The sequence below is a fragment of the Ruditapes philippinarum genome, unplaced genomic scaffold, assembly GCF_026571515.1.
Source record: "Ruditapes philippinarum isolate M1 unplaced genomic scaffold, ASM2657151v2 ctg3794_1_1_1_1, whole genome shotgun sequence".
Taxonomy (NCBI): domain Eukaryota; kingdom Metazoa; phylum Mollusca; class Bivalvia; order Venerida; family Veneridae; genus Ruditapes; species Ruditapes philippinarum.
In genome coordinates, this window is record NW_026862046.1 from 3,592 (window position 1) to 75,680 (window position 72,089).

Consider the following 72,089-nt stretch of genomic DNA (forward strand, 5'->3'; position numbering starts at 1 on the left):
GTTTAAGAAAACGTGTTACCAGTTGTAGAACTACAAGAGTACGTTAACACAGTAACATGTTTAAAATGACAAAGTAGATTCACAAAGTTAAACGATTTTAAGTCAAGCATAACGCCCCGCCCCTCTCGGAGTATTTACGAACTTCTATTGCAGACAGGTATAGAACGGCGCCTCTCCCATATTTTTAAATAAAACTGAAGGACAACATACGGCATTTTTCATAAAATATATATGTTACATTTGTTACAAAAGTTTTGTCAGTAGCAACATCACTTGAAAATTGCTGATTTTACCATTTATGATGAAGATAACTTATGCATTACCTTATTTTTAACATCGTGTTCTTATCAGTTACAAATTATTTATCATTTTAGTGATTAGCCTGTCCGTGCTCTGCCTAGTGCCCTGTCCTGTGTTTTGTTTTGGGTCCGCCTTGGCTTCTTGCCACTTGTTCTTGTTGCTGGGTCATGTGGGGTTGCGTTCATTGAGCGCCGCCTTTCCTTGTTGATCTTGTTTATCATATATTCCTGAGAAACATCGGCGATTGGGAAATTTTTAGGGGAAACAATGACCAACTTCAAGGGAGTAATTTCATTAATAATGTAAAAAACCACCCAGTATTCTTATTGGTATCATTGAAAAATGTATTGGCACAAATTTCATTTTCAACAAAAACTATGCAAGTATATTTTAAAGCGGCCACCGAGATTTCCTTTCCGAAATCAAGAAAATACTTATCCGTAGCACATATGTACAATCTTTAATAAGGTATTTTCAGTATGAATAAAAACTTTTTGCACTTGTTCATTATCCCTCATGTACAGACTCAATCAAACCGAGTCTGCAATTCTTATGTAATTTTGTAGTGATTAATGCTTCCGAGGGATCACTTTGTTTCCAGATTTTTATACTTCACAACAGCAGGTTTCAAGTGCCGTGAGGCAGCTGTAAAAAGTTGCCCCGTACTTCACTTCAGTGTTGTTATATTTTTCTGGTCTTTCGGGATCATTGATGCCAGCGCTATTAAGTGTTGAGAATTGAGTACCGTTCAAGCCGGTGCTAGGGGGCGTGAGGCATGTTGCACTTGTTCATTATCCCTCATGTGCAGACTTAATCAAACCGAATCTGCAATTCTTATGTAATTTTGTTGTGATTAATGCTTCCGAGGGATCACCTTGTTTCCAGATTTTTAATATACTTGTTCAAAACTTATGGTCTTAACTTCATTCAATATTTATTTTTATCTTTTTGAATAAAGTATCTAAAGGAAGCGACGTTATTTTTTTCCGAATAAATGAGTGTGGATTTAAGAGAAAAAAAAAACAAAGATAAGTTAGAAACAAAATTTTTAATACTTCTACGTAATTAATTTTCATTTTTAAGGCATCACTAGAAAGTTCATTAAGGATTCTTAAGCACTATTAAGTGTTGAGAATCGAGTACCGCTCAATCCGGTGCTAGGGGGCGTGAGGGATGTTGCACTTATTCATTATCTCTCATGTACAGACTCAGTCAAACCGAGTCTGCAATTCTTATGTAATTTTGTTGTGATTAATGCTTCCGAGGGATCACTTTGTTTCCAGAATTTTTTACTTGAGTCTAAAATTATCAACGCCGCCTTTCCTTGATGATCTCGTTTATCATATTTTAAAATTATCAAAATTGACCAAGAAATAAAAAAGTAAGTAGGGGGCGCCATGTTTCTCTTACTGAATTTCAGAGTGTGTGTTTTTTTTTTTACTTGGGGACCATATGCCGTTTTCATGGTATGGCACTTACGTGTCACATTGAAGGTTCCATGATAATCACCATATTAACACATCTGCGGATATGTTTCAAAATTCAAAATTGTACCAATTCATGTTGAATTTTGCTTAAGCCGGTGCTAGGGGGCGTGGACGATAACTTGCTCTTTCCATTACCGTCCATGAGCAGGCTCAATCAAACCGGCCTGCAACATTCTCAATTTTGTCGTTTTGAGCGTTCTTTAGGGATTCTTATTTTCTCTATTTTACAGAAAGTAACATGATAAACTTTTTAACGAAACGTTAATTCATTTTGATTTAATTCCTTTTTATTTTGAGGCATTATATAATTATATATCATAAATCGTATTAATCACACTTTTATTTCAATCCAAAATTATCAAAATATATTACGAAATAAAAAAAAAGTTTGGAGGGAACGCCGTGTTTTTCTTACCAATTCGAGAGTGTTATTTTCAGACTAAAAAAAACAACAAAAAAATCAATACATCTATTTGATTCATTTTTATTTCCGAGGCACTCATAGAAAGCTTCTGGAGTAATCTTTCATTTGATACAAATTATATTGGATTTTTTATAGAAATAAAAAAAAGTTAGAATGGACGCCGTGTTTTCCTTCACTTTAGAGAGGCGACGGGTATTATACCTGTCCGTACATTTCCGTGATAGAAGATCGTAAGTACTCAGAGAGGGGCGGGGCGTCATGCATGACTTAAAATCGTTTAACTTTGTGAATCTACTTTTGTCATTTTAAACATGTAACTGTGAAAATGTACTGTTGTAGTTCTACGACTGGAAACACGTTTTATTAAATTATATTTTCTGCATTCGAGTTTTACATTTCATTTGTGTTGTTCAGGTACATATATATATATATCTACAAGTGTGTAAACATGCTTATGTATTATATGCAATGGTAGATACGAACTTGTAAATGTGTGTTAGGTCAGTTGGTAAGATTTACATGTAAACTTGTTATTTAAAAGCGGGTGCCTTCAATTAAAAGATTGGACTAAGAGGCATATCATTTGCTGTGCACGAATGCAATCAAAAATGCTAGACATACATGTTCGCATTTTCAAAAGTAGTTTTCAAAAGGAACACATTACATGTCTGGAATTTTGGCAACGATCGCCCTCCATATGTATAGACCAATCCACTTTAAGTACTTGTATATGCATGTCACTATAAGCACGTTTTGGATTATATCTTAACGTTGTATAGTGTAGCATTCTTTGAAACTAAGCCCTAGATTCGAAGCTTTTCAGGGGAACATTATCTTGTTTAAAAGAATGTATCCAGATTTTGTAAGACAGGAATATTATGACAATCATTTACATTTTATTTTCATTTTCAATTTTTGATTGCATTTCATGTTTTCTTTGTCTGCGCATAAGCAGGTCTATTTTTTTCACGTGTTTTGCATGACCGGGTCTGTCTGACAAGAACAGACCTGTGCTCGTGCAAAAGATAGACATCATGACGGACTTTTTTTTTGTTTAAACAGGTCTATCAAAAAAATATAGACCTGTCACAAACAATAGAGGTGTGTAAACTAACGTAACACACTAGAAAACAGGAGTAATTTCTAAATATGACTCTGAATTAGTACTGTATTTTGTTTTAAATTACCAAACGCCGATAAAAACAGCAAAACTATAAATTTATATCTATACGTAAGCACGAAACATATGTACTTCTCATATAATATACGTACAGAAAAAGTAAATAAAATACTGGACGTACGCCAAAACAAATCTCAATATAAAAGTTCTGCGTTATACAAAATTCAGCTGTTACAGCAAAAAATCAATATAGTTGAGTTTTAAACAATTGAACACTCCAGTGGTCACGGCGCCAATGTAATAGTAGTGCGTTATAAACAATTAGACATTCAGTGGTCACGGCACCAATGTAATAGTGGTGCGTTATAAACAATTAGAAATTCAGTGGTCACGGCACCAATGTAATAGTGCCGGTTTATTATCAGTGGTTCAAGCTGATTCGAGCCCAACACTCAGTGGCGCTCTGGTCAGACTTATAATATAAATGGCCAAATTACTATACGGACGACACGTGATCACAAATATATCTTTAAACGGCACTTTACCAAGTTTCCCTGAACTCTTAATTGCCAACCAGTGGCTAGGATGGTGGTGTTGGACGCTACCTTCAAATTACTCTTATTAAGAAAGTATAACACAGGTCTTTATAAATTTTACACTACGAGATTTATTTAAACGATAATCATAGAATTTATTTATCAAGAGTATGAATAAGACTATATATTTAACCAGAATCTACCAACAACGAGTTATCTATTTAAAAAGAATTTCTAAATATTTATTAATAAGTATAGCCAAACTTCTCAAATCATATAGATTTAAAAGAAAGTCAAAACTATAAAGTTTTGAAAGAGTGCCAAAGCTCGAAAGCTTTGAAGTGAACTGACCTGTCGGCCAGTTCCCAAGATAAGAAATATAGAAATTCACCCGGTATTTATACACTTTTGGTAGTCATGACAATGCTTAACTATAAAACTGATTGGTCAAAATAACTCATCACAAGTTCTAAACTAATCAAATGATTTCAATCAAGTCGACCAATGAAAATATAGAATTAAACCGAAAGCACCAATCAAATTAACTCTAACAAATAAGGTACGGAAAATAAGCGAAAAGGGCAATAAAAACTGAACAACGTTTACTAAAATGCAGCCTTATTAAATCAGTATAGTACTTAATCTAAAGGATGATGCAATACATTAATCACTTACCTGTTCCTAATTTTGTGTTGACAACGAAACATGGCATTTCAACTTTCCCAAGTCTTCAATCTACTATGACTATGTGTTTTTCCATAGGGAAGTTGGAACACAATTCACATGACCGCATACTGTGTTTCGACATTTCACATACAAATATCCAGACACACCCTGTTCACCTAACATGTTGTTAAATGTTAATGGTACTGGTCAAAGTCTACATTTTTTACAAAATCTTAGGTTTGACCGTAACACGCCAAACTCAACGATTCTTCTTCCCTCTTTCCAACCCTCATTATCAACCGATTTAGGAAGAGTTGATGTTTTGTAGAGCTGGTTTGGTTGACCCGTAATACTGGTTACCTGCACTATAGTTATGTTCTATAATTAAGTCGGAATACTTGGGTTTTCTGCATCTTTTTACACTTTTTTGAATCGACCAAGCGTATCACGCCTGTAAGACGCCATGTTAGATATCTACGGAAACACGTCATTTTTCTTAGGGTATACTACCACGTGACCGGGGATATCCGATATTATTAGAATCCCGACTTTGTTCGTAAACAAACGAAGTTCGTTACGATAAATGGCGAGCTATGGCGGTGAATGTCGAAGATTGCCGATTTCATTAAGGGTCTTATACCTTAAAATTCAAGAAAGCAAGATTAACTGTTATTGTGAACTACAAAACCATCCATGATACATATGATGTTTCAATTAGATAACTCTTAGGCAAAAAATAAAAATACGTTTGTTTCCCCTTCCCGACCCATTAAAATAGGGTTGGGTAGGTAGGTAGGTAGGTACATAAAGGACTTTTTTATGTGTGCATAATAATACATAATCTTTATATATGTATAATGAACTATTAAAATTAATTTAGAAGTTTGTGTAATTCCTTGGCAAAATATTTATTTACTGAAAAAGTTGGATTAACTTTCAGAACTGATATGTTTGTGGCGATTATCAGGCAAACTTGTTTTTATAGATAAGTTTCTAGTGAACTTTCAGCGGATATTTTTTTTGACAGAAAGATTCTGGCAATCTCTGGCAAATTAATTTTCCACTGAAAAGTTTCTGGCAAACTATTGGCGAACAACTTAATATTCTGGTGAATTCGCCGCAAAATCGCCAAATGTTTGCTACAGAGTTGCCACTTGTGGCGATATCTGGCAAACACTTGACACAGTGTTTCGGCGAACTAAAAGGTTTGCAGCGAATTTGCGGCAAAGTTGCGGCGAGTTTACGACAAACCTTTCTTTTTGGTACGGCATGCTTTATTATTATGAATGCAAAATTTTTTCCCAAAAAAGAAAAAAAAAAGGCACAAACCCTTCAGTAGTTATGGAGATAACAGCTTACAATCAAAACTTTACCAGGAATGAATAAGATGAAAAAGAAAGAAATATCAGCCTAAATGCAATGTTTCGGCGAACTTAAAGATTTGCAGCGAATTTGCGGCAAAGTTGCGGCGAGTTTACGACAAACCTTTCCTTTTGGTACGGGCATGCTTTATTTTTATGAGTGCAAAAAAATTGTCCCCCCCCCCCCCAAAAAAAAAGGCACAAACCCTTCAGTAGTTATTGAGATAACAGCTTACAATCAAAACTTTACCATGAATTTCTAAGATGAAAAAGGTAGGAAATATCAGCCTAAATGCAAGGTAGAATTATAGATCTTGGTCAGTGACCTACAATTATGACCCTAAATGCATATGTGAAGTTTTAAATAAATATCTTTAATAGTTATTGAGATATGTAAAACTTGCATGTAAACATTAACCAAGAAACTAAGTAGAAAAGGGGAGATGAATCAGCCTAAATGCAAGATAGAATTATGGAACTTGGTCAGTGACATACAATTATGACCCTCCAATGTTGACCCTAAGTACATGTTTTAAGTTTCAAGTAAATATCTTTGAATACCTTTAACTAAAATTTCTAAGTTCCAAAGGGGCAAATAATTCTGCAAATATTGCAAGTAGAGTTATGCAATTTTGCAATCTGATGTACATTGTTACTTTAAAAAAAGTATTGTAAAATTCAATTGAATATCTCAAGCAATAATTGAGATATTTGACTTTACAAAAAAAACTTTAACCAAAATTTTTAAGTTAAAATGGGCTTAATTCTGTAAATACTTTAGGCAGGGTTATCCAACTTGACAATCTGATGTACATTGTTACTACGTGTATAAATAAGTATTGTAAGTTTCAATTGAATATCTCGAGCAACAATTGAGATATTTAACTTTACACAAAGCTTTAACCAAAATTTCTAAGTTAAAAAAGGGTATAATTCTGTCAATATTATAGGCAGAGTTATCTAACTTGTCAATCTTATGTACATTGTTACTATAAATAAGTATTGTAAGTTTCAATTGAATACCTCAAGCAATAATTGAGATATTTGACTTTACAAAAAACTTTAACCAAAATTTCTAAGTTAAAAAGGGGCAAAATTCTGTCAATATTATAGGCAGAGTTATCCAACTTGTCAATCTGATGAACATTGTTACTATAAATAAGTACTGTAAGTTTCAATTGAATATCTCAAGCAATAATTGAGATATTTGACTTTACAAAAAACTTTAACCAAAATTTCTAAGTTAAAGAGGGGCATAATTCTGTCAATATTATAGACAGAGTTATCCAACTTGTCAATCTGATGTACATTGTAACTATAAATAAGCATTGTAAATTTCAAATGAATATCTCAAGCAATAATTGAGATTATCAGATATTTGACTTTACAAAAAACTTTAACCAACGCAGACGCCGATGCGGACACCGGGGCGACTATCTGTACAATGGCTCTCATATTCTTCGAATGGTCGAGCTAAAACTAAGTATTGTAGAATTTTGGTTATTTGACACAGCACTTTTGCTCACTAGTCTCTATAACTATGTTTAGTTTGAGTGATATTTCATTGAAAGTTAGAAAGATATTCTTCAGAAAACCATCTTTTTAAATTTTGATGTATTATCAGAGATGATAAAAGGAAAAATTATGGTTCTTTGAAACTACACTTCCTTTCACTTGAACTTGGCTGTGTAAAATTTTAATCAAATTCCATCAACCCTTTTCAAGTTTTTCTCCGGACAACCATTATTAAACTTGTACATTACTCGAATAAAGGGAGATAATTTAAAAACTAAGCAATGTAGTTCTGACTAATTCGAATCAGTACAAATGTGTGTAGTTTCAGTGGTAGTTTAGAAATGAAACTCCAAATAAGCATCTTTAACTTAGGGGAGAAAATTAAAACATTAAACAAGGTAGAAGTATGTTTCTTGAACATTGCACTTCCTCTCAAAAGTCTCTATCACTTTGTGAAGCTTACATAAAATCCCTTCAATATGTATTTAGTAATGTTCCGGACAAAAGTATGAAGGGCGGACGTCTTACCTTAATTGACATTGTGGGTTTTTTTCTTCTACAATCATCTACTATCTCAAAAACAACTTAGAAACATATTTTCCTCCCATGAGCAACATTTTTTCCTCACACGTAATGAACATGGATATTTATCCATCATATTACTTGAGTCCATACAGACAAATGGTTAAGACAGCAACTGTATTCTCTCCCTTTTGGGAGCATAAATTATAAAAACATGCTAAATCTCCATATGGTTCTATATCAGATACCAGTATGATGAACCTTGCTTTTGTACTTTTTAAGTAACATCAGAATGACATACAGAAAGAGGACAGCCTTTCTTCTCTTTGTGAAAACAGAAGGCGACTTTCGGACTAATACAAACAATTTCTTTTAGTTTAACTTCTCAGAATTATTACTTTTCATTAAACCAGGCAAACTAAGCTACAGGTAACACACCGTACAATCAAATGGGCAGACTGCAGTTCAAGCGTCGACAGCTGTACCAGCAAATACATGTCGGCGCAGAAAACACGATTGACGGACGGTAAATTTTCATCTTTTTTTTAACAAAATGTTATGGATTCATAGTCAACATCCAAAGGAACACGCTAATTATTTTCTGGCCCTGTGCAAGCTTTACTTCACAAACATGTTTTTCTGTTAAAATTATAGGGTATTTAAGTTTGAGTGTCATCAAAATTTTAGTAACGTCAACAGCCGTTCGCCTCTTTTTTATGATAACATCGACAGCCATTCATCAACAAGTATGAATAATGCTGAAAAGCCGTTCTCAAAGCTTTTGTGCTACAGTAACTAGAAAGTGAAATAGTTTTTTGTTCATTTAAAATATTAATTTATTCATGATACATTCTAATAGACCTCATGCTTACGAAATCCATCTACTTAAGAAATAATATACCCAAAACAGTGATTGTATCGCTCAATAACATCACTGTTTGTCGTTCGGATGAGAGTAATTATATCACGAAGGCGTAGCCCTAGTGGTAAAATGATGCGCATCCGAACGACAAATTTACAGTGATGTCATCAAGCGATTTGGATAAAATATTTCGATTCTAACACGACATCAACGAATACCTGATATCAAGCATTATTGCGCCTGATTTGTGTCCATACTTATTTTCAGCGCGTCACATTTTCAGTGGTTACGTCACGTGTATAATGATTACGTCACATGTCTAAATATAGAACATCAAACAGTGACTTCATAGCATAATTATTTAACACACACTTTCGGTTCTTCTATGTTAAATAGGGAAAGAATGCGGGTCGTGTTAGAATTTTCAATAATTTCTAAATTTTCCACCATAATAAATGATTAATTTACAGCATGTAAATTAATTCAAAGTATGATTAATAGTTATATAGTTTGTTAGTTATTAAGTTAATTAGTAAGTAAGTAAGTAGTTAGTAAGTTAACTAGTTAGTTAGTTAGATAGTTTGTGCATGTGTTCTCTTGAAGGGCTAATATTTGTTTTATCTTAGCTGAGAGACCTTTATCTCCATTTACAGCACTGTTTTTGAATATAAAAAAGGTAGCAAGATCTATAAATATGTTTCTGAATTGTTAAATTCAAAGTAGGTTAAGGCAAATTTAACACTTAATTTACGAATATTCAGTCTTATAAATAAAGGCATCCATCAAGTGTTATTATAGATAATGGCATATAGTAGACATGTCCCATGCAGTGAATGGCTGTGTAATCCGAGATGTCTGCCATATAAAATGATTAAGTTAAAAATGATTAAATATAGGCGCGCCAATGAAAAAAAGACTCGTTTTAACTGCAAAGCGTTCTCTTTTTGAATATGTGATAAAAAGAATATTAAATTCGTGTAGAATCAATTATAAATTTATTGAATTCGTTAAATAAATAGAGGATATTAAATAAGTGTAGGTTTAATACGAGTTGAATAAAATCATATTATGCAAGCCTCTGGCGAGCATTATATTTTTTATTCAACGAGTTCAATAAATTTAGTATTGAATCTTCACAAATATAATATTCTATTTATCCCATATATAAAATAAGACCGGTAAACTTTTAATTTGACGCGCCTACAGTGTAATGCTTACATTAGCGCGCTGTAACGCTATCTTTATAGCGCAAATGACGTCACGTCAAAGCGTTATTACACTAGTGTAATATCGACTAGTGTAATATTTATCGTTTTTGGGGGCGCAAGCCCCCAATGTAATTACGATAAATTCAGCTTACTACCTTTTGAACGCGTCTAGGCTATCTAGCTGCGCTGAGCCAAAATAGTTCCAATATTTTGCCATAATATTCAGATCATCATAATACCTTATCTATTTTGAAATTGACTGGTCATTTTATTACTAAATTTTTAATCCTTTTATCACAAAATTACATATACCATTGCTTTACCCGATTTGAATATTACTACGCTAGCAGTCGATAAAAATTTAATGAGAACCGGTTTATTTGTTCTACCTTCTGGTTCCCGATGCACGAGAGCCAAAGTACTTGCATACATTTGGTGCCAATTTTATCAAGTCATAAATTAACTAACTATCATAGAACACAATAATTCAGGAAAAATGGAATACGATTTTCATATTAGATAACTATCAAGCTTAAAATGGTTAAAAAGTGTGAATGACAGAGTAAAAATTTGTATGCGTATGAATACGAACTATTTTCCCTCTGACGTCATTTTCCCGAAATCGCCATCTTGGTCAGTTATTCCGAGAAAAGGTTGAGAAGATTTGCTATCAATTAGGAAGTCCCAGCCATTACGTTGATATTTTGGTTGCAATCTATTCCGTATGTATAATCAAGTTTTCTTCACAATCTGGTAAAGTTATTGATATATTTCGCTTGATACTGCAAGTAGACTGCAAATTTTAGTGCATTACAAACTCGGCCCTAAAACGTACTCGGCCCCGAGTCAGCTCGGCCTTTTTTCAACTCGGTCCACTTTTTAATTTATTAACATATTGGTTTGTTTTATCACTCTTTATTGTTGAAACCACATAATTAATATCTGGACTTATTCAGAAACATGGAATAATATTTTCTTAAATTATTATTACATTTTGACTACTTTTTGAACACATCTCTATAACTCAATTTACTGTATATTAGCTATCTAAGCTAAACAAAATAGGCCCAAAACTTGTCATGGTATACAGGTAAAATGTTATAATTGGTGAAAAATGATAGTTTTCAATTTTGTGATCATGATTTTTGCAAGCGACTGGAGGTACTGCCCCAGCCCTGTAATGAATAAAATCCCATCCTATGAGAGGTTCCAAAATTTTAAAGGACTGGTAATAATTATAATTGTTAAATACAATATGACTTAAGTTCAGATATACTTATTTCAGACATGTAGATCTGATTTCCACAGTTTTGCCTTCATCAGATGTAGGATTTCATATTTATGGTCAGTCCATAATTTTATAGATTTTTTATTTGTAAATTTATAGACATTTATATGAAAAAAAGTAGTTGTATTAAAATTCAAAATCACAGGTCAATAATAATAAGATTACTGATTATATTATTAAATATAACAGATTCCAGATAATGTGAGTATCGGCGTATTTTACGCTTTAAAATCAACTAAAAACGTACAATGTTACAAATTTGTTGCGTTCATTTACGCACTCTGTAAATTAATTACGCAAAGAATGTAAGTTTGAAGCGTTTTTGGTGTGTACTTTCATTTTCAAAACAGCTGATTGACCGCTTCCATTTAACAGTTGACTGTGTATCTATTTCCAATTAATACCCGTCAAGATACTTTCAACTATTTTTCTCTGTAAACCAGTCAAATTACGTCTTTATTGCTTAGGTGCTTGATAAAACAATTGTTCTATTTTCTTGATAATTGCAAGGATTTATTAATACACATGTAGTGCATGGTTGCTTCAAGGGCTAATCAAATTGACATTTTTTCACACAACTCTGTTGCCGGGTAAACTATTGTAAACCGTAGTGTATTTAAAATGAAAAGAGCACAAGAAAATGTGAATCATAATATATGTGAATGGAGGCGCTGTAAACATACAGAAATCGGCAATTGACAGGTGGTTATCTGCATTGGTTATGTCATTGTCGACGATTATTGAGTGTAAACATTAAACAATATAAATATGCGCATGAAAGGCCTTTCAACTGAAATGAAATTCATGCTGAATATCTGCAAAATTTCACATGATCTTTCAGGGAAATAAATAAAAGATGTTTATTTTGATATTTCCCCCTTAATTATCTGATATATTTTCCAAGAATCAAATTATTTTTAACAAGTGTGGTACAGTCATCTTTTATTCTGTTTGCTACTTAATAAAAATGAAATACCACTAAATCTGTAATGCTATTTTAGTCTTGTAGAGATTAACTGGACCAGACTTAGTGACTTAGAATTTATTTTTGTTTTAAATGTATATAAAGAGAAAGATTTATGTAATAAACTTAGCTAGAGAATGGTGTGTTAATTTTAATGTAATAAAGTATGGTGCATAAAAACAGAGTACGTCCTTTAATTTTACTCGGTAGATTTTTGATCTATTTAAATTTACCCCCACATTCTGGAAAGTGGGGGTAAGTAATTACCCCCAGTGTCAAAAAATTATCTGGAACTCTGTAAATAACAGTATGGTAATATTTAGAACAATTTGATGACTATCAATTTTTACTTTAAACAAAAATTTAAAAGTCATCATACACTGATGAAACTTACCTCATTACCTTTGTTGATATAAACTATCAATAAAAACAACTTGTCTTTAGCAGCGGAATTTTATATACATCATATTAAGTCATCATTACTTTTATTGTTTAACATCTATATGATTATTATACTAATAGTATTCAAAAAATTGTTGATGGAAGTTTTATGAATTGGTAGAGGAAGGAATAATTAATCATGGCAGTGGCCAGCAGTATGAACCAGTATTGTTTTGACAAAAGTGCTGGCTGTATGCGAGTCGCATACGACTAGCATATACTCACTGTTGAGGCTAGCTGTACAGCATTTTAAAAACGAGTTGCCTAAAACAATAATATGCAAACTTGTTTTTCTAAAAGAAGATTTTATTGAATATCATATACAATTTCAGTCAATGCGAAAGTCAAAAAAAATTCCTGCCGCAAGGACTTGGATCCTTAGATTTATTTCCGGCCCTGATGATTTTTTACCGGCCCGGACTCTGAAAGGTTTTTTTTGTAGAGATGGGGGAGGGATAATGCCATAATTATAAAGAAAAATATTTAGCATATATGAATTGTCAGACTCAACTATAAGATATTATGAAAAAAAAAATACAGAAACATAATTAATAAAACATTAGCATAATTCACAAGAAAACAATACATCTTTCAAAGGTTTAATTTTGAAGATTGGAGAAAAAATATGTTTTGGTAAGGAAATTATCAAAGACAAGATGGTGGCTTACATTACTTAGCAAAAACTGGTCGTATCCTGCGGTGATTTTGGTTATCTTGGTCTGTGAATACAAGCAAAAATTAAAAAATAGATCGATCTTGGAAGCTTTGCATATTTTAGAAGGCCAAAAATTGTTTCAAACTGGCTGAAATTTTATTCGGACATAACTGACTGTATCGAAATTTATCTCGGCCCTACTGATTTTTAGTTGGCGAGGTCCGAGGACCGACAGTCTTTCGCACAGACTGCAATTTACAGTTGGTACAGTAATTTTTATTGTTTGATGATCAGAAATTTTTTTTCCTTCTGAAAATCATGGAGTTGAATAATTTAAATCTGTGTGAAAGCGCAAAGAGAAAGAGACTGAAAATTAATTTATTATTTCTATGGACAATATAGATATAATACATTTGTAATCAAACGTGGGTCAATTTCCAACAGTAGTTGAATTATGACAAAGTATTTTTAATAATTTTATTTCACTTTTAGCTACTTGAAAATTTCATGCTGGATGTTTGCTTACCATTACATTTTGCATAAGAGCTCTATGATTGACATTAAAGTCCACGGGCCAATTCATTTCTGATATATCTTTCCGATATCTTGTTATAATATAAAAGGCTGAACGTCATCATAGAATTATTAGGAAAAAATATATATGTTCATTCTTTGTAAAAATGTTAGAAGACTTGCAAGTTACCGATTTTATCATTGCATTGATTTTATTTATTATTGAAAAAATGCTGAACGGCTATCCTCAACAGTGTGTATAGGCTAGAACTTTTCAGTTTGCATTTAAGGTCATGACGGCTTTCCCGTTGCTGTCAACAAACTTTAACCTTTTTCATAACTTTTCAGATTTTGGTGTATTGTCTTCATACTTGGCCACAACAACCCCTTCAAATAGACCAGACTAAACTTGACCTCCATATAAACATTCAAGGTAAAATATTTAAATTTTCTTGATTTTTGCTATTAGTGGCTATGACTTTGTTATTTTTGAATGGATTGTCTGCAAACTTGTACGCAACAATCTTTCAGGATAGGACCTGATTCACTCATTAATCTCCTTGAAGCTTTTGTGATCAGAAGTTGTGCAGAATAATACAAACCCAGTTGGTTTTGCAACTTCTGAGACAATGGATTTTAAAGATAGTTGTTTTTCTTAAAATTTCAGGAAGTATAGTAGATTGTAAAGACATTTAGTACATACTGTATTATACACTATAACTACTATACTGTATAACTATAAAAATCTTTTGTGCTTGGACAATTTTGAACAAATTGGTTTCTTAAACAGTGTAAGAAATTAGGATTTTGAATCGACTAGTCTGGTCGTTTCAACCAGACTACCAGATGGAAATATTCACTAGCCCAAAAGACACTTTCACTGGCACGATTCATTTGTTCAAAACAGTTGTTTAAATATTGCCTCTAAAATACAGTAGCCTGGTCGGCTTGTTACTGTGAAAAAGTTGGTAGCCCGAGGAGAAATTTAGTAGTCGGGCCCTCGGACTACTGCTAATTTCGAACACTGCTTAAAATTATTGATTTGATATCAACTAACATAATTATTGGGATACTATATGTATATCTAATGATAATTATATTTTATCTTTCCAACTTTCTGTTTCAGATTGTCGGCCTACATGTCAGATTTGTGAATGTGAACGGCAGGATATCGATTTTAAGGATGCTTTAGGGTCAATGAGGATGAAATCAAGAGAGATATTTTTAAGGCTAAAATGTGAGACTGTCAATCTGATAAACCTTGCAGTGAATAAATGGTAAAATGTTTCTTTCAGTAGCGTGGCATTTAAGGAAGCGGTACAAGATTATTAAGAAGTGGTTGTATATGATATTTCTTAATTATTATATTCTAATAGCTTTTTTTCTTGACTTGTTTACAGGCTGACACAGGACAGTTTATTTTAAGTCAGTGAGCTTCTGTCACTGGATAGACTGTTGTCACAAAAATCCAAATTTATAAAAAGGAATTACAGTGTATTTAAATATCATCTTATAAATACTAGAAATTAGGAACAAAATTAATAGCAAGAACAATTGTGACATGTAACATGTATTTAGGAATTCAGCTTTTCTTTCCTTTTCACCTCAGGAGAATTCACATTAAAATATTGAATATTCACAGTAAGCACTCCGACATATCTGACATATATGATTATCTTATCTACACTTAGCTGTCTATAGGTTATCAGAATCACTCACATTTATAAATTTAAATAATTTTGAAAAAATTGCTGCTTAGCAAATAGATAAAATACTTGGGGTGTCTGTGGTGGATTGGTTGACTTTGAACCTATTAAGCCTTTCACTGCTGTAGGTTCGAGCTCTGCAAGGGTTTATGGATTATTTCATGTGAGAAAGCTATCCAGCTCATTTATTGAACATTGATGGTACCCAGGTGCCTGAAATCATACACATAGGTGCACCAAGGTCTTCTTCAACCAGTAAAGCTGGAAATTGTGGTTTAAATTGCCCCCCCCCCCTCCCCGAACAAAACAAAACAAAAATAATGGCATTTTTATTTTGCAATTAACTTTTTCTAAACAAATATTTCAGGAAACAGAGGCTTTTGTATGATAGAACAGTAATAGCAGGAGTGATAAGGACAGATGCATGTGGATGTGTCTTCATGTCGGAAACACTACCAGAGAAATTGAAATATTTGGGTTTTTCAAAACTTAAAGGAAATTGGAATACCAGGAGACTGCTTGCCCTTTGCAATGTTGGATGATGTGATGTCGAAAGCCTCATGAATACAGTAACTTGACTTAATCTAATTAGAAAAAGAAATGACATTGAGGAGAAAACTAGTCACCAGTCTTTCACCAAGAACATGAGATAACTATCCAATATTTGAAATATCATAATATGTATAGAACTTTAATGAGCGAACAGTTTTTCACCAGGAAAATAAGATCACATATCTATTTTTGAAATATGTATGAACAGAACTCTATCAACTTCAAGGTGAGAGTTTATCACGAAGAACATGAGATAACCTATGTATGAACAGAACCACATTTGTATATAGAGGCGCCAGTTCATCACCAAGAAGATGAGCTAACTTATCAATGTTTGAAATCTGTTATACCCCCGCACAACAAAGTTGTAAGGGGGGTATACTGGAATCAGCTTGTCGAGCCGTCGGGAGTTCGTCAGTTTTTTCTTGTCCGTCCAATAACTTAAGATTCCTTTGACCCACAGTCTTCATATTTGGCATGGAGGTAAGTCATGATTAGTAGATGACCTCTATTAATTCTGAGAACACCAAGTCAAAGGTCACGGTCACAGGGTCTTGACTGAAGAAAGCTTTTCTGCCCAATAACTTAAGAATCCTTCGACCCACAGTCTTCATTTTTGGCATGGAGGTTAGTCATGATTAGTAGATGACCCCTATTTATTTTCAGGTCACCAGGTCTAAGGTCATGGTCACAGGGGCCTTGGCTAATTAAGGCTTGTCCGCCCAATTACCTAAGAATCCTTTGACCCGTAGTCTTCATATTTGGCATGGAGGTTAGTCAAGATTAGTAGAATACCCCTATTGATTTTGAGGTCACTTGGGCAAGGTCAAGGTCACAGGGGCTTTTATATCAATTAGCTTGTCTGCTCAAATGGTCTCATATATTCATCATAAAACACCTCCAGGCAAGGCTGCATGAAATGGGGGGGGGGTGTTATTGAATGGCAGTTTCAGTTTTGAGGTCAGTAGGTCAAAGGTAAAGTTCACTTTGATCTTTTCCACTAAAACATGTAGAATACATCACTTAGCAATACACTGGCTTACTTCCCTCAGATTTGGCTGGGAGGTTGTCTGAGCTGTAAATGACTACTGTTGATTCTGACAAATTGGTATGTGGGGGTATTCACGCCATGACAATGGCAGTTCTAGTTTGTACAGAAAATATCAAGGTGCAAGTTTCTTTTATTAAGAATAGACTTATTGATTAGATAACTTACAATATTTACAAACATTTATAATACCATACCCATTTAAAGTATTTCAGCTGAGAGTGTATTATCCAAAATACATGTATTGTTATAATGTACTTTATAGTATATTTATTGATATATTTATTGTAAAGTTTTGATTCTACTAGATTTTAAAAACATTTAGATTTTACTAGATCTTGAAAATATTTTGTTCCATGCTCTTTCATTTAATTTTGAATAACGAATCCACGGCCGAACCATTAACATTCATCATTGATTGCATGTTATGTGACATGTTTATTAATCGTGGGTATCCGACAATGGCATGTTCTGTTTCTCTGCACAAAATGGCCCGAGAGTTAAAAAAAGAAAAATCTATCCCATGTAAAACTGCCAAAATTCAAAAGAGTGATCAGAACCATACACAGTTTTGGGAGACATGTTTTTGTGACAAAAGCCCTTCAAGTTCATATATAACCTTGACCTTTATTTGATATAAAATATCTGGAGTTAGCTGGAATTGTCATTACTTTGTTATTATTTACAGATTTGATTCATGCTTGGACAAACAAACACAAAACCAACATGTTGAATTTTTCTGATATAACTTTGACATTTAAATGACCATTACCTCCAAGGTTAAACAATTGAAATTCGATCACATTGTCGAAACTTTGTTTTTGTCTATGATTTGATTCATTCTTGGACAAAAGAACAATTATCATTTAACTATGACCTTTACTATTCAAATTTGAAATTTACTTTATATATTTATATTATGTTTTCTAGGGGTACTCTAATAGATATTACAATATTCTCCTACTGATGTGTTTGACTTCCAATTTAAGAAAAAGCCGAGCATAGCCCAAGCTAGATAGTGGCTCTTGTTTTCAATGCCAACTTGATTATATGTATCCATTCCAATTTACATTCTCACATGTATTATCTATTGTGCTTGAAAGGTTTCTAAAAAAATAAGTTTGTTCTTACAGTCCTGGTTTTATTTTAGAAATATTTTATAGACAGTTAAATTTTCTGTTTATTTTATATCTGCATGATCATTTCTTAGAATAAATATAGTAAGTACACTGATTTATGTGTTATACACTCACATAAGGAAATACTTTACATGAAAATTGGTTAAACAACTATAGTTTCCCAACAAAATCCAATGTCATAATTTTTTTTTCAATGCGTTTATTTAAGGTCGCCGCCGGAAAGCCCATATGGGCGACCGTACACTCAAGTCGGGCCATCCTAGAGCGTCCCGCCGAGATTTTTCGTTTCAGATTTTTTCCAACTTTATTGGTTGGAGGAAGACCCCAGATGCCCCTCCGGATATTATGTCAGGCACGAGCGGGCACCTGGGTAGAACCACCGACCTTCCGTAACCCAGCTGGATGGCTTCCTCACATGAAAGATTTCGACCCGAGTGAGAATCGAACCTACAGCGGTGAGGGACCTGTTATCTCAAGTCAACGACCTTCACCACTCGGCCACGGAGGCCCCACTCATAATTTAAAATGTTTATTCATGATATATATATGATATCAATTATGCATTTTGCCTGGGTTTGTTAGTATGTTCTTGGTTCATGATTTTCAATTTTGACAAGAGTTTGGAGGCGATAGTATTATATTGTGTACAAAATGGGCACTTATTCAACTTTGAAAGAAGAATGATATCAGATTGGAACACCTAAAGTAAATTTGCTATACAAATCTCGAATTTTTGTATGCAACATATTGCGCCCCCATCAGTGCTTTCAGCACTTTGATTATTAAATGGCTTTACTACGATGTGTATGTGATAAAACAATATTATGCTCGACAGAGGCTCGCATAATAGGATTATATTTAATTCGTTCAATAAATTTAGTATTTAACCTTCACTCATTCAATATCCTCTATATATTACTTTAAAACATAGGCTACCTTATGGGCTAAACATATTACCTGATGTCGGAAGTCATTCGGCTGATATGCTTGTCAAGTAGGTCATAAAGTAAACCGAAAGTTGTCGGTTTCATCGTTTCCTCATCTAATTATACGTTAATACACACTTTTCAATTTTAAACTACAAAGATGTATTCGATAAAAATTGTCTTCCCAGATTTTGCATTTTAACTGTTAAAATTACACCTTCTATACATATATTAACAATAAAACTTTTGATAGCATTTAAATAACTTTAAACAGACTTTACAATACTTCTTCCATTAATTCAGATATAACCTTCGTTTTTATTTAATATGCTTTTAAACCATTTTATATATTCCTCAGAAATGATTTCCCTACTGTACATATTAACTCGTTATTTAAGACATCAGTAAATCCTACTCTTTTAGCTACAAAATATACAATACGCGGTATTTTTCTCCCTCGAACACTTATTGTCGCTTATTGAACGCTCCAATTCAAACTTTTTGCTCGCCCATATGGTCTCTTTCCGGTGGCGAGGGTAAACAAACCAAAACACACACACACTAATTCAAACAAATAAACATATTCTTAAAAATATCAAATCACTGCCGGTATTTCTGGACATTTTGTTAATTTGTGAGACGGAAAGTTAATTCTGTATTTACGAGCTTGGGGTGTAGAATAGGTCTACGTTTGATTTCTCAAACTAGAAAGCATGATATTATATTCTTATAATTTACATTTTCCTCGAACGCGAGTTTTTTTATAGTGAATCAGTTCTCCTTTTTAGCTCACCTGTCACAAAGTGACAGGATGAGCTTTTGTGATCGCTTTTTGTCCGGCGTCCGTCCGTAAACTTTTACTTTAAATGACATCTCCTCATAAACCACTAAGCCAATTTCATCCAAACTTCACAGGAAAGTTCCTTTGGTGGTCACTTTTAAAAATTGTTCAAAGAATTTAATTCCATGCAGAACTCTGGTTGCCATGGCAACCGAAAGAAAAAACTTTAAATATCTTCTTTTAAAAAAAACCTAAGAGCTAGAGCTTAGATATTTGGCATGAAATATCTTCTGGTGAGTGTCTACCAAGTTTGTTCAAATAAAAGCCCTGGGGTCAAAATTGGCCCCGCTCCAGGGGGTCATTGATTTTCTATATATGCATATGCAGTAAAAACTTAACAAATCTTCTTTTAAAGAACTCAAAGAGCTAGAGCTAAGATATTTAGCATCAAGCATGTTCTAATAGGGGTCTACAATGTTTGTTCAAATAAAAGCCCTGGGGTCAAAATTGGCCCCGCCCCGGGGTCATTGATTTTCCTTATATGTGTATAGCAAAAACTTAAAAATCTTCTTTGAAAAAGCCCAAATAGCTAGAGTTTAGATATTAAGTATGAAACATCTTCTAGTAAGTGTCTACAAAGTTTGTTCAAATAAAAGCCCCGGGGTCAAAACTGGCCCCGCCCCAGGGGTGTCATTGTTTTTTAACTATATGTGTATAGTAAAAACTTTAAAAAAAACTTCTTTTAAAAAGCCCAAAGAGCTAGAGCTTAGATATTTAGCATGAAACATCTTCTTATAGGTGTCTACCAAGTTTGTGCAAATAAAAGCCGTTGGGTCAAAATTGGCCCCGCCCCAGGGGGTCATTGATTTTCCCTATATGCATATAGTAAAACCTTAAAAAGTCTTCTTTTAAAGAACTCAAAGAGCTAGAGCTAAGATATTTAGCATCAAACATGTTCTAATAGGTGTCTACCAAGTTTGATCAAATAAAATCCCTGGGGTCAAAATTTGCCCCGCTCCGGGGGTCATTGATTTCCCTTATATGTGTATAGCAAAAACTTTAAAAATCTTCTTTGAAAAAAACGTGTCTACAAAGTTTGTTCAAATAAAAGCCCTGGGGTCAAAATTGGCCCCGCCCCGGGGTCATTGATTTTCCTAATATGTGTATAGCAAAAACTTAAAATCTTCTTTGGAAAAACCCAAACAGCTAGAGTTTAGATATTAAGCATGAAACATCTTCTAGTTAGTGTCTACATAGTGTGTTCAAATAAAAGCCCTGGGGTCAAAACTGGCCCCGCCCCAGGGGTGTCATTGTTTTTAACTATATGTGTGTAGTAAAAACTTTAAAAAAAGTATTCTTTTAAAAAGCCCAATTAGCTAATGCTTAGATGTTTAGCATGAAACATCTTCTTATGGGTGTGTGTGTGTGGGGGGGAGCTATATACAGGTGAGCGACCTCAGGGCCATCATGACCCTCTTGTTATATATTTCTTGTCAGATTTGCATGATAATGTATCTAGAATTTGTTGGCGATTTCTTGTGAAAGTTGAAACCTACGGAAGGTTTAAGCACACCAACATCGCACCCGAAAAACATATTTTTGAACCTGGTCAATTTAATTATTTTTGAATAGACGTGATACATACTAATGGACAGAATTCAGGCAACTACAGAATTATGTAAATAAAACATTAATAAGCGAATAACCATTTTTATAGTCTTCTAGTTAGTCTTCCCGTTCCCCTACGGCGCGTTGCTGTATTCAAGATACGCGCTTGATTGAAAAGCTATCTAATCAAATCACTTTATTGGTCTTATTCTCTTTTATTAAAATAATATAAAATACGGTATTATATCATGTATATTATCATGGTAATTATATAAATCTTTGTGTGTTAGAATTTATATTTAGCGGTTACTGATATTTTCACTTTAAATGATTTTGATTGTTTACTGGTAAAATTGCCTTTCTGACACCAACTTTGTTATCATTTTTCATTTTAATGATAACATTTAGCTATTGATCAGTAAGTAAACATGCCTAGATATATTGACGTTAGGGTTAACATGACATAAATTTAAATGATTTTACTATTATATTAAATAAAAAATGGAATATTCAAATTTGATGGGACAGACTATAGTTGTGACTTTGTCCCAACTAAAAACCGGTGTTAATCTGCCAAAAAGCACTGGTTAGGGACTACTTGTATATGCGACTGTTATGATTTCTCACTCGATTATATAGTTTACAAAGCCTTTAAAGCATCGATAAAAAACATTTGTAGTAATTATTTTTTTTACATACAATACTAAAATAATATCTCACATACACTAACGCCACGGATTTGAAATATTTTGACAAACGGCGCCAATCCGTAAGCAGCGTAATGACGTCATCCTATGTAAACAACACATTCATAAACGGCTAGAATAACGTTATTTAAAAAAAAAATAATGATAAATTAAACACTGCTGTTAACACAATTCAATTTTGTCTGCGACGTAAGTTTTTATTTTTGAAAACTTGATAAAATAACTTTTTTCTTATTATTTATTTTGTTAAATAATTTCCATATCTTAACAACAATAGGGTGCGAAATTGAACAGCGTTGTGCAAAACTTGGCACCGGAAGTCATCTTCTCTTAAAAAAGAAAAGAAAAAAAAGAGTAGATCACTTATTTTATCTTGTTATAATCGAAATAACACCGATCTTAGCGGTGTTTATCGGCTATTTAACACCAGTTTGATTGAGTTTTGATGCGTAGTTAATTTTGTTCACATCAAAACGATGAGTTAGTTAGATTTAGCCATACATTAGAGAAAAACAGAATTCAAAACAGCAAGCGTGTTGCAAGTTTGATTGGAAGAAGGTGTTTAGTGTATTTAGGTGCTAGGGGGCGTGAGAGATGTTGCACGTATTCAATATCCTTTATGTACAGACTCAATCAAACCGAGTCTGCAATTCTCTTGTAATTTGTTGTGAATAATGCTTCCGAGGGATCATTTCTTTTCCAGATTTTTATACTTCACAACAACAGGTGTCAAGTGCTGTGTGGCAGCTGTAAAAAGTTGGGGCAACTTTTTATACCTAATGTACAGACCCAATCAAACCGAGTACGGGGCGTACTTCACTTCAGTGTTGTTATATTTTTCTGGTCCTTCGGGATCATTGTCATTCGATGCCAGCACTATTAAGTGTTGAGAATTGAGTACAGCTCAAGCCGATGCTAGGGGTCGTGAGGGATGTGCACGTATTCATTATCCCTCATGTACAGACTCAATCTAACCTAGTCTGCAATTCTCTTGTAACTGTGTTGTAATTAATGCTTCCGAGGGATCATTTCGTTTCCATTTTATTTACTTCACAACAGCAGGTGTCAAGTGCTGTGTGGCCGCTGTAAAAAGTTGCCCCGTACTTCACTTCACTTCAGTGTCGTTATATTTTTCTGGTCCTTGATGTTCTCGTGAAGCACAATTCACAGTTAGTATAATGAAATTAAGAATGTATATTCTTCTTTAAATGTCCATCAACCGAATTCCCTTTCTGTTTGAATAAACTTTAAAAAGCAAAGGCGTCACATTGTATTTTTATTCAGAAGCTCTTTTATTTTCACCTTTTATTGCAAATTTACAACAGAAATAATATGTTTTCTATAGTCTCTTTACAACTATTATTTCTATTTTTATTTCATTAGCACAACGTTACTGTCAGTACGTTTGACAATTTAAACCCTTTTTTTCATTTATGACTTAAAACAAATAGAGTTTCACAAATCACAATGATAATTTAAGTGTATAAAGCTATGTTTAGATCTGCTGCAAAAGTTGTTGTTTGAATGAAAAAGAAAGACTTCCAAAATGCTTATATGAAATGCTTATATGAAATAAATATGTAAATATTTTTAAAAGCAAATGACGTATTATGAAATCACTGCTAAATAGATTTAACCTTATGTAGTCTGTTCTGCAATATTTTATTCTGTTTACGTGTAGTATTCAGGAGTATCCAATTACAGGGACATTCTATGTTAAAAACTCTTTATAAGAATCGACCATGAGATTGTGAAAAATATGTATATAATATATTATGTAAATTTTGATAAATGTTATAAATATATTTCATGAAATATAGCTTTGTACCCTTTAAAGGGTAAACTGAAAATGGTGAAAATATGGTTGAATAATAACTAATAACTTTTAAAATAAGTGAAAACTCAAAGTATGTTTGTATTTATTTTGTAAAGATAACCATTTAATCTATGAAAGTTCATTTCAACCATGGGCTTTTTTTGTATAAAAACATTGACAATAATCCAGAGATTATGAAATGACATGCCCATTTCAAAATAAAGCTATCTTGTTGCCGACCTACATTTCCTTTTTTAGCAAATGACTGACAGATTTGCTAAAGTTATTACTGAATTTGCTATGTAATAATATATAATCTAGCATCGCCTTTTACATGGACCCCTACAGATCATTGACAACAGTGCAAACGACTTTTATCTAAAGGCTCGATTTGATTTCATTAAGATTGAAAACTGATAAAGTGGTACAATGTATTTAGTTGCCAAGTTTACTGTTTCTCATGGCCAGTCACAATCCAATACACGCTCATTCTCAATAAAACACAAAATTTGATGTTCCACTGGTTAGCTCTTATACGAAGGTTTTTCTTGAGGTCAAAATGTCGTTAGAAAGGTGGCTGTCACTTTGTCTAATAGGGGCACTCTCAGTTTTACATTTCTATCTGTTATTTAGTATTTACCATTTACAAGTACCATTAATGTCCTAAAATGTAACATACGTTACTGTCGCCACCTGGAATTTTCAACTTTGAAATTGTGTTTCAGAAAAATAAGTTCCAGAATAAAACATGTGCAATTAGTCATTGCTGTGTGTATATGAACTTTGATTATTGGTAAAAATTATATTTGACTGTTAAAATTTCATTGGTATAAAGGATGATCAAATGTCGCCAAATGCATATAAATAAATAGTGACAAACCTATAACAATAAGAAGTGAAACTCAAATTACATAATTGAATCGATGCATGCTTAATAATACAGCATATTAATAATTATAAGTAAAAATAAGCTTGCAGCCTCTCAAATATCATTCTATTTTCGGAAATGTTCATTTTTTATTCAAATCTTTTCAACAGCACTTTAAAAATAAACATACGTTACCATTATTTAAGAGCCAATCCATTCAAAGAAGATTCCAAACAAGAAAGAAAATTTACATGTGTGTAACACTGATAAATTAACCACAAATTATGGCGGCTTAAACGGTCTTGCGTCATTTTTTAACCCACTTTCAATGTAAAAATGAAACATACGTTACATAAACATACGTTATCAACTTTTTAAAGTAAGTTTATAAAAAGGAAAATTGTAGTCAGAAAGCGGGTATAACAGCAACATTAACATCTATTTGACATTAGTAAGTAAATTTTGTTAACTTTGGTCGAGTTTTTGCTTGTTTAAGTAACCACAGTGAAACAAACGTTACTTTTATCAAACAGACTTTATATTGTTTACACATGCATATATAAAAACATAAAATCGCATTTTTATGACAATAGAATGATGTGCATTTGATTCCTAAATAAAAAAAGTCGATTTTACATGTAAGTTTAAATTCCGTGATAAAGTTCTTAAATAAGCGAGTGTGAAACATACGTTACTCCAACTTACAATTCAACAACTTTTGAAAATTAAAGATAAAGTTGGGATTAGCATGCCTGTTAGTAACGGTTACCTTGTATTAGATGTAAGAAGACACAAAATTGTTTTTACAAAGGAAAGATATGTTAATAATATGTTGATGTATCAGCAGAAATGTTGAAAATATATTACAAGATATTGATGTTCTCAGCAACAACTAATTCGTTTCTGCAAAAAGCTAACTGGCCGTATTTCATTCTATATTATAATGATGTTAAAATAATATCCATAAATATAAATTATTTTACAAAAAATAAAATTGTTTACTCAACCTTTGCTTGCATTTGAATAAAATGAAACATACGTGACATCCTATATGGGGATAAATATCGAACTGCTTTGTACTAAATTTTCCAAATATTAAGAAAGTGGAAAGTTGAATGTTTTGGAAAAAAAATGCTAATACAAAATTTGTGTATGCATTCGACCTCTCATATATTATATATGATATATATCCTTTGAATGAAGACATAAAATAATCATTTCCAAAATTGACTATTTTTGCTTTCTACGAATATTTAAGAAATTGACTGAAAATTAGCAAGGTACCAAACTTCTTTGAATTTTCCTGGGTTAGAAAGTCCCTCTAGATAGAACATTTACAGATTTGGGTATATTTTACAGACATTTGTTATTAATATGCAGCCAATATGTTACATTATTAGATCTGAAATCTACGTTACCGAAGAAATACAGTGTCATTACCGAAATAAATGCCATCCTGTTATATCATAGTTTCTTGTTCAAAATATTTCTGGCAAACTTGCAAAATACCCTAAACTTTTACTTCAGCGATAACAAAGACACAATGACAACATCAAATTTTTAATATTTTACAGCGGAAAAGAATGAATATTTAAAGTAGAGCAGATACTTTTCTTAAGCTTTGCATGGTAAAATGGATTTTATTTAAGAAAAAAATGATAAAAACAACGAAGTTCGCTATCCTACGTTTTAACCTTTTCAATTAAAGTGCTCTTTTAAAAACTTTTCTTTGGGAATTAACTAAAAACTGCCAAAATTTGCTAAAATTCTATGAGAAAGATTATATTATATCTTCGATTAAGTGAAATGATTTAAAGTTTAATCGAATTATGTTGGATAGATCAGTATTAAACGTTGCATGACGACTGAAAGTGAAGTAACAATAAAAAATGAAAAAAGTAAAGTATCGGCATGTTGCACGGGGAAAATTTCTGCAAAAAATGCAATAAAAAGATCCCGATGGTTTAACCTAATGCATAATTTTTACCCCAGTACAATTAAAATAAATATATCAACGTATCGACAGAATCCATGAATAAAATTGATATAAATACAAACAGAACAATAACGCGGGGCTAACTTGCACTCGGCTCGATTTAGCGGAGGCGGTTGTATAAATAGCTGTAGTAGTTGGGGTACAGGTTTGGCAACATTTCGAAAAATCACTGGTGCAATGACTCTGAGTACAGTCAGTATATTCATCACCCCAAGGACAACCTGAAATAAACAGTAGTCAACAAAACATAATAGCTTGATTTACCTAAATATCTTTTTAAATTCTATAGCAATTTTAAATTTCAATAACATTAGTTTACATTTCACTTGTAAAGTTTATTTATAACTTGTATTAGGATGGCATTAGGATGTGATAAATAGAGGATGTTTGCTGAGTGTAAGTTCAATACTGAATTTATCGAACGAGTTGAATAAATACGAGTTGAATCCGAGCATATATTTTGATGTGACGATTGTAAGATCTGCTTACATGTATTTGCGTTTAGATTATGTATTGTAATCTTTTTTTTCTCTCTTTTTTTGTGAACAAGGAGCTTTGCTCAAGTCCGAAAAATATAGATAAAATTAACATTTTGTTCTGTAACGTTCATATATATTGAATGATTATACGAGAATATTTACATTACTTTAAATGAGAGGACACAAATATGGATATTTGTTATTATTTCTAATGGTAAACATGTGCAAATATTTTGACGTGACGTCATTTTCATTACATTATCATAGAGTTAAGACGTGCCTAAAACGTTACCGTTTTACATATATAGGCCTGTCAATGAAAACTGATCCTTTTACACTCCGAACGATCTTTATTTTTGGTATATGATAAATAGAATACTAAATTCGTGTATATTCATTACTTAATCTATTGAACTCGTTGAATAAAATATTGTGAATAAAATAATATAATGCTTGCCAGAGGCTAGTTTAATATACAGAGGATATTCAAGTTTTTTTTTTCTATAGAAACAGGAGTGTAATGAAAATAAAAATTTCCTCAGTGGCGGTAGCCACGAGGGAAATATGATAATTATTTTCATAAACACGAAAATTTCATATGTCACTCGTGGCTGCACTAACCGTGAAATATACATTTCGGTGACATATATTCAGATCTAACACTGAACTAAACAAATGTTCTTTTCATTATATGCAAGGCATTTTAACCTAATGGTAAATGGAAAGTGTGCCAAATAATAATACAACGTGACGTCATTTACGACATCAAGTCAGTAAGTTTGTATTCCTCCCACAAGATAAAATAAATCCTTTATTTATAGGAAAAACTTGAATCATCCGTTTATTATATACATTTTTCTCTTGTAACATTACAATTTGAAAGACTTTCACATGACTTTTGTATTTTGACAGAACTTAGAAAAAAAACGTGTTCCAGCAAGACACCGGTGAAAAAAAGTGAAACATATTTTTTTTCACAGTGAAAATATGGAAAATGAAAGACACATTTTATTTCATCAATATTTCTCAATAATATAATAAAATTTTATACAACTCATTCAATAAATTCAGTATTAAACTTACACTTATTCAATTTGATGTTTACAATACGAAGAATGCTGTCACAACACGTCACCTAAGTGAAGCAAGAGGTTAACTTTCTTTTAACATCAATTGGAGTTAATCCGTTTCAGCACTAATGTGATGAAACGTTGTGTCAAGTGTTTGAACCTTTTAAGCTCACCTGACCACGAAGTGGTCAAGGTGAGGTATAGTGATGGGGCTATGTCCGGCGTCCGTCGTCAACAATTGGGTTGTTAACAGTCGAGCAGTCACAGTTTTGATCGGATCATCATCAAACTTTGTCAGAATGTTTGTCTCAATGAAATACAGATCGAGTTTGAAGATGGGTTATCTCGGGTCAAAAACTAGGTCACAGGAGCTAAAAATAGAAAAAGCTTGTTAACACTCTAGAGGCTGCAGTTTTCATCCAAATATTCTGGAAATTTGTCAGGAAGGTTGTTTTAATGATATCTATGTCAAGTTCGAAGATGGGTTATGTCTGGTCAAAAACTAGGTCACAGGAGCTAAATATAGAAAAAACTTGTTAACACTCTAGAGGCTACAGTTTTCATCCAAATATTCTGGAAATTTGTCAGGAAGGTTGTTTTGATGATATCTAGGTCAAGTTTGAAGATGGGTCATGTCCGGTCAATAACTAGGTCACAGGAGCTAAAAATTGAAAAAACTTGTTAACACTCTAGTGGCTGCAGTTTTCATCCAAATATTCTTGAAATTTGTCAGGAAGGTTGTTTTGATGATATCTAGGTCAAGTTCGAAGATGGGTCATCTCCGGTCAAAAACTAGGTCACAGGAGCTAAAAATAGAAAAAGCGTGTTAACACTCTAGTGTCTGCAGATTTCATCTAAATATTCTGGAAATTTGTCAGGAAGGTTGTTTTGATGATATCTAGGTCAAGTTTGAAGATGGGTCGTGTCCGGTCAAAAACTAGGTCACATGAGCTAAAAATAGAAAAAGCTTGTTAACACTCTAGGGGCTGCAGTTTTCATCCAAATATTTTGGAAATTTGTCAGGAAGGTTGTTTTGATGATTTCTAGGTCAAGTTCGAAGATGGGTTATCTCCGGTCAAAAGCTAGGTCACAGGAGCTAAAAATAGAAAAATCTTTTTTAACACTCTAGTGGATGCAGTTTTGATCCAAATTTCCTGGAAATTAATCAGGAAGGTTGTTTTGATGATTTCTAGGTCAAGTTTGAATATGGGTCGTGTCCGGTCAAAAATTAGGTCACATTGCCCAAATATGGAAAAATCTTTATAACACACTATAGGTCACATGTTTGACTCAGTTGTCATCAATCTTGGCCATGATGCTTGTTTTAGACATTGCTTGGATGCGGTTGTGTCAGGTGAGCGATCCAGGGCCATCATGGCCCTCTTGTTTTTTTAGAGATTGCGTAATCCTCATTTTTAGAAAGTTTCAAACACTAAATTGTTGAATTAGGAACTTCGCAATAACTTTTATAAAGACAAGTATCCTACTAATTACAGACATCTTAACATAGCTTAAAACAGTACGTTTTAGAAAGAAAGATTAAACGTAAATGCAAAATAGGAATGAAGTAAAATTTGTTTTACCTGGAATATCTAATCGTATATCTTGGCATGTTTTACAGCAAGTTTCAAAGTTATTTCGACACTGTTGTAATGACATTCCTACACAAAATGGCTTTTTATCTCCATAGTCACAATCTAAAAAGAAATAGAGGATATTGAATAAGTGTAGTTTAATACTAAATATATTGAACGAGTTGAATAAAATCATGTTATGCGAGCCTCTGCCGAGCAAAATATTGTTTTATTCAACGAGTTCAATAAATTTAGTATTGAATCTACACGAAAATAATATTCTATTCATCACATATATAAAATAAGATCAGTAAATTGTTAAAATGGGTATTTTTTTTAATTATCCGCCTATAGTACAACGCTAACATTAGCGCGCCTTTAATAACGCTATGTTTCTTTATAGTGCAAATGACGTCACGTCAAAGTGTTATTTCACTTAGTGTAACATCGTTTTTATTTAATAGAGGATATAATGTTTAGTTCAGTGTAAGATCGGAATATATTTCATCGAGTGAGCACCAAAAGGTATATTTCACGAGTGGCGCAGCAACGAGTGAAATATGAACTTTTGGTGTTCACAAGGCGAAATATATTTCGATCTTACATTAAACTAAACAAATTTTCTTTTTAGCTCGACTATTCGATAAGAATAAGTAGAGCTATTGTAGTCACCAGAGCGTCGGCGTCGGTGTCGTCGTCTGCGTCGGCGTAACCACTTACGAGGGGTTATTCAAATATTCGTGGACTTTCTTTGTTGCGTAAAATATATTTGAGATATTAATTTGAAATGTTTACACTGCTTAGAAGAATAAATAACAAATACATACGGAAAAATCTATGTGAGTAGCTTCTTTCATTACAACAATATTTAATTTTACATCAACACATGTCAGCGACAGCGGCGCACTCCAAAAAGTTATTGACGTCAACGTCATAATATTAATGTACAACTTGTGCTTCAACGTTACGCGGTCAATGACGGTTACTGCTTCTCAAAGTAATGTTCTTCACTTAATTTCTTATACCACTTTAACACTAATGATCGTGAACTTTTATTTTAACTGTTAGTCTGCTGATTTTTATCAAATGTTTTTGTAGATGTCATTCCCGAATTACAACAAAAATTTATGATCGTTTTATGATCGCACAATTTTCTAATTACCGCGTGCCCGTCATTTTCCCCTTTTATTTTATGCTTTTCAGTGGATTACTGATTTATCCGTGAAAATTATATTTGATAATTTCACAGTGAAAATTATCAAAATATAATTTCACTTTTTTCAATGACGAAACTACTTTTTTAAGATTTTCCCCATGTGGTACCTCAATTTTATTTTTACTGACAATTCTGACAATGTCAGGCTGTTAAAAGAAATAGCAAAGCTGAAATAGATAAATAACTTAAATGTCATAAGTAACACAGAGAGAAAACTTATTTCTATTCCTTCAAATTTCAATCACCAAATTTCGTCTCTAAATTTTTTTGTTTCGTTTTTACAGTCTGAAAAATACATTCCTTCCCCATGCAAAACTGCTCTTGATGACATTTGGGCATATTAAAGTATCCTACGAGCAATAACTGCCGTGTGCTTTATGAAAAATTGAAAAGCATTGACAGCCATCACTCGTAAAATAAGTAAAACAACCCAGCGTTCCTTCAGCAAGCTTCCAAGTTTTCCATTTTCCTAGCTCCTTTTCTGAATGTTTTCACTTCTGTCAACACTTATTTTTTGTCTGTTACAATCCTCAAATAAGTTTTCTTTCTTTTTAAAAGGTGTATGACTAACAAATCCAAATTATATCCCCTCAAATAAGTTTTCTTTCTTTTTAAAAGGTGTATGACTAACAAATCCAAATTATATCCTTCTGAATCTTACACAATTATTTTCCTCCCATGAAATACACAACTTTAAAAAATGGCTGCCGTTTACATTTTAGAAAGCCAGGTCTAATATAAATTCGCAGTAAGTAACAGAAATATGGATGGATGGTTTGAATTTTCTCCTGCAAGAATTGTTTGTTTTTATTATTAAAACAAGCGATCATTCATATTTTTTTAATAAAATGAATAAATATCACCGTCATTTAACCTTGATTGGCGGACTTATTTTTCAGCTCAAGACTTCTTGTTTTAAATGAGAAATTCCGTCTAAATGGGGCTCTCAATGGGGGAAACACATTTTAATATTAACGTTAAAATTATGGAAATTTCGTTTTAACTTGTTTTTATAAGCATAAAATAAAAAGAAATTTTGTCTGTTTGTTGTGTAAGATGTAATTTTATTTCATCTCGTGAACTTTAAAAACAGTATTCTCACTCGTGGCTACGCCACTCGTGAGAATACTGTTTTTAAAGCTCACGAGATGAAATAAAATTATTCCACTAAATTAATATATTTCTATAAACCGACAAAAAGCATGTAATAAATGACTTTATTACACTCCTGCGCCACGGTTTATTTGAAGAAGAAATTTATCAAATGCTTTTCGGTGGTTTATAAAAATATGTCAGTGAAATTTATATAGGATATTTGTCTAGTTCAGTACAAGATCGGAATTTATTTCATGCTTTCCAGTGTTTTACTGTAATATATCAGATGATTATATTTTGATAAACCACTAGTGAACTTTGTAAAAAAAAAATCACTGTAGCCAGATTATATCTGGAATATCATAACTAAATGGAATAACAGGCAAAAAAAATGCCGTCATACGTAAATTTGCTTCTTTTAGGAAAGAAAGTTGATTGTATTATACATCATGTTAAAAATGACAAAATCAGAGACATTTAACAGAACTATCGGCATATTTTAAAGTTGATGATGTGACGTAATAATTGATGACGTCTTAAAGGAGAATGCGCGACGTTACGCGGCAAAATCAGTAAAAAAATACTTAAAACAATTAAAAAGCATAAAATAAAAAGAAAATTTATTTGTTTTACATATAGTATTGAAAAATATTTCATTTGTGAACACAAGCTACTCTATTTTCACTCAGTGAAATATATAGAGGATATTGAATGAGTGTAAGTTCAATACTGAATTTATTGCACGAGTTAAATAAAATTATATTATGCGAGCCTCTGGCTAGCATAATATTAATTTATTCAACGAGTGCAATAAATTCAGTAATGAACTTACACGAATTTAATATTCTTTTTATCACATACCCAAAATAAGGACCGCTTAAAGTGAAATAAGAGTCTTTTTTCATTGACGCGCCTATAGTATAACGCTAACATTTAGCGCGTCTTTACACCACTTTGTTTGTATAACGCTAATGACGTCACGTCAAAATATATGCACAGTCGTGCAATACCATATTAACAGAGTCGCAAAATCGGCACTGGTGTGTGATAAATTTCAATCTTACATACATTGTATTTATTTTAAGGTATTTCTTCCGCAATTTTGTTAAAACATCTGATAAATAAATAACAATGGCGAAAGAAGTCCCTTAAAATAAATATGAGTTTTGACTCCGCCCACTTTATATTTCATATTTATTTTTTAAAAATATCAAATACATTTGACTGATATAGCACCATATTTTATGGGTAAGATATTTTTAATTTGAGTGAAATATGGAATATATTTTCACGAAACATGAAAAAATACAACATATTTTCACGAGCCGGGACAGCGAGTAAAAATGTGTGGCACTTTATCATGTTGAGTGATATATATATATATACACATATACCATATTTAACGAAAAACGAAACAATTTACCTTTTTATTTAATTTTATTATCAAAGAAAAATGGTCAAAAATCCCTTTGCTTGCTACGCACCTGCAATTGTACAGCGCGCAGTAATATATTTAATCTTAAACACGCGCGATGTTTGGTTGCTACATTGTGACGTCACGTAAACAACTATTTAAACGTCTGCACAGCGTTAATGACTGAATTAAAGATATTGGTGTTCGATTCATTTTCTTAATTATACCATTTTCTATCATTCTATGTATTTTGTAGAACAAAATTTGTTTTTATTTATCAGATTCTTTAAACAAAATGGCGAAAGAAGTCCCTTAAAATAAACATGAGTTTTGACTCTGGCCACTATTATATTTATATTTCATACTTATTTTTTTACAAATTTGACTAATATAGCACCATATTTCATGGGTAAAATTAAATAATATTTCGGTATTGTTTGAAAAGAAAACATTACAAGAACTGAAAATATAAAAAAATGCTTGTTATTGTTGTTTGAAAAGACTTTGTAAACTATATAACCAAGGGTGAAAATATAACAGCCGCATATACAAGTAGTCCCTAACAAGCGATTATTGGCAGTTTATTACCGTTTTTTTCTTCTTCTTTGTCTATAGTGACAAAATCAGTGGAGTGTTAGAATTTCACTTAACATGACTGTTACGGCTCGGAAAAAATATGTTGCATTTTATCATGTTTCGTGAAATTATATTCCATATTTCACTCATACGAAAACATATCCTGTTATTATTACATTCTTTTTGGTAGTTTATAGAAATATATCAGTGGAATAAAAAAAAACCCTGTTATTTCATTTTATTTAATGCTTTCCAGTGTTTTACTTAGGAAATAGATATCAATTCTGAGTGCATTGTTGAAGAATAATGCACGGTTTGAGTTCAAATGCGTAGTTATATAATCACGAAGGCCGATAGGCCTGAGTGATTAATTACAAAGCATTTGAACGAAAAACGTGCATTATTATACAATAATGCACGTAGAATTAATATCTATTTCCATTCTAACACGTCAAGAAAAAATATAATTATTATTAAAAAGTTGGACTTCATGTTTGGTGGTTAAATTTGTTTTCGTCTCAGAGTTTCCAATAGAAACGTTCTTTAAAGACCAAGTGGGTTGAAAAAACTGCCGTTAAATCTACCGTGTGTAGAAACATTTTGAGAATAACGAATTTTGGAAACGTTTTGGAATTTTGGAAACGTTGATAAAACTTTGTTTGTTTATTTTATTTCAGTCTATTTCAGTCTATGAATTTCCAAGCGAAATACACATTTTTAAAAGTGAAATAAATGTAAAACTTAACTCGTTAACGACATTGAAATAGCGTACTTGATTTGATCGTTTTGTACGTGCTGTTTGGCGCTACATTGTGACGTCAGGTAAACAACTCTTTAAAGGTCTGTACAGAGTTGACGATTGAATGTAAGATATTGGTGTTCGGATTCATTTTCTTAGTTAGACCATTTTCTTTCATTCTATATAGTTTTCACAACAGAATTCGACGAAAAATTGTTTATATTTATCAAATTTTTCAAACAAATTGGCGACCTCAATGTGAAAATACACAGGGAGATAATAAGAACGGCGAGTGCATTGTTGTAGAATAATGCACGCTTCGGGCCTTCTTTGTTTATACAGAAAAATTACCGATAGTGTTACAATGTAATATATCAGATGATTATATTCTGATAAACCACTAGTGAAATTTATAAAATATAATTTCACTGCAGCCGGACTATATCTGAATGCGGCTGAAAAAAAATCATAACTAAATGGAATAACAGGCAGAAATAGATGCCGCATTACGTAAATTTTGCTTCTTTAGGAAAAGAAGTCATGTCATCATACGTCATGTTAAAAATGTAACAAAATTAGAGAAAGTTTAACAGAACTATATTTCAAAATAGATGATTTGACGTCAATATGTGATGACGTCACAAAAGAAAATGCGCGACGTTACGCGGCAAAATCAGTAAAACATACTTAAATTCACTTAAAAAGCATGAAATTAAAAGAAAATGTATTTGTTTTGCATGTAAGGTTGAAATATATTTCATTCGTGAACACCAGATATTCTTTTTTCACTCGTGGCTACTCCACTCGTGAAAATATTGCATCTGGTGTTCACTCAGTGAAATTATATTTCAATCTTACATGCAAAACAAGCAAATATCCTCTATGTTTTAAACAGTGAAATTATCGATTTAATAATTTTCAGTTTTGTATTTAAGCCCGTTATGTTGTTTCAGTGTTCAAAGTAAAATGGTGACGAATTCCCTAGGTTGCTATGCAACTGCAATTGTACAGCGCGCAGTAATATATTGTTTTGACTGTTTATGAACGCGCTGTTGGCGCTACACTGTGACGTGACGTTAACAATTCTTTAAACGTCTGTACAGCGGTATTGACTGAATAAAAGATTTTAGTGTTCGGATTTATTTTTTTAGTTAGACCAACTTCTATGATTCTAGACAGTTTTCAAAACAAAATTCAACAAAAAGACCGGCATATCTAGCTGGAGGGTAACTGTTTACGGCGGTAACGAGGCTCTGCCGAGTTGCCGCTAAACAGTTACCCGAGAGATACTAGTAGATACATTCATTTATCACGTATGTACCAACAGCTTGTGTTTTTTTTTTTTTCTTGCATATTACATATCAATTATTTTCAAACAGAAATTACGAAAACTGATATTCTCATTACGCTCTTTTTTCTTATAGAAGCGCATGAACTTACAACTTCATTCATAACCGTAAAATGACGTCATCCGAAGAACGCAATTCATTCATAAAAGGCTCGCGGCAATGACGTCAATTAAAGCGCGCGACATGTCTAACATGGGGGTGTAAGAAAATGTTTCTTGGCACCGGTGTAAACGTGGATAATCCTGTCTGACATGCAATAAATATCTTTTTTTATCTAAATAAAACAATTTTCACGATGGCACGATGGTTAAAGCGCTATGGCACAATGATAAAAAAAAACGCGAAGGTTTGACGGTGAAAGCACGTTGGTACGATGATGAAAGCACGATGGCACGATGGTGAAAACGCGATGGTACGATGGTGAAAACGCGATGGTACGATGTTGAAAACGCGATAGTACGACGGTGAAAGCGATGGTACGATGGTGAAAGCGCGATGGCACGATGATGAAAACGCGATGGTACGTTGGTGAAAGCGCGATGGTACGATGGTGAAAATACGATGGCACGATGGTGAAAATATGATGGTACGATGGTGCAAACGCGATGGCATGATAATGAAAACGTGATGGTATAATGATGCAAACACGATGGCGCGATGATGAAAACGCAAAAGTACTATGATGAACATGCGATTTAACACCGCGTTTTTCAGCATCTTACTATCGCGCAAACGCGATTTTATCATCGTACCATCCCGTTTTCATCGTCGTACTATCGTGTTTTCACCATCGTACCATCGCGTCTTCACCATTGTACCATCGTGCATCGCGGGAACAGAAGAAATAAAAAAAATCTCTATTGTCCAAACGGAACACCGTAGATATGCAAGAAATAAATGTCGCAAGTCTTTTCTGCAGTTGCAACGAGCAAGTGACGTACATTTATATTAACCCTTATTTCAATCGCACTCGTGGCCCAATTGCAAGTAATTTTGTGTAGAGCGTTATCAAATCACTGTTTAACTATGTACACTGTTCGAAGGACAGTGACATTGTGAGCGAGAAATGCTTCTGTAATTATTTTATATACTGGAGGTAGGCTTTTGAACATATGAAAGGAATTTCACGAAAAGAAGCACACATGATATTTTTTTAACATTCCTTGTTTGTTTAACTGTTTAAACTATAACTGCAGTGTGTTAAAACAGCAAACCCCAAATTTCATATTAATTTTATTTTTAAATGAACATTTTGAAAATGTATATATAAACGTAAAATAGTGTAAAGAGAACAATGAAAGTACGTAACACATTACAAACTGCGCTTTCAGTCCCCGAAATTTACCAAAATAAGTTCCAAATACATGAAATATGCAAAATAGTTCTTATGGCGTAAATGACTCAGTGAAAATATGGTGATAAAAACTGTAAAATCAGCCATTTATCGCACATATGTAAATAAATACTTCAATCTTGCACCTTTTTACCTTTCTTAAAATCTTATTACTTTATTCTCAAGTTTGATTTTTTCAAAATAATTTGGCTCATCAAAAGGATTGCAGCGCTAACAAATAGCTGAAAAGTGAGAACAAAAGCTCACAAGGCATTACAAAGTTGACCGATAATGGATAATGTCGCATTCCGTTTTTGTGTGTGTGTTTTTTTTGTTGTTTTTTTTTCTTCAATCTAGGTATGCACTGTAGAGGATATTTAATAAGTGAATAAGGTTAATACTGAATTTATTGAACGAGTAGAATAAAAATATATAGAGGCTATTGTGGAAGTTCAATACTGAATTTTGTGAGCCTCTGGCAAATAACTACAATAATGAACGTACACGAATTTAATATTCTATTTATCACAGACCGTTTAAAGTGAAAATTCATTGACGCGCCTATAGTATAACGCTTACATTAAATGCGTCTTTACACTAGGTTTGTTAAACCGAAATGACGTCACGTCAAAATATATGCACGGCCGTGCAATAGCAATTTTACAGAGTCGCAAAAGCTACACGGGAATGTGATAAGTAAAAGATATTGAATGAGTGTAGGTTTAATACCAAAGTTATTGAACGTGGTGAATGCGAGCCTCAGGTTAGCATTATATTGTTTTATCACATAAACCGCGGCGCAGAAGTGTAATAAAGCCTTTTAATAAAAACGATATTACACTAGTTTATTTTATGCTTTTCAGTGGATTACTGATTTATCCGTGAAAAATATATTCTACCAATTGTAACAATGTCAGGCTGTTTAAAAAAAGCTAAAATGAAATTGATAAATAACTTAAATGTCAAAAGTAATAAAAAGAAGAAAACTTACCTCTATTCATTCAAACTTCAATCACCAAATATCATCTCTAATTTTTTTTGTTTAATTTTTACGGTATGAAAAATACATTCCTTCAACATGGAAAACTGCTCTTGATGACATTTGGGCATATTTAAGTATCCTACGTATGCTTTATGAAAACTTGAAAAGCAATGACAGCAATCAGCCCGGAGAATAAGTAAACAACCCAGCGTTCGTGCGGCAGCCTTTGAACAATTTCAAGTTTTCCATTTTCCTAGCCGCTTTTTGAATGTTTTCACGTCTGTCAACACTTATTTTTTGTCTGTTACAATCCTTAAATAAGTTTTGTTTCTTTTAAAAAGGTGTATGACTAACAAATCCAAATGATATCACTCAGAATCAAACACAATTATTTTCCTCCCGTTAAATACACATCTTTTAAAAATGGCGGCCGCTTTCATTTAACAAAGCCAGGTGTAATATTTTGATTGTTTGTTTGTTTCATTTTACGCCTTTTCCCAACAGTATTTCAGTCATATAGGCGAGTAGTTTCCTAACTATCGTTAATTTTTAATGAAAAATTCCGACTATATTAATATTTTCAGCGGTTATTCAATGAATGCTTAGATGACGACATATTACAACTTTTTAAAGTCAGTGGTTTCAGTTAATATACTTATATGTAAAAGAAACAATGAATTTGAGAGAAGAGGCCGTACGTTACTACGACCAAACCGGTGGAAAATTCTCTCGCTTCGAATCTGGTGACGCGTATTTCAGATGAAGTACGGGACGAAACATCATGAAATAAAAGCCTGTGTGCCAAGAATTGTGTAGAAGGTTATTTTATGTACCTTTAAACAAAAACATCACGAATTTCAGAAGAAAGGGAAAAACTTACTTTTCGGCTGCATCCGCATTCTTGTTTGTTTGGGTAACGAACAGCGTGATTCACCCCCTTGAACATACACTCATTCAATATCCTCTAGTTATTCAACAAATTAAATAAGTTAATTGTTGAATCGGCACGAATAAAGTCCGAGCGAGGTCATTGGCCCCGCGAGGGCTGTAGAGCTCTTAGATCAAATGTATGACGTGGATAAATTAAATAAATGCACATTCAAAATAATGTATCTAACGAGCTGGGAAAAATCCTCAGTTAATAGGGCGCTGCCATTTTGAAATCATTTTAGGCTAGTACGCGGAAGCCCGGTCCCGCGAGGGCTGTAGCGCTCTTAGATAAGTACAGTAGTGTGAACGTTTCGGTTGTCAAAAATAGCGTTTTTCGTGCGTCCGTTTTTCGTGTTACGTGCGTGCGTATATCGTGCAACGTGCGTCTGATGAAACGCTTTCTGAAGCGTGTATCGTTTATAAGCGTTTAACGTTTATCGTTTTCCGTGTATCGTGCGTTTGAGAGCGTGCGTTTGCTATCATTTAGCGTGCGTATGCGTCCGTTTATCGTTTGGTGCGGAACCTTAAATAGCGTGCGTCTGTTATTAGTTTAGAACATGTAATCAAAGCTACTTATTATGATAATATTTGACAGTTTTTTGTTATTGTTGTTTTTGTTTTTTTCAAGTAAAATCTTTTCTATAAATAACATAAATTTAGTGTTGTTAACTCTAACATTCGATCTAGTTTGTGACCCTATGGTGAAGTATCATGAACACATGACATCGACGCGCGTTATTCACGCCGGATTGCATTTTTACACAGACTGTCCGAATCCTATTTAGGGTGATATTAAATTTAAACAATTCCTTACAATTTTTCATATTTCTTTTTCTTATTAACAGATTTTTATTGATATGTATAACAGCCTGGCAGGGACTCGTAGCCATGTACATTTACCAGTGTTTACCGCGGCTCTTCCCGCTAAGGTATTCGGCCGCTTACACGTTATTTCCCTATAAATACTTAACAGTTCTTAACCGTAAAATACTTCCCTGCTATATATGTAAATATTCAAATATTTTCTAGAATTTCTCAGGGTTACAGAGCAATGTGAATTTAACTCTTAGCCATAAGGCAGTCAAAGGGACCCGAACTTGTGACCCTCAGATTACCGCACAGCGTCTCTACCGACTCAGCTGTCCGGCCGCTTACACCTTTTATGAGCTTAAAAGTGAACATCTCTTTCCCATGATAAATACGGTTAGATAGCTTTAAAAAACAGGTAAATTAATTCTCTCAATTAACAAGCATTGAAAAAAAACCCCAAAAAACAATATACATGAACACATTCGTTGACAAAATTTGCAATTATATAACGAGTATTATAGATATTTACTGAAATGGGATAAGACGTTTATTGATAGTTCCATTATTTATACATGTATAGTTAAAACTTAACTAATACATTGTACTATTTCTTTATTTTTGTACAAATAAAATAGTACATAATAAATTATACGGTGGCTGATTTGTGTCATGTTGTACTTTTGCTTTGGTAGGCACCAGACGAAAACTCAAAAATACGACTGAGTAGTTTTGTTGTATTTTTACCCGGCGCCCATGGTACTTTGTTGTTTTCCATGTCTCCGTAAAAAATAATGATGTACATGAATATGACAAAAATTGATATTTTAAACTGGTCTGATTCATCCCATAGAAAGGTTTAAAGTGTCTAAATGATTGGTCCAAAGTGTCCAATGTATGGGCAAAAGTGTCCAAATATCCGGTTCGAAATGTCCCAAAAACTGTTCTGGTTTGATGTATCTGGTAAGAAATGTCTATTGTCTGAAATGTCCAATTACCAGCTCAGCCACCAAAAAATTTAGTCTTATACAAGAGTGCAAGAAAACACCTTCTCTGTTAAAAGTCTGTAGTGGGATTGATTCTGCTCTAGAACTGAATATTGAAACCAGTATCCCTCCATAATATAAATAAGACATAAATAAATTCATTAAGTAAATCTGTCCCAAAATTAGACATATAATCACAACATACAGGCTTAGCATTCACATCACTCTATAATAGAAAAAATATTAGCCAGCTCAGACTTGGTTTAAAATTATAATTGGGCTGTCGAATTAAGCCATTAAAGCTCCATTTACACTGTCCCGGTATTGGTCACAGTATTGATTCTGTGTCTCAAACGGTTGAACCGGAGTATTCCATGGTGTTTTTCCGAAAAATCAAATTGCGTTTACACATCTCCGACAAAGCCAAGGCCAGGTGCATTCCTGTCTTTTAGTACCCAACATAACACAGGATATATATTAAGTGCCAATTCTAACCCGGTGTATTCCTGGTTGATTCCTTGTTGATTCCTTCGAGACCCGTCTTCACACGGTTTCATCACCGTCCATCCCAACCATCACTAATTTCACCACGGTTGAGCTACGGGTGATCCCAGTATTGTCCCGGGGACGCCCTGGTAATTGGCCTAAGCTTCCTTGTTCAAGTTTATTGAAACTAGAACTCCGCGAGTGGGATGTGTCGCCTTGTGAACAATATAGTTTAGAAGAAATGGGTAGGACAAAAATAAAATATGAAAATTAACAGAGTGCAGAGCAGCAGTTTCTGTGCACTAAACTTGTTATCATCCTATGAAGTTTCAAGTCAATAGCTTTTATAATTTATAAGAAATGGCCTGGACAAAAATAAAGTATGAAAATTAATAAATGGTAATTACTCATAAGAAAGAAGTGCAGAGTACCGGTTCTTGTACACTGCACTTTTTCTTAATATGATCTATCATCCTATGAAGTTTCAAGTCCATAGCTTTTATACTTTAGGAGGAATGGCCCGGACAAAAATAAAGTATGAAAATTAACAAAGGGCAATAACTCAAAAAATAAGAAATGCAGAGTACCGGTTCTTAGGCACTGAACTTCTTCTTAATAAGATCTACCATCCTATGAAGTTTCAAGTCCAAAGCTTTTATAGATAAGGAAAAATGGCAGGGACAGAAATAAAGTATGAAAATTAACAAAGGGCAATAACTCAAAAAATAAGGAATGCAGAGTACCGGTTTTTGGGTAATGCACTTCTTCTTAATGAGATCTATCATCCTATGAAGTTTCAAGTCCAAAGCTTTCATACCCCGGACAGAAATAAAGTATGAAAATTATCAAAGGGCAATAACTCAAAAATTAAGAAGTGCAGAGTACTGGTTCTTGTGCATTGCACTTCGGGTCATTATAACAAGCATGCAGTCAAGAAAGCTCGCCTTAGAAGAAATAGCAATGAATAGCCATTCTTGGTTTTCACTAAACAAAGTTATCCAAAGAAGCACTTCAAGTTCTTTGAATTGCCTGTTATCAGTCTGAGGTAGTAGCGCCACCTTCTATCACCAAAGCTTATTTAATTAACATTCTGAATATCAAAAAAAATATATTATTGGATGAATCCTGTTGCAGAATACCTATAGGTATGGACTTATTGAAATCAACCCAATCCATTATTCCATTCTATTTATTAGTAAAAAATAATAAGAAAGTTTCTGTATAGCCTGATAAGCACACTGCCAATAACCTAATTGTTTATAAACAGCTAGAAAGTCTGTCTGAGATAGACAGATAAGGCCAAACAATTTGGTAAACATGAGTTGCTTCCCCTTAAACTAGAGATAAAATGGAATTAATTGTTAAATACATGCATGTAACATGCTTGAGCTCAATGAACTGTCTAGTATTTGCTGTATTAATTTGAATAACTTAATATAGGGAAATTGACATATTTCTAGGGATATTTTTTTTTGGTGCCCTTGCTTAACTGGCCCTTGCTTTACTGAAGCTAGATAGGTTAACAAAATTATGATGCACTCTCATCTTTAATCCAGGAGTTCTGCACTAGTCTTACCATTTTGGGTTTTAAAAGGTATATTTGAGCTAATATTTTTTTTTCTGTACTAATTGTGGAGGTGGTGGGAAAATGAGATGGCCTGAGATAGCTTAGTACAGCCCCCATATGGTATACTGATTGTCCGGGGTTTGATATCGGGGCAAAATGTAGAGCCATGGTGGTATATAGCTGAGACGTGTTCTCTATACTCGTGAAAAAATTATGGAGTTCAATATGGCAGGGATGTCACAGTATTAACTGTTCAATGATTAGGGAAGGGGAGATGGAAGAAATTTTATAGCTCAGTTGGTAGAGCTTCGGAATGGTATTCAAAGTGTCCATGCAAGCCTCCCAGGTTTGAGCCCAAGTCAGGCTGCACAGTTACTTTCGGGAACCAACATAGGGCCAAGACTGTATAAAGAAACATCTCACTATGTCAGTTCATGATGTGAACTTTTTCTGGTGCCAAGTAGGGAGATTTGACCCTAAAAGTAGGTAGATTGAGTCTGTTGGGAGGGAGATTTTTGGAAACCGGACTTTTTGCGTACAGGAAGGTCTTAACACACAATAATTAAAAGCATTAACTACAAGTTCTTTAAAAACATTTTATTTTGCATGATAACTAATTAACAACCCAATTTTATCATTAAAAAACTTTCTTTATAAAACAAACATGTTTTTTCTACTGCATTTGTGTTTTGATGTTTATGTAATTTACTCAACTTTCACTTACACACTTTACACAATTAGAACTGTCTTTATATGTCATACATTTTTTTTTTTGACTTCACTGTACACAAGTGTTGGCTAAATGGCAAACACAGCCCATATCAGACACATCAGGTTGCTTCTTACGAATACGATAAAGGACAGAGTTGTGACGGCCAAACATGACACTAGCGTTGTCAGACCCATACCCAATGCATTGCTTCCATTCTGATCCCTGAAACAGAAAAAAATATCAATTATCATACCTAATTTATTATTCATCATTTCATAATTTAAAACAGTTTAAATTGATCCTCACAATTAGATGTAAATCATAGCCTTACAGAATATTACATTTTGTAGACACCTGTCGTGGATGCGTGTTAATCCCCATGACAATTAACAATTTTCATTCAAAATAACATAATTGGCATTAATTGACAGTGTATTTGTTTAACAATAAACGGTACTTACCAGATTTTAGTCTCCCTCGCATGTGCCTAATTACTGTTATCAGCAATTATAAACCCCGAAGTCAAGCTGTGAAAAACTGACAATATACAAACAAATTTGCCGATACCAAGGTCAAGGTAATTAGACTGTGTTACATTTTTAGTGAAATAGACAGACTGTGGATGGGTAAAACGAATCGATATCGGTAAATCAGTCAATAAATGTTTACACTGATCATGATAACCGAAACGCTTGTGTTGTAAAATTTTTAATGCTTTTGAAATGAAATATCGGTAGTTTGTAAACCCCGAGCGGTAGGGGGTCTTACTTGGCCAAAATCGGTAGTCTACCGCCCAAATCGGTAGGGTTCACATGAATTATTTAAGGAGATATTTCAATAAAGTGGGGGACTATGTTCATTTATAGTGCGGATCACATATTAAGTGAAAAATGTTTATGCGGTAGAGCTGCAGTATGGTATTCAAAGGGTTCATACGGTAGTGCTGGTGAGGCATGATATTCTGAGGGTCTTTGTTTTGAGTCTCAGTCAGGCTGCATATTTTTCTTACTTTGTGATTAATAAATATTTCCAGCTAATTATTTGCTTGTCTGCATTTATTAATGATTATGTCATATGTCAATATTGTGAAATATTTAATTATTGTCTAGTAATGTGATTTTATATTTTGTAAGACATTGTAGCAGTACTAAATTTTACAGCTTTTGAATAAGGGGGGGGGAGTTTGCATAGACTTGTGTGGACCTAGGCAGGTGCCCTAAATTAATTGCCTCCTCACCAGTGAGTTTTTTTAGGATAGCCTGTAAGGATTAATCATTTAGATTATTATAATACCACAGGTTTTTTTTCCTCTACTGGGTGTAATCAGAAACTATATAGAGTTTCTTGGAGTTTCATACTATCACCTATTCCACAGGGGACTGTGATGGTATTAAACGATGGTATAAACGTCCTAATTCACCATGTACCTAATCAAGGACGAATTTCAATAAAGCGCTTCAGGGATTATGTCATGGTTCCAAACTGTCCACTATTTAGGGAGGTGATGTGTAAGCAGCCGGATAGTTAAGTAGGTTGAGCTGCAGAATGGTTTCCGAGGGTCCGGGGTTCAAGTCTCGGTAAGGCAGCATATTTTTTAAACTTGTAACAGTAACATAAAAATGAAGGTACTAGGCATTTAAAGCAGCATGCCTCCAGATGAGCCAAAATATTTCAAGAAAATCAATATTGACAAAAATGTACTAAGATATTAAAAAGGTAATCACTTTCAAGGTCCAAGTTATATTTTACATGTTATGTCACTGATTTTATAGTATTTTATTACCATATTACTACTGCGTTACTAACGCAGTAGGGGCTGTTTTTACATATGTTGACCACTTTTTTTCGTGGATTGTATGTGTCGGTTGTAAAATGTAAATTACTTTTATTGATTCACCTCACAATATTTTACTTTTCAATTCATTTCCAAAATTTTCATGAAAATTAACATGAATCTGGAGGTGTGCTGCTTTAATGTTACTTAGTAATAATATAGCATATTAATACATATTCAGCGCATGACAATAAATTTCAATTTTAAGTGATATGAAAAATATTTCCTGTTGCGCTGTCTTTTTGAATTTAATAACTTTACATTTTACACATGATTCACAAATTCCTGGAAGTCCCACACTTGACTGACCTCCCAATCTTGCACTAATTGAGGTGCATGAGGTTGACCGGTTTCCTTATTTCCCTTATTTTTCCTCTCGATTACAGTTTCAGACCCAAAATAAAAGTGCATTCTTATTATTTATATATACTCATATATTGTAATGCCCTAGAAATTTTACCTTTTTTTTGTGATTTAACTGGATTTCAGTATTGTTTATTTCTACATTCACTTTCGGTTTGCGAAGCTTTCACTGGCGACAACACAGTAAATAATGCGGTGTCCTAATTAAACATACAGGACATCAACTTAAATCTACGTATTGTGCCAGCAGTTTAATCCTTCCTGATTCTGGAAGCTTTTCCCTTAATGTTATCCGTGGTAAATTCCTGTGTTTATAATCTGTTTTCATGACTTCTGTCAAAATAGTTAATTCCTTTATTCAACACTCAAGATTTTAAAATTCGATTGTTTATGATGCAGCCTCACTGTATATATAGATTTGCCTTATAAATCCATCAGATTTTAATTGTTAGCACTGTATATTTATGATAATTTACAATGCACTTTTCCATGTCGTCCATTTTGTGGACTATTACGTCGGCCTACGTAGTGAATGCAAGGGATAGTCAAGGGATAGTTTTTTTATCCGATTGCGCATAAAGAGGAACACGTTTAATTATATTACTTTCGATATAAGCGCATGATAGCTTGTATTTTTTAAAAAATCATTAGTTGAGGCTGTAAAAAAAATAATGTTAGTGCTAGGTTGAGTGCATTTCAGCTCAACATTTCTAGCAATCGCTAATCAATCTACATGTAGCTAAAGTTGTTAAAAACTTAATATGATTTCTATATTTATATAAAGGTTTAGAAACGTTTCCATTTTGCGTGCGTTTTAGCGTGCGTGTATCGTGTAGCGTATTTCGTTTAGCGTATATCGTTTTGCGTGCGTCTGCGTATTTCGTTTCGTTTAGCGTTCGTTTAACGTTCGTTCGTATAGCGTGTAACGTGCGTGCGTTTTTTTCCATAGCGTACGTTTTGCGTGTAAACTGAAACGTTCACCCCACTGTATATGACGTGAATAAGATAAAATAAATTCTAACACAACCCGCATTTTTCCCTATTTAATATAGAAAAAGCGAAAGTCTGTGTTATTATGCAAAAAACAAAACAAAAAAACACTGATGACGTTTCACATTTACTTAATTTACACATGTGACGTAATCATTATACATATGACGTAACTTCTAAAAATGCGACGCCCTGAAAAAAAGTACAGAAACAAATCAGGCGCAATGTTGCTTAATATCATGTATGGCAGTATTTATTTGTTGATGTCGTGTTAGAATCGAAATAATTTTTCCAAATCGGTGATGATATCGCATCAGAAATCCACACAGTGATGTTATTGAGCGATTAAATCACTGTTTGGATATATTATTCATAAAATCACGAAAAGCAAGCTTAATGGTAACGCAAGTATCTGCTAGATAGTAATGGTTTTTATAACTTTCGCCGGAAGTGCTGCAAAATTATGGGTTATCTACCAGTCGCAACTTTCCGAACTACAATATAACGATAAGAGCCGAGAATCTTTGATAGAAAACGGCAATCTTCACGCAGTGATCTCCCCTTAATTCTTCGGTGTAGATCTCTGCCACCAAGGTCCGATATATCAGAATTTCTGATATACTATGGGGAAAAAAAAATCAATTTTTTTTATCTACTGCTTTTATCTATCAGGTAATTTTGTTTTCTCATTTATTTATCAATGTTTATGAATAAATAAATAATTAATATGAATATTTAGAAATAATTTTGAAAATTATGAGAACAATTTCTACCGAGACAATACTTTGATATTTTATATTTTTTAGCTTTTGAATTTATTTTTCGTTATTTTGTATACTTGTATAATTTTTTGATAAATTATATCGAACGTAGGCACTAAAAGTTAAAAATAAAACAGAAAGAGAAAAATGACGTTAGACTTTCTATGTAACGGTCGATACTTACATTTGAATTTAGACGTTACGTCATCTGACTTTCATCATCATGTGACGCCTTTGAAGGCAGTGATTACAATTCTGCCAAGGGAGGTAATCACTGTGAGGAGTTTAAGAAAACGGATGCGTAGACTGGTCTCCTGCGTATTTCTATGGGAACCATAATAGGTCAGGAAACCACAATGAAAAGAAGCAGTGCATGAAATACCGAATTGCAGTTATAAAACGGAAAATTTAAAATATGGTGTTGAGTGAATTGTGCGGCCAAAAGTGTGCATTTCTAAGTGTATTCAAAACATAAAATGTGAAGCCCCCGATGGCTTTAAATTATAAAGTACTAAAATTTCTGTCAAAGAGCTCGCTTTGAGGCCTTGCCTTATTCATATTTTGAACTAGTTTGAGAAAAATCCTTAGTTAATAGAGCGCTGTCATTTTAAAATCCGTGTGACCTTAATATAGATATCAGGATGCTTTTGAGCGTCTACATATTTGAGACTATTGCTAGGAGACGCATTCCAAATAACACTTCCGGTAAAAGAATGTCATATATTATTTAGAAAATAATCATGCTTATCATTGATAAGAACTGTAGTTACTATGATAAACATGAAAACTAACTTTTACATATCCCTTTTGATACAACACATTAAAATATAACGTAAAAACAACAACAGTGCTTAGAGATTAACATAGTGGACGGGATTTTCCAAATTACGCGGCAGTGATGCCCCTTGCCTTCGCTACACAGAGTGTAGCCACTCAAATAACTGTGAGAAGTTGGGAAGTGCAAGAAAGATCTGGTATCCATGTATGATAAACATGTAATGTTTCATATTAAAGTATCAAATCTTAATCAATAAGAGCTTTCCGCGCCATAAGTAGCACCTTATTTCAAAATATTCTATTTGTCACATAATAAAATAAGAACGGTAAACTGTAAAAATTTTTATTTTTATGACGAGCCTATAGTGTAATGCTAATATTAGCGCGTTTTAACGCTACTGTATGTTTTTATATAACGCAAATGACGTCACGCCAGAGTGTTATAAACTAGTGCAATATACATGCTTTTCGGTGGTATATAGAAATATATCAGTAATATAAAACAGGTAATTTAACTGTTTGAAACAGTGAAATTACCACTTTGATAATTTCACTGTTTTGAATTTAAGCCCCTTACGTTGTTTCAGTTAAATACCAGCGTGCACAGAACTGGGTACCAACTTAATGACGTCACATCGTAAATGACGTCACGTTGTATTATTATTTGGCGCGCTTTTCATTCAGTTTTAGGTTTAATGTCTTTTTAAAACGTTTCTTTGCATATAATAAAAATAAAATTTGTTTATTTTATTGTTTATTTTAGTGTAAGATCGAAATATATTTCACCTTGTGAACACCAAAAGTTCATATTTCACTCGTGGCTGCGCCACTCGTGAAATATACCTGTTGGTGCTCACTCGGTGAAATATATTCCGATCTTACACTGAACTAAACAAATATCCTCTATTTATTTAATTTTATGGTGCTATATCAGTCAAATATATTTCATTTTCGTTTAAAAGAAATATGAAATTTAAATATGAAAGTGGGCGGAGTCAAAACTAATAATTATTTTCAGGGACTTCTTTTGACTTTTTTGAAAAAAATGATAAATTAAAAACTACTTTTGTTGAATTTTGTTTTGAAAACTATCTAAAATGATAGAAAATCCTTTAACTAAGAAAATTAATCCGAACATCAATATCTCTTATTCAGTCACAACCACTGTACTGATGTTTAAAGAGTTGTTTACGTGACGTCACTATTTAGCGCCAAACAGCGCGTGCAAAAACAATAAAAAACCAAGACCGCTATTTCAATGTCGCAAACCAATTCAATTTAAAATTTATTTCACATTTAATACTCTGTATTTCGTTTGAAAAATATAAAATGAAAAAAAATAAACAATAATTGTTTGAATATTGAACCGCGTCACGCATATATTGATAAAAATAATTATATATTACAGCGCGCTGTATATTTGCAGTTCCGTAGCAAGCAAGGCGGCTCGTAACCATTTTTTTTTTGATAATGAAAATAAGTAAAAAAGTTATTTTTTTGTTATTCGTGAATAAATTTTCTGTCAACATAATAAAATGCCACATATGTTTACTCGCCATTTCGACTCGTGAAAATATGTGGCATTTTATCATGTTTCTTAAAATATATTCCATATTTCATCTTACTAATAAATGGCTTTATCAAATACATGAAATAAACGTGCCTCTTTCGCGACTCCGTAAAAATGGTATTGCAAAGCCGTGCATATATTTTGACGTGATGTCATATACGTTGTTCAAACATGTAGCGTTAAGACACGCTAAATGTTGGCGTTATACTATAGGCGCGTGAATGAAAAATGTTACTTTTTACTTTAAACAGGTTTTATTTTTGGTATGTGATAAAAATATAATTATTTATTTAATTTTACCCATGAAATATGGTGCAATATCCGTGAAATATATTTCATATTTTTTAAAAATAAATATGAAATATAAAAATGAAAGTGGGCGGAGTCAAAACTTATATTTATTTCAGGGGACTTCTTTCGCCATTTTGTTTGTAAAATCTAATAAATACTAAAAACGTTTTGTTGAATTTTGTTTTGAAAACTTTTAAGAATGATAGAAAATGGTCTTACTAAGAAAATAAATCCGAACACCGATATCTTTTATTCAGTCATTAACGCTGTACAGACGTTTAAAGAGTTGTTTACGTGACGTCACAATATAGCGCTAAATATCGCGTGCAAAACAAGACAATAATTATATTCCTGCGCGCCATACAATTGCAGTTGTGTAGCAAGCAAGGAGATTCGTAACCAATTTTTGATAATGAAATTCAATAAAAAAAGGTTACTTTTTCGTTTTTCGTGAAATATGGTATAATAATAATATTTTCACTCAACATGATAAAATGCCGAAAATTTTCACTCGCTGTCCCGGCTCGTGAAAATATGTGGCATTTTATCATGTTTCGTGAAAATTGACTGTAGGTCAAATACTTTTTGAGATATGTGCGACACAAGCTGAAAATTGCAAATTTTTACTAAGTCAAAAGCAATAAATCGCACAACTATACATGCTGATTAACATTTCTATAAAGGTTCATGACACTAGGTCAAATTCTTTTTGAGTTACGTACGACACAAGTTGAAAATTGTATATTTTTACTAAGTCAAGGGAAATAACTCTAAAATTACTAAATATAATCACACGAAAAACCCAGGTGCACAACTACACATGCTTATCAACATTTCTTTAACCCTTTTACCTCATATATACACAAAACAACGCACTTTCGACCCCCCCATCTTTAAGCCCTCAAATATGGAAAAAATGTCCTGTTTGGGCCCTAAACACAAAAAATGTCCTGTTTGGGCCCTAAACACATGTTTTGTTTTCGTTTGAGAAATGTTAAAAAAGTGACCACTTTTTCGGCGCGGTCCACAATCAAAAGATACATCAGGGGGTTGCCAGAAGGTGGATGTGCCAGAAAATTTGTGAGAGGCTATAAATCACCCCAGATCAATCATAACATAACGTGTAACCAACGCTGTCAAGCATTTGACTCTATCTCAATCTATTACGAAGTTGTAGCACTTTGAAATCAATTTTGATGGAAAAAATCAACGCAAAAAAGTGAGTTTTGGCAATTGATGTCCCCTCGTTGCCATGGTAACAGGAAATATAAACCTGAGCATGTTGTTACAACGGCAATGGTCCAGTCAACATTTGTGCCAAGTTTGATTAGTATTGAATCAGTTTTTAAAGTTTAATAGCAATTTGAACTTGTAACGTGAGACTTGTCAATGAAAACAGTAATTTTTCACAAACTGTTTATTAAGTAATGGGTTAACGTTGCATGACTCTAGGTCAAATACTTTTTGAGCTACGTGCAACAGAAAAGAGAACGGACGGATGGACGAACGGACGGACAAGGGTAAATCTAAATGCCCCCCCCCCCGTCCCCAAAAGTGGGGGCACAAAAAGGAGTCTTAATTTATATTTTCAGTTCTTATAATGTTTTCTTTTCATACAATACCAAAATAATATCTCACATACACTCACACCAAGGATTTGATCCATATCAGTTAATTAATAAATATTTTGACAAAACGGCGCTTATCCTTTAGCAGCGTAATGACGTCATCCTAAGTATAAAACTCATGCATAAACGCTGACGTCATTTCAAACATACAAGAATGATAAATTGGGCACTGATGTAAACACAATTTATCACATAAACCGCAGCGCAGGGATGTAATAAAGTCATTTAATAAAAACAATTTTACACTAGTGTAATAACACTTTGACGTGACGTCATTTGCGCTACATAGACACATAGCTTTAAAGCGCGATAATGTTAGCGTTACACTATAAACGTGCCATAGAAAAATTACTCATTTTAACAGTTTACTGTTCTTATTTTATATATGTGATAAAAAGAATATTATATTCGTGTAGATTCAAGACAAAAATTATTGAACTCGTTGTATAAAACAATATGATTTTATTCAACTCGTTCAATAAATTTAATTTAAACTCATTTAATATCCTCTATACAATCCATTCTAAGACATGAGTTTTTATTGTTGAAAACTTGATAATAAAAATATTATTTTATTATTATTATTTCTTTTGTTAAATATTTTCTATATCTTAGCAACAGTAGAGTGTTAAATCAAACGGCGTTATAAGAAAATCGACATCAGAAGTTATTTCCGCTTGAATAAATAACATTAATAATCTTTCTTATTTTATCTTGTTAGAATCGAAATAATATCGGTCTCATCGGTATTTATCGGCTATTTAACACTGGTTTTGTCGTATTGATGCGAAAAAAACCACTTAGGCCTATTGCCTTCATGGTCAATTCCTACGCATCAAAACTCCAAACCGGTGTTAAATAGCCGATAAACACCGTTGAGACCGATATTATTGCTTAAATTCATTCAAAATCATCTATTTATTACACCCCTGTGTCGCTGTTGATGTGACAAAGTCTGTAATTACACGTGTAATTATATAGAACTTTTTACGACGCGGTCAGTTGCTATGAAAAAAATGACCGGAAGTAGTAGTTTTTCGCGCATGCGCAATTTGCGTAGGGCAAAAAGAGCCTTGCCCTACATAGAAATTTAGTATAAATTCATAGACAATTCCAAGTTAGTTTAAGGTAAAAATTAGAAAATCATATAAAATATCTTTTAACAGAAACACAAAAGATGCCTTCATAGCTTTATGGCCAAGATTGCCCAAAAAGGGTACGGAAAGACGATTTTTTAAGATTTCCCCCATTACGCTCACAGACCTGACATTGAAATTTTTGTTGTAAAAAATGTGGAAATATATATTAGCAAATAAAGAAGTCAATTTAATTGTTGTTGAGATCGTCTATATAAAAACTATTTTATTATAACCTATAATATATAACGTTTTATATAAATTTTATAACTTTTAAAATCGAGGTTTATTATCATTCTGAAAAAAAAGTCGGAACACGTGTTATAATGCAATTTTAGTTTTCAATTTAGCTCATTTTATCCTTCATCCCACTTGAATGAGATGCCAAACAAAATTTTTTTTAGGTCACATATATATTTAAATATTTTTTAAACTCTTGAGAAGTTAAGTAACACATATTTTGTCCGGTTCCTTGTAACACATGGAAATGCACGTCAAATACACTATTTATCACTTCACAAAATCAATAAACATTGATGAGATTGGTATATGAATATCAATTCACGTTTTAAGAACTTACTGCTTTAACTCATAATAAAAATTCTGTTTTTTATGAGTGACATAACTTGAAATCACGCCTTTTAAAGCCTTTAAGTACACTAAAATGTATTCTATCTTTATTGAGCTTTGCCCTACGCAGAATGCGCTTGCGCGAAATGCAACATACGTTGCTATGGAAAAATCGTACTGTAAAAAGGTCTATAAAGAATCGTTTTTCCCAACGTTTTTAACTGATGATGACAGTCACAATAACGATAATGAGTTTGCAGCACGGTGCCGAAACCTCGCAATCATAATCTGCCCGCTGAACTCGAGTACGTGTACAAACTGAAAAAATGACGTCACCTTTAACGTCATCAAAACAACAAGCTGTAAAGTGAAAATAAGTTCGAATTGCTTGATTTTTTTAAGAGAACTTTTTGTTGAAAGGGATAGGTACGTTTCGGGTCGATTTTGGCCGTTACAGAAACAAATCTTGTATTAAATCTCGTTACATGCTCTTTTGAATTTTACTTTTTTAACAGAATATAAACATTTTAGCCTCGCATAATGATGATCTATTTTTGAACGATACAAAACAAACTTTGATTTTAACACTGCCGACTTTTATGTGTTTGTACATTTGTTTATGTTTTTCTTCGTTTTCCATTGTATTATTTTTCTTTTTTTTTTAAACGTCATCTTAAAATAATAAAAGTAAATTATCCGCGGTGATCGCCGACAAATATCATTTGAAACACGAATATATCTTGTATTCAAGACCTAAGTTTTTGATGATTCAAAATTATTTGTTTCGTATAAATTTTAGCTGTACTGCATGGCGTGGAAAATTAAAGACATGGCAAAATCTATATACCGAGTACATAAACATTAATAAATCAATATAAAATCTAACACGTACGTGCTTTGACAAGGTGGTCTCCGTTTCTAATGTAATGACATTTTGGCAGGAATTCAAGGGAGGCTAATCATTTTACTATTTCGGCAGTATGACAGTAACTCTATTGTATTATTTATCAAAAGCGATTTTGCAAAAATTTTATTTTGAATATGATAAATAATATTTATATTTAATAGAAAGATGCAAAAGAAACGTAAAAAAGTCCAAAAAATACCAAATTATAGGCCGATTCCGGTAATCCTTCGCCGATTCCGACAGTATAGCTGTAACTTGCCGACATTAAATATCTTGTTTTATTAATAAAAAGTGATTTTTTTTACAAATGTCTTTTTTATTTATCATTGATATCGTTTTATATTTAATTAAAGATGCAAGAAAATTGGTTAAAAATTCATATATAAGCAAAATACAGGCCGGTTTCGGTAATCATTCGCCGATTCCGGCAGTGTTCCTGTTTTCGCCATTTAAACATTTTTTCAGTGTTACATGTAACTAAAACCGATTTCCTTTTCACATTTATTTTTTGGAGGTCAATCATAACGTTTAAGTTTTATTAAAACAGGCAAAACAAATATTATTATAATGCATCAATAATAAATAACCAAATTACAGGCCCTCGACGAATCCGGCAATAACTCTCCGATTTTAGAAATGATTTGATTTAACAAAATCTTTTGACATATCATTGATAATGTTTATATCTTATAAAAATGAAAGTATATTTTTTTAAAAGTTCATTATTAACAAAATTACAGATCGATACCAGTAAAGTCCCCACCGATTCCGGTAATTCGGCCAATTCCGGTAGGTTGAGTAACCAAGGCATTATGTGTAAGATCAACCTCATATAATAATAATAATGATGATGATGATGATGATGATAATCAAACACGTGCATACATATAAGTTCTGAACTTTACTAAATAGGAAATTACATAAGACCACTGAATAAAAAAATATTGTCATAGCGGTTGTATTACAAATATGTGCCTCTTCGTACAAACTTTTAATAGATTTCGTTGGTTAGCCCTTTTAAACTGAAGAATGTTCAGTGACGAAAATTTAAATATGAACTTGTTAAAGTAATTTTATAAAACAGCTATTACTGAACACACTTCTTAAGTAGGGTAAGTAAATTATATAAATAAAAACTATTGTATATGTCTCCTTTTTCGTCTGTTTTAATGTACTTCACAGTGACTAATTATGTGTGTCTACAATCGTTATTGAACGGTAGAAATGTACATCAAATGTATCATCCACTTCTTTGCATTACACGATAAACAATTTAGAAAATACGTATGCGTCATTATATTTTTAATTACTCGAAGCGATGCGTTGATGACTTCAAACTGTAGTTTGTAGCCAAAATCGACCCAAAACGTACCTAGCCCTTCAATGAAAAGAATTATGAAAATAAAAATAAAAAAAAACAATAAAAAAAAAACAACAATATAAAGGTAATCATTAAATTAAGGCCATCCATTTTTTTAACTAAACAAAATTTGGCAAAAGGCAACATATTGATTATGCTCAAAAAGAAAAGATAAAAATCGTCCTCTGACAATGACTACACCATTTGAGCATAAAAAGCACAAAAAACATTATATCCTTAGCAACAAGAGCTGTCATAGGAGGAGACAGCGAAGCTCGACTTACAAAATACTGAACCCATGGAGTAAGGAAGACAAAACTATGAAAGAAAACTCAATTATGTATGATTAAGTATTAAATTAGATCTATAGTAAAAAAATAACATTTGTTAACTTAATTTCAAAGCTCAAGGGAGTTAAATCTGAAAATAGTCTAGAGTTATGAACCTTGTCACATAAGTTGTGGTTGATAATAATGTACATTTATTTGAAGTATGAAGTTGATCCCTTGAGAAATAAAGACGTAACAGTAAAAAATAGTATAGTAAGCTCAAAGGGAGATAAATCTGAAATATTGTAGCTACAGTTATAAACCTTGTCACATAAAATTTGGTTGGTGATAAGGAACATATATTTGAAGTTTGAAGTTGATACCTTAAGAAATGAAAAAGAAATAGTGAAAAATATTTTACTGCACCAAAACTTTAATCTGAAATCTGGACGCGACCGGGATTAGGACAGCTCTCCATATTCTTCGTATAGTCGAGCTAAAAAGGCGTTATATATTGAGGAAATCTTAGCAAAAACATACCTTTATACGCCGTGTTAGATTTCTTTATAGCTTCACAAGTAAAACAGCAGTGTTGCCATAATGGTTCATAGTAACAATTGTAAGTTTCTTTAGGAGATCCAAGAAATTCGGAACAACCAACGAACAGGCCCGGAATTTTGTAAGGGGTATCTCCAAATGGACACGCTTCTGCTCAACAAATGTGTTAACTTAATAGTTTGAGATATACATGTATGCTTGTCAACAATATGGTACCTACTTCACTATAAAGGACTTTGTAAAAATATAAGAACAAAAATCAACTAGAACTATCACTAGATGTGATTAATACCCCCACAAGTCTGCTTCGGAAATGAGGATATTACTAGTAACAGAATACCTTGCAAAAGAATTGAAACATAGAGTTATGGTTGTGGGCAATTAAAGATAATTGTGGTTCATGTAGGTTGCATTTCCTTTCAATGTGGTTGGCCATTGATGAAGTTTAATTGAATTACTCTGTAATAAGTCCAGAAAGACAAAGAAAAAGAACAAAGGGCAATAACTCTATAAATACTGAAGATAAAGTTATAGTTCTTGTGCACTGCACTTTCTCTTATTGTGCTTGACCATTGTATGAAGTTGTTTTGAATTCCAACTAGTACGTTTTAAGTTATGCTCCGGACAAGGAAAAGTATCAAAGGGCAGTAACTCTGTATTTTGTCAAAATGGAGTTATGGCTCTTGTGCACTGCACTTCCTTTGAATGTCCTTGACAACTGTATGAAGTTGTACTGAATTCCAAACAGTAGTTTTCAAGTTATGCTCTGGACAAGGAAAAGTAAAAAAGGGCAATAACTATGTAATTAGTCAAGATGGAGTTATGATTCTTATGCACTGCACTTCCCCTTATTGTGCTTGACCATTGTATGAAGTTGTTTTGTATTCCAACCAGTAGTTTTCAAGTCATGCTCTGGACAAGGAAAAGTAACAAAGGGCAGTAACTCTGTAATTAGTCAAGATGGAGTTATGGTTCTTGTGCACTGCACTTTCCCTTATTGTGCTTGACCATTGTATGAAGTTGTTTTGAATACCAACCAGTAGTTTTAAAGTCATGCTCTGGACAAGGAAAAGAAACAAAGAGCAGTAACTCTGTAATAAGTCAAAATGGAGTTATGGTTCTTGTGCATTGCACTTCTCTCAATGTGCTTGACCATTGTATGTAGTTATATTGAATTCCAACCATTAGTCTTCAAGTTATGCTCCGGACAAAAACAGAAGGCAATTGAAAAGCAACAAAGGGCAATAACTCTGTAATTACTTTAGATAGAGTTATGGTTCTTGTGCACTGCACTTCCCCTTATTGTGTTTGACAATGAAGTTGTTTGGACTTCCAACCAGTAGTTTTCAAGTTATGCCACGGACAAGGAAAAGTAACAAAGGGCAATAACTCTGTAATAAGTCAAGATAGAGTTATGTTTCTTACGCACTGCACTTCCTCTCAATGTGCTTAACCATTGTATGTAGTTATATTGAATTCCAACCATTAGTCTTTAAGTTATGCTCCGGACAAGGAAAATGCAACGGACAAAAAAAAAGCAATGGAAGAGCAACAAAGGGCAATAACTCTGTAATTACTTTAGATAGAGTTATGGTTCTTGTGCACTGCACTTCCCCTTATTGTGTTTGACAATTGTATGAAGTTGTTTTGAATTCCAACCAGTAGTTTTCAAGTCATGCCCCGGACAAGGAAAAGTAACAAAGGGCAATAACTCTGTAATTAGTCAAGATAGAGTTATGGTTCTTGTGCACTGCACTTCCTCTCAATGTGCTTGACCATTGTATGTAGTTATATTGAATTCAAACCATTAGTTTTCAAGTTATGCTCCGGACAAGGAAAATGCAACGGACGTCTGGACCGACCGACCAACCGACCGACCGACCACCGGGTGACTCCTATATACCCCCCAAACTTCGTTTTTGGGGGTATAACAAGGTAAAGCGATGTTCACAAAAAGCAGCCGTTGCCACAAAACAGCCACTACGGCTGGTTACAGTGAGCACCGAAACAATGCGAAGAAAAACAGTTCCCTTATAAAACTCTCATTGCCATCTCATTGTCAGGAAGCTTTAGACGGATATTTAGGATTCTTATTTTTTCTATTATTATCTTGTTTTCTTTGGGATGTAGGTTTCATTTCACTATACAAAACAAGATTGCATTTAAGAAAAATGCTATGCCACCGCATTAATACAACACTAAATAGTAGTGTTGGAACAGATTTTTTTGTTTGTTTCTACACAATTTTGAAGATTGTCATAATGCATAGATCCCTGACCTATCTTATTCTTATTATCAGATTAGTGGTTAAATCTGTTGTTAACTCAATAAAAGATCAGAGTAGGAATATATCAAGGCACTCGAGTCTAGTGAATTTGGTGGTGAAGGTCATATTTCACACAGCCTAAGTTTCATGACTACATCAAAGAACAACACAGTAAGACACTTTGTCAAAATCTAGGTCAGCTGAAATCAAAGTTCACTTTACGTCTTAATCGGTGCACATGGTTCAAATTTCATAGCTGTACATCAAAGGACAAGAAAGTAGGTCACATCATCAAAATCTAGGTCACCTGATATCAAAATTCAATTTTACAACTAAAACTGTGCACATGGTCAAAATTTCATTGCTGTACATCAAAGGACAAGAAAGTAGATCACTGTCCCCTTGGGCAAGGCAAAATTTTGGACCCAAGGGTTTAATTTAAAACAATCTTGATACAGGTCCACCAAACAACATTTCAAGTCAAATATCTAAGCTGTAGCTTTCTCCCATTCAGAAAACATTTGTTTTATTTTCTGTTTTTACTATGTGTACATAATGAGAATCACTGCCCCCGGGCAGGGCGAATTTTGACACCAGGGGAAAAATTTGAACAACTTTGGAAGAGGACCTATAGATATAATATAGCAAACATCAAAGCTCTATGCCTTGTACCTTCAGATAAAAATATAGTTTTTTTATTTTTTTACTATATGTACATAATGAAAATCAATGACCCCCTGGGCGGAACCAATTTTGACCTCAGGGCTATAATTTGAACAATATCGTTAAAGGTTCACTTCGCAAAGTCTCATGCCATATATTTAACCTCTAGCCTTTGTCAATTCAGAGAAGAAGATTTTTCAATTCAGAGAAGAAGATTTTTTCAAGTTTTTACTTTATACATATAAGGAAAACTATCTCTTCTGGGGCATGGCAATTTTAACACTAGGGCCATAATTAAAACAACTTAAGTAGAGGACCCATAGATGATATTATATATCAAATATCAAAGCTCTAAGCCTTGTACCTTCAGACAAGAGGATTTTTATTTTTTTACTATATTTACATCGTGAAAATCAATGACCCCTGGGGGTGGGGCCAATTTTGACCCCAGTGCTATAATTTGTACAATCTTGCTAGAGGTTCACTACATAATGTTTCATGCAAAATATCTTAACTCTAGTCTTTGAAAATTTAAAGAAGATGATTTTTAAGTTTTTACTTTATACATATAAGGAAAACCTATGGCCCCCTGGGCGGGGCTAATTTTGACACTAGAGGCAAAATTTGAACAACTTTGGTAGAGTTCCTATAGATGATATCATTTAAAAAATATTAAAGCTCTAAGCCTTGTACCTTCAGACAATAAGATTTTTTACTATAAGTATATATTGAAGATCAATTACCCCCGGGGCGGGGGCAATTTTGACCCCAGGGCTATAATTTGAACAATCTTGCTATAAGTTCACTTCACAATGTTTCATGCAAAATATCTAACCTCTAGCATTTGTCAATTGCTAGAAGAAATTTTTTTAAAGTTTTTTTTAATACTATTAGTTTTTACTATATACATATAAGGAAAACTAATGACCCCCCGGCGGGGCCGATTTTAACCCAAGGGCTAAATTTTTGAACAATCTGGGTAGAGGTCTACCAGACAATGCCTTATGCAAAATATCTAAGCTCTAGGCCTTTTCGGTCTTTACAAGAAGGTATTTTAAGTTTTTACTATATGTACATATAGTGAAAAGCAATGACCCCCGGGGCGGGGCCGATTTTGACTCCAGGGCTATAATTTGAACAATCTTGGTAGAGGTCTACCAGACAATGCCTTATGCAAAAAATCAAAGCTCTAGGCCTTTTCGGTCTTTACAAGAAGGTATTTTAAGTTTTTACTATATGTACATATAGTGAAAATCAATCACTCCTGGGGAGGGCCGATTTTGACCCCAGGGCTATAATTTGAACAATCTTGGTAGAGGTCTACCAGACAATGCCTTATGAAAAAAAAAATCTAAGCTCTAGGCCTTTTCGGTCTTTACAAGAAGGTATTTAAAGTTTTTACTATATGTACATATAGTGAAAATCAATGACCCCCGGGCTTTAATTTGAACAATCTTGGTAGAGGTCTACAAGACAATGCCTTATGCAAAATATCTAAGCTCTTGGCCTTTTAAGTATTTACAAGAAGATTTTTTAAATGTATTCTTATAATTCTTTTGGTTGCCATGGCAACCAGATTTCTGCATAGAATGAAATTCTTTGAACAACTTGGGAACCCCTTCATCCAAGGATCAATCCTGCCAAGTTTGGTTGAAATTGGACCAGTGGTTTTTCACAAGAAGATTTTTTAAGTTCACTATATAGTCTATATAACACACACACACACACACAAACAAACACACCAACACACACACACACACACACAGGTGAATCGCTATATGCCACCGCATCGCAGATGCTGCGGTGGCATAAAAACTGGATTATCTAATTTCTTTTTGTAATGAGAGAATGTTTACAAGCTTCAATTACTTACTTTATTGGTAATAACGCACAGTGCGATATCTCAGATTTGTAGCATAAAATCAGCTATTTTTCCCTCTGTTTCCCATGTTATAACGGGACCAAAACCATGTGTTAACATAGTCACGCGCTCTTGTTATAGCCCGGTTTTATGTATGCGCAATACATACTCGTACAGGGCCCAGTAAACAAACAAAAATTTGACGATCTGGCCTGTTATTGATATGAGGGCCTTAATCACAAAATGGCGAGCAGCACACAAGTAACTATGCCGGAAATACGGCGTATAGACATCGCCGCTAATCTTGGTTGTCGACTTTTCTAAGAAACGGACAGTTGTCAATGTAAACAAATATCTGTCATTCTAAATAACCCTCCGATTAATTTACAAAACAAGATAACTCAAAACGAATATGAGAAAATGTTGTTTTATTAATGTTTATATTGATAAATGCTCTTTATATTTCTTTGAGAGAATAATGTTTATAGTCTTGGGTAGAGTAATTTAATTTTTTTCTTGAGTTTAAAGAAGAATTAATAAATCTCCAGACTACAATGTTAAGCTTTGTTAAATCAATTGAAATTCGAAATTTTGTTCGGTTCTGAGCATTTGTATTTCCCATGTTGTTGGCCCCGGAAAAATAAACGTATACATAAAACATGTAGAATTGGTTTAATCCGTCCGAACACAAGGATTTAATTAGTTTTGTATTAAGGTATTAGGACCCTAATGGGCACTATCAGGAACTAAAAAATTGACATCATAAGTCAGATGTATACCTTAAAGTACACCTGTATGCAAAATTTAAACAAAGTTTACCATACGGAAATCAAGTTATGGCCACTTTTCTGAACTCAAGCTAGGATGTTAGGAGGGCCCTTTTTTAGAAAGTAGGAACCTTTAAATAATCTGCAATAACATTCTAATGAAAATGTTTTCCCATTAATTTTTGGTAAGAAACAAATAGTACCATTCAGCTAACAATCCAAATAAGCAAAATTATGGTTTCTACTTAAAATTTATGAAATCTGTATAAAAATGTTACCCTACCCCACCCATTTTTACCACGTGTCTGACCATTTTTCTACTTAGGGAGCCTAATTAAAAAAAATCTTAAAATTTACCCAAATGAGTGCCTGTTTTCAAAGTTTCCCTAAATTTTTAAAAAAGTATATTGGTTGATCTTGTAAAATATGAAATACTTTTACCGTCTAGTTTTGATTATATTACACTTTGAAAATATCAGGTACCATATTTATAACTAGATTTAGCATAATTTAGCCAATAAATACCTATATAGATTAAAAAATCAAAATTAAACACTTTTTTCTTTCCAAATTGGACATGAGAGATACATAAAAAATGTTAAAAGAAAAAAAGAAAGAAAAAAAAGTTGACCCTTCTGGGGATTGAACCCATGGCCCTCATTTTCAATGAAGTTAACAGTAGTTCTAGCCTATTTGAATACTCTTCAAAACGGAGGTAATGCATTAGGGTGCTAATACCTTCTTTAAATGTTTTAAAATTGTATGCTTTAATAGCGTCAACTCACGTTTATTTTGTGTAATGAAGTCTGCAGAGTTCCTCGAAACTGTTTGAGCCCTCGCCCCACCGGGCTCGGGCACCAAAAGTTCCTCGGAATTCTGCAGACGTTATAACACGGAAATACGTGCATTAACCCTATAAAAGCATACTTCTTTAGAAGAAATTGTGCGTTATTTCAAAAGCACAGTTATCTAAGTACACCTGGAGTTGGTTCATGTATAAGCGTGACCGAAGACAAATACACAAGGGTCACTGGACGGTACTTATATTTGGCCTGGAAAAACAACAAAATATATTCAGATTGGGGAAAAATAATGGGGTTCTGTGGATATGGCTGTCAGTCTGAAATTTTGTCTTAGGCTTGAACGTACTTATTTATAAATATTTTTTTCAGGAATTTAATTTTGTGCAAGGAGTCACTGCCTGTATAAACATTTTTAGGAAATACTTTCAATGTCAAGTCCCAGAAAAAAACAACAATAATCGTTTTCATCGAAATAGATTTAAAATCCATCTTTAGTTATGCCATTAAAATGATGATCAAACCGCAATTAGCGTAATACTGGCGAGTCTCAATTATTTACAGAAATGTTTTTATTTTTTGTCTGTGGTCATCCAATAGATCAGGAACACCCACTTTACTTCAGATTGGCTCTTACGTTTATGGGGTCTTAAAACCCCTGTCTGACTAGAGCGGCGTTCTCACGGCGTCCAAAAAAATTCAGAACGCCGAGATGAGCGCAGTAAAATCGCCGCAGCATCGTAGTGGCATCGCATAGAACGCAGACCGACGGCGCACATTTTGAGCATGCTCAGAACAAACGCGTCACTTGGTCTTCTAATAAGAGCGCAGTTGGATCGCAGTAAGGACGCCGTAGCAAATCAGTAGTATCTCTTGGAACGCAACAGGAGTGCCATAAAAGCGTTATAGGCACGCCGAATGAACGCGGTGGTTATCCATGGCGCTTGTACGGAGATTGTGCGGCGTCTCTACTGCGCTTATACTGTGTGTACACGGCGCCTTTACGGAGCTTTTTTTTATTTCAGCGCAGTGTGAGCGCCGTAAAAGCGCAGTTGAAGTGCATAAAACGCAGTAGAAGATCATTCCCAACGCAAACAATCGCCATTTAAAACGCCGTAGAAACTCCTTAGTATCGCCTCGAACGCCGTGAGGACTCCGTGAAGACGCCGTTAAGTCTCAATGTCATCAAATATTTCACATTTTTATCACGATGTCGCAACGCTTTGTTAAATTATACAACGCCTTGCAAACGTAGTGAAAGCACAGTCTAGTGTGACAGGGCCTAACAAAAAATGTACCATAAAAAGTAGCCGACGTTCCTGTGGGGAATTAATTCTATTAAGAGAAGCAAAATATGTATTTAAATTGTATGTCTTATCAAATATTTATTTTTATCATGCGATAAGTTATAGTTATAGTATAGCGTCGAGACTGTTATGTAGAAGAAATATGGTCTGGGACCACATCGAGGGGTTTTCTCTAAAGAAAATGATCGAGGCCGTAAGGCCGAGAATATTTTATGTAGGGAAAACCAGAGATGCCGCCCTAGGCCATGATATTTCCACATAACAGTCGAGTTCGATAAACTATAACTGTGAGAGGACGGTTTTTAAAGTTCACGAGATGAAATAAAATTACATCTTACACAACAAACATTTTTTTTTTCATTTTAAGCTTAAAAACAAGTTTAAATGAAATTTCCTCAATATGAACTTTAAGATTAAAATCTGTTTCCCCACTGGTAGCCCAATTTTTAGTGGACTTAGCTGAAAAATAAGTTCTACAATCAACGTTAAATGGCGATGATATTATTTATTATATTCCAAAACATAATTGATCCCCTGAGTTAAAAATAAAAACAATTATAGAAGAAGAAAAAGTCACACCATCTGATCTTATTTCCGTTACTTAAGGCAAATTTATATTTGACCAGGTTTTGAGTAATATAAGCGGTCGCCATTTTTAAAAGTTGTGTATTTCACGGGAGGTAAATAATTTTGTTTGATTCAGAGGAATATTAGGATTTGTTAATCATACATCAATGTATAAGAAAGGAAACGTATTTGAGGATTGTATCAGACAGTAAATAATTATTGACAGATGTGAAAACATTAAACAAGAGTGCCATGATGGCCCTGAGATCGCTCACCTGTATAAAGGCACCCGGAGCGGGGCCAGTTTAAACCCCAGGGCTTTTATTTGAACAAACTTAGAAGACACCCATTAGAAGATGTTTCACAATGTTAAGTTTTTACTACACACATATAATGGAAAACAATGATCTACCGCCCCCCCCCCCTATCAGGGCCAATTTTAATCCAGGGGCTTTTATTTGAACAAACTTGGTAGACACCAATAAGAAGATGTTTCATGCTAAACATCTAAGCTCTAGCTCATTGGGTTTTTTAAAAGAGATTTTTTAAATTTTTACTATACACATATAGTTAAAAACAATGACACCCCTGGGGCGGGGCCAATTTTGACCCCAGGGCTTTTATTTGAACAAACTTTGTAGACACTCACTAGAAGATGTTTCATGCTTTATATCTAAACTCTAGCTATTTGGGGTTTTTCAAAGAAGATTTTTAAGTTTTTGCTATACACATATAAGAAAAATCAATGACCCCCGGGGCGGGGCCAATTTTGACTCCAGGGCTTTTATTTGAACAAACTTTATAGACACTCACTAGAAGATGTTTCATGCTTAATACCTAAACTCCAGCTAATTGGGTTTTTTCAAAGATGATTTTTAAGTTTTTGCTATACACATATAAGGAAAATCTATGACCCCAGGGGTGGGGCCAATTTTGACCCCAGGGCTTTTATTTGAACAAACTTGGTAGACACCCATTAGAAAATGTTTATTTTTAAGTTTTTGCTAAACACTTATAAGGAAAATCTATGACCCCAGGGGTGGGGCCAATTTTGACCCCAGGGCTTTTATTTGAACAAACTTGGTAGACACCCATTAGAAAATGTTTCATGCTAAATATCTTAGCTCTAGCTCTTTGAGTTTTTTAAAAGAAGATTTTTAAGTTTTTACTATATGCATATAGGGAAAATCAATGACCCCCTGGGGCGGGGCCAATTTTGACCCTTGGGCTTTTATTTGAACAAACTTGGTAGACACTCATTAGAAGATGTTTGATGCCAAATATCTAAGCTCTAGCTCTTAGGGTTTTTTAAAATAATATTTTTTTTAAGTTTTTCCTATTGGTTGCTATGGCAACCAGAGTTTTTAATGGAATTTAAATTTTTGAACAACTTTGAAAGGAGTCTACCTAAGGATCATTTCTGTAAAGTTTGGTTGCAATTGGCCATGTGGTTTAGGAGGAGATGTTGTTTGAAAAGTTTGACGCCATTTTTTGAAGGACGCACTACGCACGACGCACGGCGGACGCAGAGTGATGACAAAAGCTCACCCTTGAGCACTTTGTGCTCAGGTGAGCTAAAAAGCGGCTAGGAATTAGGAAAAGATGGAATTGTTGAAAGGCTGTCTTACGAACGCTGGGTGGTTTACTTTATTCTTCGGGCTGATATTGTCATCGCTTTTCAAGTTTTCATATTGCATTAGGGAGTTATTTACTTAAATATGACCAAATGTCACCAAAAGCAGTTTTGCATAGGAAAGGAAGTGCATTTTTCAGACTGTAAAAATGAAACCAAAATTTAGACACGCTATTTGGTCATTGGTAATTTGAATGAATTGAAGTAGGATTTTTCTTTTTATTGCTTTCTCTAAACAGCCCTGACATTTCAGAATTGTAAGGAAAAATAAAATTGAGGTACCACATAGGGAAAATCTTAAACTAGAGCTGTCACAGCGAAGGTCGACTAATAAATTACTGGACGAAGTAAGGAAGAAAAAAACTTTGAAAGAAAAATCAAGTATGTATAATTGTGTATTAGGTTATAGTTAAACATAATATTTGTTAACATAAATTCCAAGTTCAAGGGGAATAATTCTAAAAATAGTCACGCTAGAATTATGAATTTTGTCACTCAACATGTGTGTAATGATAAGAAATATATACATGTATTTGAAGAAGATACCTTAAAAAATAAAGAAATGTAGGATATTTGTTTGTTTGGGTGTAAGATGAAATTTCATTTCATCGAGTGAGCTTTAAAAATTTTAAGTTCACGCGATCAAATAAAATTTCAGCTTACACAACAAACAAATTTTCTTTTTATTTTATGCTTAAAACAAGTTCAAACGAATGTTCTTGATATTAACTTTAATATTATAGTCTGTTTTCCCCACTAGTAGCCTCTATATGTATATGTATTAGTCGAATTTTTCATAAAAGACAAGAAGTCTTGGGCTGAAAAATAAGTTCGATAATCAACGTTAAATGTCGGTGATATTATTCATTTTTATTAAAAAATATGAATGATCGCTTGTTTTAATAATAAAAACAAACAATTCTGGTAGGAGAAAAAGTCCACCCATCCATCCATATTTCTGTTTTTTACTGCAAATTTATATTAGACCTGGCTCTGTTAAATGTAAGCGGCCGCCATTTTTAAAAGTTGTGTATTTCACAGGAGGAAAATAATTGTGTTTGATTCAGCGGGATATCATTTGGATTTTTTAGTCATACACCTTTTTAAAAGAAAGAAAAACTTATTACAGAACTGTAACAGACAATATATAAGTGTTGACAAATGTGTAAACATTCAACAACAACAAAACGGCTAGGAAATTGGAACTTTGGAATTGTTGAAAGGCTGCCTTACGAACGCTGGGTTGTTAACTTATTCTTCGGGCTTATGGCTGTCATTGCTTTTCAAGTTTTCATAAAGCATACGGCAGATATTGCTCGTAGGATACTTAAATATGCCCAAATGTCATAAAAAATTTGGTGATTGGTTATTTGGATGAATACAAGTAAGTCTTCTTCTTTTTATTACTTTTGACATTTAAGTTATTTATCAATTTTAGCTTTGCTTTTCTCAAAACAGTCTTACATTGTCAAATTATGAGCAAAAAAAAATTTGAGGAACCACATTGGGAAAACCATAAAAAAGTAGTTAGATCATTGAAAAGTTTGAAATTATATTTTGATATATTTTTCTGTGAAATTATCAAATATACTTCTCACGGATAAATCAGCAATCCACTGAAAAGCATGCATAAAATATGTTATAATATTTCTTAAATTCAACAAAGGGCCATAATTCTGTTAAATTTGGTCGCAGCAAAAGTTCCTTCCTTTACTTCCAGCTATACATTAAGGTTGTTCATCTATGGAAGTTTAAGCAAATTCGCCATCCGGTTTAAGAGGAGTTGCGTTCACAAGATTTTGGGAGGTACAGACAGACGCACGGACGGAAGTTCTAACAGGAGAGTAATTATGTGGCTACTCTATTGTTCTCTCTATTGTTCTTTTTAGCCACACAAAAGAAAATAGCCACATAAAAGCATTACGGAATGAATGACATCAAAGAAAAAGAACAGTAACCTATTGTCCCTCTAGCCACATAATTACTCTCCTGTGAGTGCGGACAGACGTACGGACGGACGTCCGTTCTTACCAGAGCTACATTATGGGGTTCCCTTTTGTTATTTCTTTCGTTCTTTTTAACCCCACAATGCAGAAAATGACCCCACAAGAGAAACGGAATGAATGACATCAAATACATCTATTGTTATGAGAACAATAGATCAAACCCCATAATGAAGCTCTGGTTTGTACGGACAGACGTACGGAAGGACGGACGGACAAGTGCAACGCTATATGCTCCCCACTTTGTGGGGGCATAACAATTCTAAAGTTCAAAGAGATAAATCTGAAAGCGTTGCTTCAAGAGCTTTGAACCTTGTCACATAAGATGTAATTGATGATAAGGAACAAGTTTTTAAGTTTGATGTAAACACCTTTAAAACTAAAGAAGTTATAGTAAAAAAAAATACATTTTTTCAAGTAAAAAAATCTAAATTTATGGGGAGATTATTCTTGCAATATTAGTACTAGTGTTATGAAGTTTGTCACGTAACATATGGTTAATGATAAGGAGTGTGAAGTTGATCCCTTAAGAAATAAAGAAGTAACAGTTAAAGATAGTATTTTTAAGGAAATTCTAAGTTCAAGGGGAAATGAATATCAAAATATTGGTGCAAGAGTTATAAACCCTGGCACATAAGATGTAGTTGATGATAAGGAACATATATTTGAAGTTGGGAGTTGATACCTTATGAAATGAAAAAGTTATAGTGAAAAATGTTTTACTGCATCAAAACTTAAATATGAATTCTGGAAGCGGACGCCGACGCCGGGGCCAGTAGGACAACTCTCCATATACTTAGTATAGTCGAGCTTAAAGTAATCTCGTCTTTGAAAATGTGAAAAAAATTTTTTTTTATAAAACTATAAAAAAAATTCAAGGATAAAACAGTAATCAACTCAAAAGCATAAAATGAATTCAGGTAACACCGTTAACGGATTAAAAGGTTAATAAACAAGTACGTTCAAGCCACAGCCAAAATTCTTATCTAAACTGACAGCCTTATCCCCAGTTCCCCATTATTTTTCCCTAAACTGAATATATTCGTTATTTTTCTTGCATAAATTTTAGTACCGTCCAGTGATCCTTGAAGTGTATTTGTCTACGGTTACGCTTATACATAAACCAAATGCACTTAGATAACTGTGCTTTATTTAAAATAACGCACACTTTTTTTTCAAAAGAAGTACACATTATCTGAGATATCGCACTGTACGTTATCACCAATAAAGCATTTTACTTAAGAAATAATATATCCCAAACTGTGATTTTATTGCTCAATAACATCACAGTTTGGAGTTTGGATGCGGGGAAGTATATCACGAGGGCGTAGCCCGAGTTATATAATGATGCGAATCCGAACGACAAACAGTGATTTTATCAAGCAATAAAATCACCGATTTGGATATATTAATTCGATTCTAACACGACATCAACACATAAACCAAGCTGTATAAATTGCGCCTGATTTGGTTTCCGTACTAATTGTCAACGCGTCACATTTTTAGTGGTTACGTCACGTGTATAATGATTACGTCACATGTCTAAATATAGAACGTCAAACAGTGACTTTATAGCATAATGATACACACTTTCGGTTCTTCTATGTCCAATAGGGAAAAAATGCGGATCGTGTTAGAGTTGTGTATAACAGCTGAGGAACATAAAAGACGAATCGCTGCAGCATGCGATAAAACAGTTAAAGTATATCGAACTCGACTGTTATGTGGAATTATTGCATGGTTTGGAACTTTTTCTTTGTTCTTACCAACCCATTATACTAAGTACACTTTCAATGATCATTTGAAAAATGTCTTGATATATAGCAGTACAGTTTTGTCATTTCCTATAGGAAAAACATTTCCTATAGAAAAAACAACTCAACTGCTATATAGCGGTTAAGTTTTTTTCGCACCTTGAATTTACTAGAGAAGTTTTTTTCACTGAGGCTCCAATGGGGCAGCGGTAACGCACATTCCCAGCAGCAAAATAAAAAATAAAATGAATATATATTAGTGTAGTTTTTTCACTGAGGCTCCAATGGGGCAGGGCAGCGGTAACGCACATTCCAAGCAGCAAAAGAAAAAATAAAACATAAGATAAAAATAAGAAAGAAAATTAATGAAATGAATTTATTCTCATATAGGTATGCAACTGCTGAAATTAAACGGTTCATCCGCTGAATGAATTATTTCCCTTAAAGGGACTCCACTTAGGTTTTTTGACATGATGGGACAGAAAATATATTTTTTTCCAAATAAATGTACCATTTGATGTAGGTTAAGAATCTTCGTGCAAAATTTCAGATCATTCGCCACTTTGTTTTTCCAGAATTATTATGTAAATTGTAAAAGAAATTACTCAAAATGAAAAGCGTTAAAACGCTTTTCACTCAAATATGGCTAAGAAAAACATAGTAAAAATACGATTTTCAATTTTTTTCAAAGTATATTTCTAAACAATTTTTGCAAATATTTCTGTTTAAAGTGCCCAGCTCATTTAAGTAAGTAATTCAAATATTATGTTTTTAGGATTTTAAACCTCAGGGGAGTCCTTTTAAATCTTAAATCCGAATAACTTTCTCCACAAACAAGCATAACATGGGATGTTGTTTTATGTTTTCAATATTATATAGGTGAAAGGTAGCTTACGACATTATAAGCTGGTATTGGGGAGTGAGAAGGTGAAAAAGTGAAAGGGCACAAGAGAGAGAAATTCACGTTTTTTTTTTTTAAATTTTTTTTTTTAGTTTTTTTTTTTCTGATTTCTTTTACGGTTTTCTATTACAAAAATGCATATGTGATTAAACAGTTGTAGAATATATAGTATATATTATATAGTTATATTATACTAGAAATCTTAGTGGATTTATGTATATGTAAATAT

General features: G+C 33.3%; 1 long non-coding RNA gene across 1 annotated transcript; it reads right to left on the minus strand.

The window, feature by feature from the left end:
* Positions 1-23,597: 23,597 nt before the first annotated feature.
* LOC132717766 (uncharacterized) lies at positions 23,598-58,646 on the minus strand. Its single transcript, XR_009623992.1, has 3 exons — positions 57,321-58,646; positions 30,142-30,255; positions 23,598-27,230 (listed from the first exon to the last, which is right to left on the minus strand). It is a non-coding gene; the product is annotated as an uncharacterized LOC132717766 (long non-coding RNA).
* Positions 58,647-72,089: the final 13,443 nt, after the last annotated feature.